Source organism: Talpa occidentalis, unplaced genomic scaffold (genome assembly GCF_014898055.3).
Source record: "Talpa occidentalis isolate TD23 unplaced genomic scaffold, MPIMG_talOcc4v2.1 talOcc4.4, whole genome shotgun sequence".
Classification (NCBI taxonomy): Eukaryota; Metazoa; Chordata; class Mammalia; order Eulipotyphla; family Talpidae; genus Talpa; species Talpa occidentalis.
The window spans coordinates 107,194,690-107,266,778 of NW_023604295.1; the positions used below are offsets into that span (position 1 = coordinate 107,194,690).

Sequence of the window (72,089 nt, forward strand, 5' to 3'; positions counted from 1 at the left end):
GTGTAGCTTCTATAATACCATGTGGCATGGACGCAGAGAATGTCGGTGAGTAAGAGTTTTCATCCCCCCTGTGACCTGGCCTGAAAATCAGGACTTAGAATCAGGGTCATTGGATTGAGCTATCTCTGAGATATAGGAAAAGTTTTCTTCCCAAATTTTATCAATTTGTGCATCATTTTCAAAATTGTATGATCTGAAGTGTACACTTTACACCCTCTACAGAGCTCCAGTGCCAGTATCTCCTTCACCATCCCATCGCCCTCCCACTGTCTCCTCTCCATCCCCTTGGGTAACCTGTATATTTTTCACAGAGTCTAAAAATTATTTTGTGCTGTGTTTTGCCAGTTTGTTTTCTTTGGTTATTTACACTCCACAAATGAGTGAAACCATCCAGTAACTCTCTTTCACTTTCTGACTTACTTCATTCACTTAACATAAAGAAATTGTGGGTAATACACTCAATGGAAAAGTACTCAGCTAATAAGAAAGATGATATCATGTCTTTTGGCATAAAATGGATGGATCTTGAGTCAAGGAAATTGACTGAGTAAGAGAAGCCCTTGAGAGAGATACTTGACTTCCTATTAAAAGAATAAATCGAGACTTAAGTTATTGATTGAGGTATTAAGATAGATGAATTTATATTTTTGGTCCTAATACATAAAATTGTATTGGCTATGTAAAATTAGATTAATCATAACTCTTCACTTACAACACACTCTCCCCATGGTTCCAGGCACAGTCTTCTTTTAGGTTCTGGATGAATGTGCTTATTAAATATTCAGAGCGCTGATGCATTCATCCTCCAAGTTCCACACTGAGTAACACTGAACCACCCTACTTGTGTGGATCTAAGAGAAGGGAGTATAAACAGGACAACCAACATTTATCAAGCACCTCCTTCTTGCCAGGTGCTATGCTGGGCCCTTTGCAAACATTATCTATTTAACTCTCCCAGCCAAGGCAAGTCAATGTCTCCCCGTCCTTCTTGCCCAAATTCTCTCCCACTACTGTAAACTGCCTGTTCAGAAGTAGAATTCCTGTGTGTGTCAAGAACATTTCAGTGCAATATTCTCAGGTGGTTGGGTGGTTTGATGTTGGGTGACTTTCAATTTTCACAGCTGAACTTTAAAATCTCATTAAAATAGCTTTTCATTGCTATTTGCTGAGTTTAAATCAGCAATGATTCAGCAAACAAGCAGGCACAGCAGGTTGCCTCTCTTGGCAGGTATAATAGGGTCCCACAAAGTCTGTGACTGAGAAAGAAAAATGCAGTTTCAGAGCAAAAGCATGGTGAGACCCTTTATAAGAAATGTCCTCTATAAATCCTGATGTTGAAAAGAAAAGATGGTTCTTTCTTCTCCAACTTTGTTGGAAGCATTTGCGCTGGCAGAAGTGTTGGATGGGTGAATGACTGAGAGGTTTAGAAATCTGTTAGAATCTGATATAACCCGATGTGCTGAAAACCATAAATCTTTATTTTTGTATTGATTAATTGAGGTAACATTGGTCTACAAAAGTATATGATTTAAGGATAATAGGTTCACACTTCCTCAGATGCACAACGATTTTTTTAAAGCTGTAGACTGAAGAGATCTCACTGAGATTCAGAGCTGCTCTAAATCCCCTGATTGACCCTTACCTGGGGTTTTAACATTTTTCTGAGCAACTGGCTAGAAGAATTATGAAGAAATACTAAAATGGTTTGGTGCTTATTACATGCTTAGTACGGGGGCAAAGAACTATGTTTGGTGCTCTGCTGAATCTGATGGGTCTTCCCTCAAGTGGCTTTCAGTTTAATCATGGAAGTAGGAGAGATCTCTGAAAATTGTGATTCAAGGTCAAAAGAAGGGTGGTGAGAAGTACAAAGCTGGCACGCGACCTGCAAAAGGAGCCAGACCATGTACCCTTTCAGATAAGACATGCAAGCTTGGAGCTGGGGTGTGCAAAGGACTCCTATGACTGCAGGAGAGAGGCCGGGTAGCTCCGTAGTGGACATGAAGGTGACTTGAGTCCCTAGGGAGAAGACGTCCCGAGGTTGGAACTGCTGTGAACAGAGGACATGGGACGGAAATCAAAGCCAGTCATGAGGAGAGCAAGACCTCACCTCTGCAGCGCTGTCAGTGCTGAGGCCCCCCCCGTCCCATCTTAACCCCCTTCCTTTGCCTCTTCTTCCACACCCTCAATGCCTGATGGGGCCCACTCTTGCCTGTCGACTACGTTTCCCTTCTCCCTAGCAACCAGGTCTCTGGTTCCCTTCTCCCTAGCAACCAGGTCCTTTAGTAAGGACCAAATTACTAAATGACTTAAATTATTGTAGCAATGACGGAACCCATTTGTGCTTCAGATAAGGATGGCATCCTCTCGCTCCTTAGCGACCAGTAGGAAGATGCCTGAAGACTTGGGATTGTAGGTTCTTGGAAGAGCCCCTCAAGTCACCCATCCAACCTCCTATGACTTGAAAATGTCCTAAGTCATCCCCGACGGGCTGACAGGCCTGAGCCCTGGCAGCTCCCAATCTCTGCTGCCTGTCGGTGACTCAAAGACCAACCATGTGTGTGTCTTTATTTCAGGTCTCCACCTCAGTAGCAGTCAAGAGGATTAAGGCCTGAATTAAGGGCACAAAGCCCCTCTTCAGCCCTGGGGCAGCAGGGGGGGTCCCAGTGTCTGCCAGGAGAACAAGCCGCTACTCAGCCTGGCTGGCTGTTTACTGTGGGGAGGGCTGCGCTCTGCACCAGCTGCCTCTGCCGCCCTCCCCCAGGGGCTGTGGCCCAGGAGCTGCTGACAGGCCGGGGGATAATGTGGGCATTCATTCCCTCCAGCTGCTCCTAGCACTGCACAACCGATGCAGAGGGGAGCAATAAAAGGGGAGTGCAGGGAGCAGAAGGGGGCAAGCAGCCCTTCGGTCTGAATGCAGTGACTTCAGGCCACTGGCAACTTGGAGAGTGGAGCCTTGGGCTTGAGGGCAATGTGAACTTTTGTTGCCTTACTTGCCTAAGTCTATAATGAGGTTGGTTAAACATTTCTAGCATTTCCAAATACTCTTCATGATTTTTTTCGCCCAATGAGCTGCCTGCTAAGAAAGGGTGGACAGACCCAGTACCTTCAAATCAGTTTGGATGCAATTCAACCTTTTTTTTGCTTCATGAATATGAACCGGGCCAGGTATTTTCTCTGTGATCTACTGATAAGAGTCCTGGATGGGGAACTAGGGGACCTCCGGTCTATCCCCAGCCTTTCCACCGTGACCGTGACCGCTAAGCAGTTGCGTAACTGTCCCTCACCTTTAAAATGGACATTGCAGCTGTCCTCCCTACTCCACAGGTTGGCTGTACAGATGAAATGAGAAAGCAACACGAATTCTGTTAACCATGAGAGGCCAGGAAGTCCTCACAACCAAGGGTTGCCAATACTTTCTGCAAATGTAATTTAGGCTTTGTGTCTCATAGTAGGTCCCTGCAGCATGTTTTTCCTTGTGTGTTTTTTAACAACCCTTTAAATATAAAAATCATTCTCAGGGCCTCCCTGGTGGCGCAAGGCGTTAAGACAAAACCTATGAAGCTGTCCACAGCCACTGTAGCATGAGTTCGATCCCCAGCCACGGAGCTACCCACATTGCACAGCAGACCTCTCCTGACTCCCCTGCTGCTCCCCTCAGCAGTGTATTTCAGTGAATCTGCCTGTTCTGCTCCCCACTCTTCTCTGGTGAATCCTCTCACCCTCCCCCCCACACTTCTGGCTTGTACCCAAGTTCTTGTATGCATAAATAAATAAATCTTTAAAAAATCATTTTCATCTCATGGGCTGCACAAAAAAAGACCCATGGGTTATAGTTTTCCAAACTTTACTGGAAATAGGGGAGAGCCAAAGGTAGGGTCAGTGATTGCTATAAATCTAAACATATGTCAGTGTATGATTAAGTATGAATAGTATATGGACATGAATAAATATTCATATCTATGGTATGTTCTGACTTGTGGTTCCACTAGTAGAATGATGAGCACTAGCTCATGTGCCATATTATTCATGTTTCCAGAATAGCTTGCCACTTACTGAACTCTTGACTGCCTAGACTAGAGCATCCATGCTGAATTTTTTAGTAGTCAAAACTGGAGGCCAGCTTCATCCTCAACTTGGCCTAAGAAATTCACTGGAGCTTTATGTAAGTGAAACCCTGAAAAGACCATCCTATCTACCCAGCTAATGTTCCCTGGCCAGAGCTCCTGCAGGGAGAGTTGGGTGAAGACCTCTATTTGGGGCTATTACTGCCCTTGTAAAAAGTCATTACTGTGACATGTGACAATTAGCTCACACAATACTGACAATTGTGCTTTTAATTATGTCATTGTTTCTCCCATACTACCCTAATGAGGTCAACTGGCTTAATCACTGTCATTTGTAAGAAGGGAGCTGTGATCAACATTTAAACATAATATTCAAGAGACTAGGGTCAACTTTCATAGTTGAGTGGTTTCTGGGGTTCCTATTTCCTTCTGTCTGGTGAGGTGTTGGGCCCCTGCTTCCCCTTGCACATCTCCAAAGAGAAATGGCAGATCAGCAACACTTATCTGGACCAGAATATGAAAAGAGTCAGATTTTAGATGCACCCACACAAAAGGCAGTCCTAATCTAATAAGTCTTACATGTGTTGGCATGGTGTAGAAGTATGATGAAATAAGTAAGACTTTTAGAACCAGGTTCTTAGCTAGCAACCACGCCGTGCCTCCTTTTGATAGGACTCTGGAGAGCACAAAGGGTGGCTGGTGGTCAGAGCCAGGACCGCACTGCAGCCTCTGCCGACTGTCCACCCACTATCCACTACACTGTGCTGCTGTCCCAATATTCTCACCCCACATAGCGACACTTCACATTTGTCATTTCACTTTTATGATGTTTAGTCTTTCCCCACTCCGGATGAGGATCTCTATCATTTTTGATACAATACCATGTTTTATCTCTGAATGTTTCATATTGTTAGTGCATAAGGCTAAAAGCTCAGACCACTGTCTCAGTATGCACATAGTAAAGCTCTGTTCTGCAGAGGAAAGTTCTAATCTCCAAACACAGACCATACATCAAACATGGACCAAGGGTCTCAGAAATACCTGGCCCTGGTCATAGGAGGGAAAGTGCGGATGGGTCAAGGTGAGTCTAACACCCCACCTGGGAAAAACCACCTGAAGCAACCACCCTAAAGACAGTAAACATCTGTATTTCCACGTCTAAAGGAAAATATTTTAGAAGTTAAAATCTTGCAAAAGGCAGTGCCTAGCAACCAAGAGGCACACTCTAAAAGTTGATTAAATGAATAACTTCTCTAAGGAGATTTTTAAGGTAAGGATTCTTAGGAAGAGGAATGGGACATGCTAAGGAACCTAAAAGATGAATGGCTTATTTGGGAGCACTGTATCAACATCAATTTCTTAATAAAAGTATAATAAAGAGAGAAGATAGATAGCAGTGTCTCCTACCTGGAAATTACAGATATAAAGAAACGAAAAATTTTTACTCTCCAATTTTGGATTCAGTGAACTCTATGTATCTGTCATTGTGTTATATTTCAAAACTTTTTACTAAAGTTTGGGTTGATTGACTCTGGCTAGTGCTTGAGATATATCCTAATTTTATCACAAAGCTGGAGAGTGCTGAGAAGAATTCCCAATGACCTTTAATCCCAATTGTGAAATGGAAGCTTCAGTTTTAACACTGAACTCTTTGAACTTGCTTTTGGACTCAAGGGAGGGGCACATTCTGCTGTCTGCAGCCTGTGGGCTTGGTTCAAGGCCTTCTGAGCAGCCAGGCCATCAGTTTCATAGAAGCCTTGAGAATAAAGAGACACTCATGAATAGCAGGTCTGAGGAGGGCAAGTTCTGCCACATCTACCCTGGAAACTGCTAATTTCATTTTTCTGTTTCATATTCTGCTATGGCTATGGGGAAGACAGGGTGAAAATGCCATTTAGGAGATAATGTAGTTTGTCAAAACATCCTGTGACTCCCACTAACTTCCAGATAAAATCCAAACTTATTGGTAAGACAGATAAGGTCCTCCATGATTTGAACTCAACCTTCCTTTTTTTGTGTGGGACCCTCGCTGGCGGCCAGGGAACGAACCAGCGCTGCAGAGGCTGCGGGCAACCTTGCAGCCCAGCGTTCAACCGCTGCGCCACCAGGGCAGGCCCTCAACCTTCCTTTTTAATCCACATCTTCTGTCAATCTGCACCTCCCTACACTGGCCTCTCTAAACTACTGGTCCCTTCCCAAATGGGCCATATTCTTTTTTATCTATTGCCTTTGCCTATGCTACTTCCTGTGGCCGGAAGGCCTTTCCTTACGATTTTGTGAACTCCTACTCACCTTTCCAGACCCAGCTCAAGGAGCCCTCTGGGAAGCCTTTCCTGACTCTCGCAGGCAAAGCTAATTCTTTTCTTTATTCTCCTTTGAGGTCTTGTGTATATGTGACCCTCTAAAAGTTATTTATTTATTTCTCTCCTCCATCTGTCTGTCAGCTCCTGATCAATAGGGGTTGTGTCTACTTATTGTTATTCCTAGCTTAGCCCTGTACCTAGACATGATACTCTAAGATATGCTGAGTGAATGAATGACCTAGAACTAGGTCTTGGGAGGCTTTAAAACTCTGCAAAACAATTCAGTGTCAGCTACCCTCAGTGATGCCCACTGCGGGTTATTCAAAATGACCCATTGGGGTACAGGGAGAAAATATTGCTCGTATTTTCAGAAACAGCTCATTTCTGTTTGTCAAAAGTTAATAAAAGTAAACTCCAATATTTCATATAGTTGATAGCACGTTATTTAATTTATAAATGTACATTAAGATTAGGGTATGAATTAAAAATATGGTAGGCCACTGTTATAAGCAAAGGAAAGACAGCGAAAAAACATGAAGCAATGAAGTGTGTAGAATCAATCTTATAGATTAGAATGGGGCCACCAAGCAATATGGAAAGAATGACAGCGTCCGTGCACAAGAAATGAGAGTCAACTGTAGGAGTGATAAGGATGGGATAGGGAAGGAAGAAATACTGAAGAAATACTTTCATTATCTTCATAATTCTCATTGCATCAGTGGGAATGGGTGAGCATATGTGTATGTATGTATGTATGTATGTATGTATGTGTGTGTGTGTGTGTGTGTATATATATATATATATATATATATATATATATATATATATAGTGACCAGGAAGAAGTAGAGGCCCAAAGAGACACTAAAATGCCATCACAACCTGGAGAACAGGTAGCATGGTAGCATTCAAGTATGAAGATAGAATACTTGACCCCAGGCTTAGATTCCTTCCACAAGTGATACTTTTTAAAGTCTTTTCACCCACTGCTTTGAAGGGGCAATGAATGAATTAAGGCAAAGCATTGGGTCTGTCCAACCCAGATGGGGCCTCTTAACAGACTATTTTTAGCCTCAGGTCCTTGCAGTGATGTTGTGCAATTCCAGTGTGGAGTGGGTCGGCTGCCTCTGGGCCACTGCTGGGTGAGTGACCATCTTTTGGCTGCTTCCTGTTGGCTTAGGGAAAACAGAAGAAGGTGGATTTGTTTGCTGATTGAGCAACCCGCCGTTGCCCTGCCCATGACTGACTCTCTCCCTTTAAACATTAACCATCTCTTAAAACATTTGTGTTTTGTGCCCAAGGCTAAGGGGGCCCCCTGAGAAAGGGGAGAGAGGAAGAGGAGAGTCCCCTACATGAGCAGTATGTTCATTCCACAAAAGTTTGTGAATGTCTGTAGTGACTCATGCACCACCCAAGACCCAGGGATGGAGAACTGAATGGAAAGTGTTTCCCTCCTCAGAGACTCACAACTTAGCAGAGGAGACAGACAAGGGAACAGAAGTGAAGGGGCAGGATAAAACCTGCCCTGTCACTGTACCTTCTGCTCTCCATTTCCCAGAAAAGGTTTGATGGGTAAGATGAAGAAGGAGATAAGATGCCTAACAGTCTCAGGATCTTTATCCCCAGAAAAGTGGTTCTTAAACTTGAGTGAGCAAAATGTGACCTGGAAGAGTCATTTAAAAGGCAGTTTTCAGTTCAGTATGTCTGTTTCCGTAGCTCTGGCGTGGTGTCCAGGACTCTACATTAATCCAGCTCTTTAAGAGAACTCAGATTTAGGTGGTTTGTGTGGTTTGTGACCACAAGAGGGTGCTCTCCTGTCAGGGCAAAAACCCTGGCCTGGAACTTCCCACCATGGAGATAGTCCATTAGGAACTGGTGGAAGAAATTGGAAGAAAAATGAAGAGGGAGCGTTAGAGATGTTTAAGGGCAGAAAATGGAAAAAGAATAGCCAGAGTGTCTGCAAGATAAGAGAAAAGTCTCTCTAAGAAATGAGCAAATATTCAAGAGGTCGCAGGTCGCTGAACTGTCTGGTGGTGTTGTGTTAGCCTTGATTTTTGTCTTTATTGTAAACTTGGAGATTTCCTAAACAAGCACAGAGCAATGGACAGAAAGCAAACTGCAACAATCTTGGATATAAATAGCACCAGTGTGACCCAGCCCTTTCTTTGTCCTGCCTCTTGTCCTTCTAGGTCCCTCACTGTAGCACATTGCTAATCTTCAAGTGAAGCTGAATAAAGCCATGGGCAATGAAAAGGGAGATGTTCTAGAAAGATAAACTGTTTTGGCAACTCCCCTGGCTCTTGGCAGCTCTGTGTGGCTGCACCTCCACATTCCACACCCCTTCAGGCTAGTCTGCTCCAGGCAGCATCTGAGAAGCCTGTAGTGGACCCACTATTATGCATACATGATGACTGAGCTCTGAAGGCGAGTGGTTTCCACCCAGGTCTACAGATCTTACTCCCTTCCTGACTGATTCAAGATTGTTCTTTAACTAGCTTTAAATCCAAATTTGAGCTCTGGTCTGACCCTAGGACCATTTGGTTTTTCTTCAGAGTCAATGTCCCGGTTCTGCTGGCACCATGACAAAAGTGCTCTTCCCAACTCTACAAATGGACACCTCTTTTCTCATTCTTTAAGCTCCTGCTCAAGTGCTTCCTCCCCTGTGAACTCTTCCTTGACCAGACTCCTGCCCATTTGGGGTCCTTCTCCTGTGGACTCTCTGTTCACGTGTGCGCCCACCTGTTAGCTATGAGTTCCAGGGATCTAGTCTCCTGGAATTCCCTAAAGAATAATGGTTAGGAACTCATCTAACCTGAGTCAACACTCAGCACTGCCACCTACCAGCTCTGTGACCTCAGGCAAGTTACCTCTTTGCTCTAAGTCTCAGATTCCTTTCTATAAAATGGGCAGTCATTCATAGTTACTATTAAGTTTAAGTGAGTTAATGCTTGGTTCAGCGCCTGAAATTTGGTAGCCCTCAATAAATGCTCTCCTCATTATTGATCTTTATAATCCTTACTTTGATTTTAATTTCTGTGGATAGAGGACAGAGTAGATGTTCAATGATGTCCATTGAATTAGCAATTAAAGACACATGTATAACCTTCTCTCTGGATCCGTTCACAAGTACATTTCAAGGAGTGACAACTCAATGTACCTGTTCTGACATCAATATTTTTTTAAAGATTTATTTATTTATTCATACAAAAACTGGGGTACAGGCCAGAGGTACGGAGGGTCGTGGGGTGGAAAGGATTCACCAGAGACAGAGTAGGGAGCAGAACAGGCAGATTGACTGAAATACACTGCTGAGGGGAGCATGGGTGATACAGGAGAGGTCTTCTGCGCCATGTGGGTAGCTCCCTGGCTGGCTGGGGATCGAACTTGTGCTACAGAGGCTGCGGATAGCTTCACATTGCAGTGTTTAACCCCTTGTCCACCAGGGAGGCCCCTCTGACATCAATATTTTATGGTGCTTCCTGTATCTGAGAATTTTTTTTAGGGAAGAATAATCTAAAAAATCTCAGGCAGTTTCTCCTCCAATATTCTTCTTTCGTGTCCTTCGCTGCTGGGTGCTCTTCTTACTTCTGTTTCCATCCTCACATTTACTGCCCTGCTTCTGAAGGAAGTAACATAAATGGGGGCTATTTAAAAGTATCTTAAACAGTGTCTGAATTCTCTAGAGAAAAATAGCTGCCGAATTCTATTAAGACTGTTAAAACGTTTGCATGCTCTTTGGCTATCGATTTCCACCTAGGACAACGAGATGGTAATAAGCTCTGAAGTCCCTTTCAATTGCAATGGCCTTTGATCTCCTTTTGCATACAGCTGGATGGATATTTAGGCTCAAAAAAGTAAAGCAACATTTTTGAACAAACAATTTAATGGCTGCTTCTGACCACCTGATATGGATAATCTCAGCAAGCAAAGGTGCAACTACCCTGCCTGCTCTACGTGCTACTTGTTTTTACTAGTTGCCCAGAATTACTAGAGGTTGTTTGCATGGCTGAGTTATTTGCTCTAAGTCCCTTTGAGTTCAGGAATTCTAAGATAACAAAGGTAGACTGAGCTCAAAATGAACTAAGCTCTCCTTAGAGATCGTAATCAAATAATTGAAGGTTAAATATGAAGAGGAAACACCATAAAAGTAGGTGAAACCCTGGGAACAAATAATTTATTAGCTTCCCTTCCCCTTCAGAAAAAGCAAACTATGAGCTTTGTCTGCTAATTATAAAGGGAGCACCCCTCTGGCCAGAGGTCCCTGAACCAAGGATCACCCCTCCTGTGGCTGTGTGGGAGGAGTGCCCCACCCCATCCACATGGATCTGGATGAAGCCCTTAGACCTAGCTCATGGCCTCGCACTCATCCACTGTGCTCACTAGCGTCCATTCTTTCCCTTGTGCCATTGCGCCTCATTTTCATTTCTCATTCTCCTTTTGAAAAGCATTTTTAAAATATCTTGCAGGGGCAGAGAGTAAATTTCCCCTAGCTCCCTGGGTTCTTCTTGGTTTGGTAGAACAATTAAATTAACACTAACCATATTAGTCGGGGAATTTCCAATTACATACATGTGGAGAATCCACATGAGTAAACGTGGGCAAAATGAAGGTATATCTGCTGAGCTAAGGAGTGGGATAGGGGCCCGGGCTTTGAGGAGAGAGGATGGCAACTCACACGACAAGGAGAGAGTCACTCCTATGATGGCAACCAGGCACTCTGTAATTCAGTGTTTACCCTGCCATATGGAGAGGTTTCTTCAAAGTTATTTCTGACAAAAATCCTAATTTGGAGTAATACCCCCAATTTCAAGGGAACCATCAAAGTTTCTCATGAGCTTATCAGGCCCCTGTTGACCTTTACTTGGTATAACCCACTTGGCAAAGTGATACTCTTGGGAAATCCTGTTCTGGATATCTTGGGGATACATAGCCTTCAATTTCATATATACTTCTTGCTTCACGAGATTGTGATAGGAATCTGAGCACCCACTGGATCCAGATCTATCCCACAAAGTTGGTGTGACCAGTGCCAGTTCTCACTTCTCACCACTCTCCACTGATTGCTGGTGATTGGTTATTGGTATGATTTCCTGTCTCAACACCAAATCCAGAGATACCTCAGAGTGTGAGGTATCAGAGCATGCCTACATAAATCATCCCTTCAATGACTGTTACTTCAGCAGCATCTCTGTGCTCTCACAGAGCCCAGTGGGTACAAGGATGAAAGAAAGATAGACCTGCTTTCAGAAAGCAGCAAGAAGATAGACGAACAATTGCAAAATGATCAGAGCATCTAAAACTAAGTGCAGAGTACCAGGGCTCCAGGAAGAAGTGACTAGCTCTGTCTTAGGGCACCAGGGAAGATTTTACACACAGAGAAAGGAAAGGACAGCCAGAAACAGATGCAGAATGTGCATGTTGAGGGGGCAGGGGTTGAGGGAAGCACGGCCTATTCAGGAAATGGGGAGGGGAGACTTGAAACACAGTGCATAGTGCTGGAAAGTGATCAGAGACCATGTGGGAAGTTGGGTCACTGTCAAACATAAAGAGAGGCAAAGGGATTTGGTCTTGATCCTGTTGGTAATGGTACAATCATCCAATAACTCAGCAAGGAGCTGAAAAATAGTATGACTTTTAGGTCTTCCAATATAAGACTACCTGATCAACCAGCATCGTAGGGTCAATAGTCAAATAATTGAACATTAAACTTAAGGAGAAATCAGTGGGGGAAAACAGGCTCAAAACAGGCCATGGGTGTACTCCTGACAGTGGGAGCTACTGTCGAAAGTAGGGATCTAATTACCCCAAATCTTCTGCTTACTGAAACCAAGTGACTTCATCCCTCCATGAACCAAACTTGTTTTGTTGCACTCTTAGCATGGAACCAGCTCATCTTCCTACATGATTTCACCATTACAGCAAGAGATGTTAAATAATAGGATTTCTATTAACGTGCCTTGTAACACACACTCTGCTCTAGAAATTCAGTGGTCGTTGGTATTGCATTTTTCATGGGCATGCTCAGAGATTGTAGCCAGGATACACACTCAGGTAACCTCCTTGGAGAAAGCTGTTCCTTTCAACTTAACAGGCAACTTAAAGCAGAAACTGGTCAGTGAGAGGGGAGGGCCACAGCCAATCCAGTCGGTCAAATTTGGTGATCATTTATATTATTGTTCTTGCTCTTCAGGAGAATAACCCCAAGGCAGCAAAACAAAAGCATGTTTTATAGATCTCTAGCTTTTTGGCATGTTCATTGGGGTTAATTAAACAGGTTTCTTGAACAGTAGGACTTATCCAAGTCTTTAAAATGCTAATGAGAATTTGTATTCAAAGGAGGGTTGTATTTAGCCTCTCTCAGGCTGATTTGCACCAAACCCCCAGCTATTTCCTGGTCACACTGCCTGCTGACCCTTCACCACCCTCAAGGATATAAAAGTCCATTCTCTATACATTCTATGATTCAAGAGGAAAATGCCAGATTCTCAGGGAAGCTGGAAGCAATCAGTGAGGCAGAAAGTAGTGGAAGAAGCAGCCACATGGGCTTCCAGCCATCCAGGGTCATCAGCTTCCCTCCTGATGCTGAGTCCACCCTGTGGCATTTATCTGACCTGGGGCGCTTCTCCCTTCCTTTGCTAAGACCTGCACTGCTTCCCATCTCCCTCATCCTATGGACCATCTCCTTGTTACCAGCAGCTTGTAGCAGCAGCTAGTCTCTAACTCCTGATTCCTCCCCTCCCCTGATATCTTTATCCTAGCTTATTACAAAAAGTCAGTAAGAAAGACCCAAGGCTGCATCATACAGATTATTTCATTACTATAACATTGGCTTATGAAATACTACTGTCTTTCCTTACATTTTAAAGTTGCTATTTAGTTGCTGTTGTTGGGTTTTTGTTGTTGTTTTGTTGTTTGTTTGTTTTGGTAGGGGGAGGGTGTAGTGGCAGGAATTGACCACAGTGCAGGTTTTCTGATCCAGCAGACCCGGTAAAGGAGGAATCAGAGTCCTTAGTGGCTTTTTGCAGGTCTTTTATTGGGGTTCACCAGGCATATGGCAGGCAGGGGTGCTGGGGGGGGCGGGAGGCTGGGGGACCGGGAGGCTGGCAGGCCTCCCAGCCCCCAGCAGGTCTTCACTCTGGGCTCTCCGGCCTTCTCTCAGCTACTGCATCTCTTACTTCTCTCTCGGCTTCTCTTTTGGCTTCTACTGGCGTCCCCGTGACACCACCCTTAAAAGACAGTCTTAGCCCAGGTGAATCCCATCTACCTATGCCCACACCCTATTCCAGGTGACCACCATCAGGCATACATTCAGGACAAGGATCCATCATCTATCCTGATGGCAGGAAGGTAGAAAAGCCTGACATTTTTCCTTACCCTACAGAGGGTTATCTTAGGAATCTTTTTGTTTTGTATACTACCCATAGTTAGTAATTATTTTCATTAATTTTTGTGTGTGCATTTCAAGTTTGATCTATCTTTCCAGTCTTTGTATATTGTCTTACTTGTCTTCATCTCTGATGCCTTGGTTTTCTTTGCTTGGTGGCAGGGAGAGACTTCGATTTGTTTGGGCCTTCATGTCTAGTATTAATAACATGACTTTTTTCGGAATCTCATGCAGAAGGCACCAGTCCCCCTGCTGCCGTCCTTCTTCCCCATTCTATCCATAGAATCTGATGTAATTGAGATCTTCTCAATTCTAAATCAGTAATTCTTGTGTGACTTTCTCTTCCTCCTTTCTGCCAGTGTCGTCCTCATCCTCTCTTTCCTGGACATCTGAATAATTTTCTTGGCAGCCTTCTCAAGAAACCCTTTCCCTGCTCTAAATCCACCCTCAGTTTTAAGAAAGAATCACTCAGCAGAGAACACTCCCCACCCACCTAACCCCACTGCCAATGTCTGGTCTCACAACCTTGGAAGTAGGGCAAGGCGCAGCTGGGGGCAGCAGCGAGGCCTTCACCAGCCGGAGGAGGTCATTAAGGATCTAAACCAAGTGATTCTTTCTGCTCACTCACCTGCTCACCCAAAACTCTAGGGGCCTTTTTACCAAGGACTCATGTTTCTGTGCTTCTGGAAATTTCTCCAGGTTCTTACTCTGACCTGCTTTCCTCAGTTTATATGCGATACATGTAAGGACAAGACCTTCCCACTCTGCTTGTCTTCAAATGAGTGGTGGCCCAGGTCAAATTCCTGATGCATTTTGGAGATCGCTTCTTGGCTCACCCTTGGTGTCATAACCTATAAGCCATTGGCAAGCCCCCACAGGTGATTGGGATGCTGCAAACCAGCCCAGGTGCAGCCTCAGGCCCTTCCCCTGGTAGAGCAGTGGGGAGGAGAGCTTCAAGTAAGAACACCAGTGATAATGCTAAAAACTGTTAGGTTTGAGAGGTGAAATTCACTGGCAACCTCTTGGCACTCATAACCAACATTTCTAGTTTGTTCACTGTAGAGGTGAGGAACTGGCCACTGAGCAAGTTTTCTGATCCCATGCAGACCGGGTAAAGGAGGAGTCAGAGTCCTCAGTGGTTTTTTGCAGGTCTTTTATTGGGATTTAGCGGGTACATGGCAGGCAGGAGTGCTGGGGGGCCGGGAGGCTGGCAGTCCTCCCAGCCCCCAGCAAATCCTCACTCTCTCTGGGCTCTCTGGCGTTCTCTGCTTCTGCTTCTTTGCTTCTCTCTTGGCTTCTCTTTCGGCTTCTGCTGGCGTCCCCGTGACGCCGCCCTTAAAAGCCCAGTCTCAGCCCAGGTGAATCCCATCTACCTATGCCCACACCCTACTCCAGGTGCCCGCCATCAGGCATGCATTCAGGACCACAAGGATCCATCATCTATCTTGATGGCGGGAGGGCAGAAAAGCCTGACATTTTTTCCTTACCCTACATTCACTCATTTATAGAGTAGATACAAAGTGCCAGATATACTATACTGTAGAGGATCTAGCATAGTGGTTATCGGTCTAGGCCCCTGATCATGGAATCTCTATTCCAGCATTGGAGGGACAAAGTTTATGTGTGTCAGCTCATGTATATTGATACCATCAATAATTGTCAATGGGTTTAACAGTTTAAAAATTGAACTGTAAACTATGTAAATGACTGAACGGGAAGGACTATTATAGACAAAATGCTTAGCTAATTAACCTCTGAGAAATGCTGCTTAGCATGAATGATGAGAAGTCACATTTGAGTGAGTAGAAGGTATGGGGTAGAGGGACAAGTAAAAGTGCAAAGTCCTACAGTGTGAATGAACTTGGATGAGTCACAGCATCAGAAAGCAGAAGAGTGTGGCCAAAGGTAAGAAGCAAAGAGTTAAGTGAGGAGAGACGAAGTCAAACAGGAAGGCACAGATGGGACCCTATAAACCTTGGTTATTACTTTGGGTACGATGTTTGCATTTCCCTGTGAAAGTAGTGGGAAGCCGTGCTCTGTCCAAACCAGAAAAAGAGACCGTGGTGACCAAGCCTCCACCTGGGCTGCTTCCAGTCGTTCATGTGAAGTGAAGATGGGCCCCAAGGGAGCAAGTGACTGCTGAGCTTCTTAGATGCCCACAGCCTGAGGATGATATCTTAAAAGGACACTTAACTCCTGGAGCTAGAGAGGAGTTTAAAGGAGATGAAATGGATCCAAGAAAGAGTAAGCAGAGGCCTCCTGTTCTTTAAGTAAATGTTCCTATAGGGGAATGGGGTGGGGAGGTAGGCAAAGGCCCCAGGATTCAGGGGAACTGATGATGTGAGCTCTGACAGTGCTATTGCAGCCTTAAGACAGATGCAGGGTTATGGCTGACAACCACAGAGCAGTGTTTGAGAAGCGTTTATAATCATGCTCAACCCTAGCAGCCCCTGCACATACCATAGTAGTTCCTTCTCGGCTCACTCGCCTGCACAGTGGTTACCCTGGCAGCATGCACAGTCTGTAAAAACACATGCAAAAATGGCACCCTGATATTTATGCAGGGTGGGCCCCAGAAGGACCCAATATGCAAATAGTATAAACCCCAATTCCAGGTAAAATGGCCCCCTTGACCTTTTTAATGGCCTAATAAGCAGATCTCCCTTGAGAAGAGCCTCCTCCTTTCATGATTGTTCTTTTTCTTACATGGTCATTTTACCTTTGCTAATATGCAATGGTTAAAAAAAAATAGAGGAAAAGCAACCCTACCAAATAGAAGGTACTTTGACAGTGCTAAGACTGCTCCGTTCTCTGACAAACCCTGCTGCCTTGGCCAACAGTGAGGCTTTGGAATAAAATTAGGACTGTATGAAGGATGAATAGGTCCAGTCTGTCTCCTGCAGAGCTCCGCAGTGCGGATGGGGCCAGAGTCGTCACTTGGTTCATAAGTTTTAATAGAGCGTCTTTCATTCAAAGATCCCAGGACACTTCACAACTGCTAAAATGATCCTAAGCAAATATTTGTAGCCACACACTACAGGTGGGAATACAGAGGCACAGCGAAGAGAAAGGACTGACCAAAGACCCCAGCAGTCAACTGTGGAGGTAGGATGAGAACCAGGACCCAAGGCAGCTCAGAGCTCTGCTTGCAGGGCCAGGCCTGAGAAAGGACCAGCGGGAGGAGTCATAATCAAAGAAATTTGGGGGTCCACCAGAACAGCTCTTTGTGAGCCTGCTGCTTCCTAATCCGATGCCACACAGGCATATGTGCATTGACTTGGTGGCCTGCGGCTCTAAGTGTTCCGGAGCTTTAATAATTAAGGCCCTCTAATTAGATTGACAGTGTCTGTCAGGGTGAGCATATGCAGTGGGGTGTTTTCTGTGTTCCTGAAAAATTCACTTTAAAGCTGCAATTAAACCTGCTTCCTGTGTGCTGAGGCCAAAAAGGCCAACGTGCAGAACGTGTCACCAAGATAAGGCTGAACACAGTTCAATCCACCTGCATCAGTTCAGGCTGGCGTCTGAGTCGGCGGCCCACAGTGAAGATTAAAGCACACCACATCTGAATGTTTGCATCTTCCCAAAATTCATGTTGAAATCTTAACCTTCAAAGACAATGGTATTAGTTGGGGGTGGGGGCAGGGGGCGGAGGGCTTTGGAAAGGACTTAAGTTATGAGAGTGGCAGCCTCATGAACAGGATTAGTGCTTTTATAAGAGACCCCCACAGAGCTCCCTAGTCCCTTCTGCCATGCAGGATTCCACAGGAAGCCCAAGCCTGGAAGAGGGCCCTTCCCGACCCGGCTGGCACCTTGGTGTCAGACTTCCAGTCTCCAGAACTGTGAACAGTAAATTTCTGCTATTTACAAGCCACCTAGTCTGTGGTATTTTGCTATAGCAGCCCGAACAGGCTAAGACAAAGAACATACTTTGATATGGTCCCTCAGGACAGGCGCTGACCCATTCTTATGGCTGCTGACCTTCAGTAAACAAAGCTGGACTCCATGTGCAGTAGTGACTTAGGATCCTTATGCTTTGCCCCCCAGTTGGCCTCACTAAAGCTGATTAGCTGAATGACAGACAAGGCATAGAAAAGGTTTCAGGAGATAGCATAGGAAAGAGAGAAAATAAGAGGCCCCAAGACATGTGATGGGTTGGTACCAACAGCAGCACCCACCCCATTTGATACTTCGGGATTGTTTTGCCCTGGGGTTTCTCCCAAAGGTCAGATCTCAGCCACAATCTCCCTAGATGCCAGGCACTCAGGGGCTCTTCAGGGCCCATAGAAAACCTCAGTGTGGCAGTAGGGAAGTCAGAGGCTACACTGGCACTACAGAGTAGTAGTTCCAAATTCAAATTCCATGTCACATCTTTTTTTCTGGGCACAAATAGTATGTACTTGGTAATTTGTGAAGTAAGAACTTGCTAGAGTAAAGCACTAAAAACAAAGCCAGGTCTGCATTGAGTACTCAGTAAGTGTCAGTTATCGTTATTACTTTTTAGCAGACTGAGGGTACCCTAGAACTTAACAGATTTCTGGTTCCTCTTCGGTGCACATCTAATTTTCTCTTGGCTCCAATTTCACTTGGGAGTTACAGAAGACTCAATTACCAAACTGAAGGGTTCACACCAAAAGACCACCTTCGTTGGCTGATGATGCAGGAAGCCCAGCTGTGCTAAGTGCCCTCATTCCTGACATTTTGCTGAGCATGTGCCAAGGCTGATGTGAACCTGAGAGACAGGCCAAATTTACTGACATGGAGCTACTCCCCTTTGGGACCCCAACCCCCCAGGCCCACCCGGAATCTATGACCGCAGAAACCCCCAGGCCAGGGCCATGAGGGGCAGCTTCCCACCATCCATCAATCAGCAGACTTTCAGTGTATTCAGGAGAAAGGACCAGCTCAGGCAGGGACACCCACGGGCTTGGGCTCAGGGAGGAGGTGCCAGGAAGGGAAGCACAAGAAAGGGGTGGACCCCAGCGGTAGGATTTGTCTGATCAGGTCCTGGGCAATAGAGAAGCATTTTGTATACTATAAAGGGCCACCCAAATATTAAGGGGTGTTAGTATATCACTGGTGGTGCTTTTTATTCAATAGCCAGTTGTTTAGTATCCATGTAGCAGGCAACATGGGGAAGGGAGCAAAGAAATCTCGGATGGCACCACCTCTGTATCTAACATACGTGTGACCTCAGACAAGTGACATGGCCTCTCAGAGCCCCAATTCCCTATCTGTGAAACCTAAGAAAGTAGGTCTTTATGGCCTCCCCCATGGCGCAACGGGTTGAGAGCATTGCTATGAAGCTGCCCACAGCCTCTGCAGGGCAGGTTCAATTCCCAGCCAGCCAGGGAGATTCCCACAAGGCGTGGCAGACCTCTCCTGTTTCGCCCGCTGCTCCCCTCAGCAGTGTCTTCGGTCCGTCTGCCTGTTCTGCTCCCTGCTCTGTCGCTGGTGAATTCTCTCACCCTCCTGCGCCTCTGACCTGTACCCCAGTTCTTGTATAAATAAATTTTTAAAAAATTTAAAAAAAAAAAGAAAGTAGGTCTTTAAATGGACTGAAACTGATGACACCAAGTGCCTAGCCCATAGCAGAGTCAACTGAGTTGTCGGTTCCCTGCTGTATGGTGAACACAGCCTTCTTTATTTTACATGAAAATCCAATTTCATAAAACTAGAAAAGACTGTGGCCCTAAAGAAGCTTCACTGGTGAATTATTTCCATAACTTCCTCTTCCTTCAGAAGCCATGCAGAGAGGGAATATCTATTTCAGTGTGCTTCAGTCTTCAGAAGCAGTTGCTCGCAAAAAGTGGACTTTGGGAATGTTTTCAAAATGCCAAGCTCCTTTGTGGCTCTGGGTCCTGCCTCTGTGGACTCCACCCAGCAGGCGCCTCCAGGTGTGTGTTGAAAGGGCAGAAGAAGCTTGCCAAGGAAACTGAGGTTCCAGGAAACTTAGCAGCAGGCTTCCTGAGTGGGCTTCCCGAGGTGATAAAAGGTGACAAAGAAGACAACCCCCTGGGAATGAGGACTGGGTACTGTGGGGATCACTCCTTTCAAGTCTGCCTGACATAGACAGCGCTGCTCACAGCTTCCCACAGGTCCCTGCTGAGCTGCTTCCAAGCTTCCCCAGTGAGGGAGGTTGGTCTAGGAGCTTCTGAGAGACTCTGTTTGCAAAATCTTCTCCACCCTGATAGCACAAGTCAGGCATTCGTCAGAAGCGGGGATGGGAGCTTATAGAGATGGCGTGGATTCATTATTCCCCATGAATTTAAATGGCACCTCTCTATGCCCTGACCTTCCATCCTGCTTCAGTTGTACTAACACCACCACCTCATGGACAGAGTTACTCACTACAGATGACGTGTGTGTGTGTGTGTGTGTGTGTGTGTGTGTGTGTGTTTTCCAATCAGTACTCTTCAGAGAAATGAACTAGGTCTGTGGGAATGAAAAGAAGGAAACACAGTCCAAGAAAAATATTCACAGAGTGTGTGAATAGATTAGATCTGTAGTCCCAGAGATTATGTTTTAAAATTTACATTCACAGGTTATTTATATATGAAAAATGTATGTGATATGAAGCTATATGTATATACATATATATGAGATTTGTTTGTTTGTGTGTGTAAGTGACTTAGTTCCAGCTAATCTGTATTTAAAACATTTGTTATTTACTTAAATACATAGATACATTTTATTGATTTTTATGTATTTAAATAATGTAGGTAGACATTGTATAGTTATTCCTGGGCCATCTCTGGTCAACCTTGAGCTGCTCCTTTCTCCATTTCACACCTCAGGCTACATTATTATTTCTTCCTCTTTCTGACGTATATTTTATTTTATTTTATTTATATATATATTTTACATCATTGTTTATTTTTGTCCAATTTTTTATTTCTCCTCTCAGATGTAGTCCCCATAAAATTCCTACTACCAAGTTACCCGTGAACCATCACTGTAGTCTCTAGTGCTTTTCCCACCCCTATTTTAATCTCTGTCCCTTACCTTCCCCTGCTGAATGTCTCAGATTTATAGTTGCCTGCTAGTTTTGTCTTTTTTTTTTCTTCCCTGATCTCTTATTTTGTTCCCCTATATCCCTCCAATAAGTGAAACTATCTAATATTTTTCTTTTTCCTCTGATTCATTTCACTGAGCATAATCCCTTCCAGCTCCATCCATGTTGCTCCAAATGGCATGAGTTTATCTTTTTTGACTGCTAAATAGTATTTCATTGTTTATATATATCATATCTTCTCTTTCCAGTCATTTGTTTTTGGGCATTTGGGTTGTTTTCATACCTTACCTATTGTAAATAGTAACCATAGGCATGCAGGTTTCCTTTCAAATTAATGTTTTTGTTCTTTGGGTAGATTCCTAGGAGTGAAATTACTGGGTCATATGGTAGCTCCATTTTTAGTAATTTGAGGAACCTCCACATGGCTCTTCATAGTGGTTGGACCAGTTTGCATTCCCACCAGCAGTATAAGAGAGTTCCTTTTTCTCCATATCCCCTAATGTATATTTTAACTGATTTCATTGGGATAAAAATTATTCAGCCTCTGGGCCTCAGGATGTGCTATCATTTTTTTTTTTTTTAAAAAAAGGTTTAGTAGTGGGCAATGATAACAGATGTAGAATGCTTAGCCACCTTGGCACATGCTGGCATTTAATCAGCAGCCTGAGTGGAGGTGGTGTGCTTGCAGGTGGCAAGGCTGTGACTGCCCTTGTGGAGCTAGCAATGTAGAAAGCACCATGTGCCCAAGTCCAGTGACATTCAGGAAGACCCAAAGCCTTTGCCCTCTCGGTGCAGTCTGGCTAATGTCTCTGATCTCCTGCACCTCAGTTAGTGACTAAACTAATCAGAGCCTGGGAGTCTGGTTCCCTGGGCTTCTCTAGTGCAGCTGAGTCCATGGCTTTGAAAAAACACACAGAAGAGGGAGAAACAAAGCAATATTTATAGGCCAGTTTCTTCCAAGAGAATTGAGTAAAACTGAAGTGGGGCATGTTATTCAGTGTTTCTGGATGTCTAGAGAGAATTCTTCCCCTTGCTCTGGTCCTTTGCACCTGGGAGAGCCTGCAGACTCTGTACATAGTGCTTCATTACAGTCATGAAAACAAATACTAAGGGCCCCCTTTCTCTTACCAACCAGCCTGTATCAGTGAGCTCAGAGAAGAGCTTCGAGGGTAGACCATGGTGGAAGAAACTTGATTCGGTTTCCACACCTCAGTTTGGTTAGAAGGTGAGAAGTTACCAACCAAACACCTTCTGTAATCTCCTAACCAGCTGGAGAGGCAGGAATCCATATTCTGGGGCGTAGAACACACATTCCAGGGACCAAGGCGTAGGTGAACTTGGGTAAGGCTATGACTTTACTATGACTTGTTTCCTTCTCTGTCAAGTGAGGCATTCATCTCAATGATCCTTCAGTTCCCTTTCAGGGTTCTAATCCTCAGGGGAAAACTATGAAAGGCTTGAATTAATGGATGATAATCCTACTGGAGTTGTTAGAACAATGACAGAGAATCCCAACCAGCAGAAAATCAAGAAAGCATTCATGTTTAATTTAGATATGCAGAGGGGCCATCTTATTTGGCTTTTAAAACATTGACTGTTTTGTAGGGAACTAAGTGGGTCTGGCTGATTCATGATTAAGGCTAATCGTAGTTTGCATTCTGTGACTTCTAACAGTCAGGTGGGAGAGGCCAGAATACCCTATTGAGTGCCTGCACCAGCCCTAACTCTGAGAAAGCAGATCAAATTCAGTGTACACCTACTCACGGCACATTTTAAAATGCAGATTCTGATTCAATAGGTCTGGGGCAGAGCCCTGCCTCTGTATTTTTAAATCTGCTTTCAGGGGGAAGTTAGATATGTATGTATAGAAAAATAGGCTTCCTGTAGGGTTTTCTGATGGGTGTTGAATGGGAGGTGCAGCTTTCAAATGTCATTTGAGGTACAGAGGATGGGGACAGCCCCAATGACAGAGGGAGGAGCATAGCTTCTCAGTTTAAAAGAGAAAGGTCAAACCAGTGTGAAGCAGAATATTGCTGGGGTCAAAGTGCTTGTGGATAATTGGGAATTAACTGTTATGGGAAAGGGAGGAGAAAAAAAGAGTTTTCTAGGCGGCAGGAGCCAGGTGTTCTGAGGACCTCCGTGCCATTAACATGCAGTGATGGTTCTAAACACAGGCACCATCATCTCAAGGCCCTGGCCTCTCCATCCTTCGAATTGAGGTTTGCCTCAGACTTAATGGAAAAATTTTCTTCTGGTGTCACAACAGCCATTTCATTCCAAGATGGATTACAATGTAAACTAATCTTTTTCCATTTCATGTCCCAAACCACAGCACAATTAGTTTTGAAATAAATGCCGATGGCTTCCATGGGAGCCTCTGAATGCGAGGCAGCCTAAAGGAAGTTCCACCAGACTGCTCCCCTGAAGGCCTCTGTGCTTCTGACTGTACCCCTGGTACATGGATACCCAGAATTTTCTAGGGGCATCAACACTGAGGAGTCCTCTTTGAACATTTTGGATGCAAAGTAGTTAAAAGACAGAATGAAGATGAAGTGGGTATTGAAAATCAACACTTTTTAAAAATCTTTTAATTGTGGTAACACTAGGATTCTCTCCATCAGGTATCACCACATTTTAAGGCACACAGAGATCACCTCTGCCCACTGTTCATGCTTCCATGAGTTCATGACATTTTTGTCTTGACATACTCTGAGTGAGGACAGATGTATGGGTTGAATTCTGCCCAGACTCCAACCCCCCAAAAATTCATATATACTAGTCTTAATAATGCCCAATCCCTCCAAATGTGAACTTGTTTGGAAATAAGGTCACTGAAGATGAAACTAGTTAAGATGAAGTCACACTGGAGCAGGGCACACCCTAATGTAATATGACTGGTGATCTTCTAGAAAGGGCAGATCTGGACACACACATACAAAGAGAGACTGCCATGTGACCACGAAGGCAGACATTATGGTGATGTATCATCTATGAGCCAAGGAACACCTAGGGTTGACGGCGACCCAGCAGAAATTAAAGAGGAGCATGGAACAGATTTTCCCTCACAGTCTCCTCAAAGAACCAACCTTGAAACACCTTCATCTCAGACTTCCAGTCCCTAGAACTCTGAGGCAATGTATTGCTTGATTGGTGGTATTTTGTTATGGCAGCGCTAGGATATTAATACAGCTGACTGGCAATACAATTATATATCAATAAAAGTAAATAGGTTGTGTGTGTGACCTGGAAAAAAATCTTTTAACCTCTATAAAACTGGAGCTAGGGGTTAATGAAATCCCTTGTAGCTCAAGCACTCTGTGATGTTCTGAGATTCTGATATATTGATCAACCTAATTCCACACTGTGGATAAGACCTGGCAAGTGAGAGCTGAGAAACACCAGCCACACCCAGCAGAGGGGGAAACACAAATGCAGGAGATGGAGTGCAACCAACCAAGTAATCAGACAGAATCTTAACCCCTTGAGGACCTCAGATGCCAGGTAGAGACTGGACCAAGTCTGGGCGAGTGGGACTCTGGCAGCAGAAGCCAATCTCTGAAGAAAGCTCAGGTGACCCAGATAGGGTTGATAGTGTCATCAGGCTCCTCCTGCAAACAGTTTCTGGAAGCAACAATTAGGGTGGGGCTAAAAGGGTTTGGTGGGAGTTTCTGTCCTCCAGAGTTAGCAAAGGAGGATCAGTTCACAGTCCAAGGTAGGCAAAGTCATAACTTCTGAAGGAGATCTTTGGTAAGTTGGCAGGTAGGAACCCAGCTATGATAATTTGGGTGTGAAAGGAAATGTGACCTCATGTTCTAATCACTGGCAGGTGCCCTGTGGGCATTTGAATTACAAGTTCATCTGTGAACTGGTCAAAGGAGGGCTCATTCCTTGCTGCTAGTATTTTCCCTGGTTGGTGCTCTGCACACCATAAATCCTCAATATATTGCATGAAAGAAGGACAATGAATAGGAAATTGTTCCAGGAATGAGGAGAACAATTAGCCAATTCGGTAATTAGTGTCATGCTACACCTTCAGACCCAATTTTAATTAGCTGTTTATTTGAATTAACTTTTTCAGTCATAATTATAATGATTATATCATTTAGTGTTTCTGGGTGAAGGATAATGTGTGTGACCACAAGGATTAGCTTAGCAATTCAAGACTTGGAATTGGAATGGTAGAAATTAGATTCCCCATGTTATCAGCCAATAAATATTAACCAGTTTTCTGAAAAAGCACTGTGCTAGACACTTGAAATCAAGGTGCAAGGTCACATATAAAAGTGGCCAGTGAGTAGTCTTCAAAACAATACAGTAAGAAGAATCCCATGTTCTCTGAAGAGCCCCTGTTTTCTCTATTTTTGTACTTGTGCCTTTTCGTCCTCCAGAAAGACCCTACTTTGCAAAATGCCTCTCATCCTTCAAGGCCTCTGTCTCAAATGACTTCATCTACCAGACTGCTGACTGGGAATGTTCCTTTGTATGCCTGGAACTCGTTATGAGTCTCCTCGAGACCTTGCATTCTATCTGCTAATGGCTTTTTATCTTATCCCTCTTCCTAAGCTGTATGTTCCCTGATGTGGCAGGTTGAATAGTGTCCCCATCTGGAACCTTAGGCGGAAATAGGGTCTTTGCTGATATAATAAATTAAAGACCTTGAAATGAGACTATCCTGGATTTAGGGTGGGCTGTAAATCTGATGACTAACAAATTTAGAATAGAAAGGGAAGGAAATTTTGGACACAGCAACATGGAGAGAAGGCCAACTGAAGAGGCAGAGAATTAGGTTCCCACAAGCCAAGGAATGCCAGGAGCACCAAAGGCAAGAAAGGGCCTTTTTAGGGGGAGCCTGGCCCTCCTGATACCTCAATTTCAAACTTTTAGCCTCCAGAACTGTGAGAGAACAAATTTCTGTTATTTTAAGTCACCCTCTCTGTGGTAATTTGTTATGGCAGCCCGAGGGCATGAATACATCTGAGTATAATTTATGATTTACCTTTGTATCCCCTCAAACTTGCTCATAAGCATTTGTGAAAAATACTACATTTGCAAGTCATTAATCTCAGCTCTGTGTGTGTATGTATGTGTGTGTGTGTGTGTATGTGATTTTTGCCATTGTGGCTAAAGAACCAGTTATTCATTTTTTAAAATGCACCGAGGACCATGCAAAGTCAAATTACATTAATTAGTTTTGTTTTCCCTGAGGTGTGTGCATGCATTTTGTGTGGGAAGATACCCAGCAGGACTGCTGGGCTCTGGGTCAGAATACCTGGGATTGCTCCTGCCTGGAGCAAACATCAGGGGCCCTGCTGCAGGAAGGATCCCTAAACTCACAGTGACATCAACTCCAGGAGTATCTAGTCCCACTCTCTGGGCCCTAAGTGATACAGAAAACATACAGTATCTGTATGCCTTGCTGGCCTCTTGCAGAGCATGCAGATAAGACAGGGTTTTCCAAAATACACATAAAGTGCACCCAGGAATTTGAAGGCAAACATGACCTTATGTCCAGGTAGAGTAGACTTTGTCATCATTTAAGGGTACCAATATAAGAGGTGTCGCCAGTGGGCCCAAGTTTGGAAGGTTAAGACCAGATAATTGTTTGGGGGAACTAAGCATTTGCTCTCTATTCTACCTAGTTTAATGCATAAGCACCTTTGGGAAATCTGCTGAGAAACTCACTTCTAGTGGCTCTTGATTTTATCAAATACAAGTGGTAATAGCTAACATACATGGAGTGCACCACCCCCCGCCAACCCCATGCCAAGAACTGTGCTAAGCACCTTACGATTACTTGACCATTACCCTCTTTTGGCAACCCTATAAGTAGGTGTTTAAGTCTCGATGAGGAAACATGAACCTCGCTCACACAGCCAGTCAGTTGTGCTGGGTCTCAAGCCCCATCCTTCTGCCTTCAAAGGACATTGGAGCGCTTTCATTCAGACACTAGCTCAGCAAGAAGGGAGCAATGCCGCAGGGCACCACACAGCTTTCAGTATTTGCTCAGATGGCTTCCTAGAACTGCCTGCTAACCCAAGCCACTATTGCTTTTGAAAGGGCCACTCTGTCCCTTATGGGGACCTAAGGCACAGGACAGAACAGGGGCCGAGGAAGGCAAGGGGCCGAGGGCAGCTGCTCAAGACCAGGGTGACCATTTCTTCTCATCCACCCTGAGATGCAAATGGGCTGTTTAAAGCAGAGCGGTTTAGGAATTCCTTGGTAGCTAAATGCTTGGCTAAGCCAGGCCCCAGGCACTGGTACCTTTGTTTTCTGTACTGAGAACACCTTGCACATCCTAGATTTTTGCACTGGAACCAGACGTGACTCTACCCTATTTCACTTCGTGAGTCTTACCGGCCAATCCAAATTACAGCGTTGCACTCTGGGGATTAAATTCCCAGATGGAGGGTTAGATGAGATTTCATTTTTGGAGAGCACACAGTGAGACCAGTTACACCTTTCTAGAGCTTCCTGCTTCTACCATTTTTCTCATTCTGATTTAAATGCTCTGCCCTTGTCATGCTCTTTCCCGCTTGTAACTATGTGTATGATGGGTTCAAGGTGGTTGTTTTATTATTAGTCACAAGCAATGGGCAAATCGCTATTTCAACTGATATTGCTTATAAATTATTGCACCAATGGCTCTGCAATTCCATAGTAATGTCTTTCCCCAGGTCTCTCAAGAATTTAAAAAAAAAAAAAAACAAAGCCCAGCAAGATTTCAGGCCAGAACCTGCCAGCACAGGGCTGTTCTTTTGACTACTTGCCTCAATAGCATTTCCTGAAGTTGCAAGTTATTTAATGCTTACATGGTGATATCGGATATTTCTTTCTATTGTCCCCCATTGGCCACTGGAGCTCTCTCATTCAAACACCAGCTAGATTGAAGGCAGTCACGCTGCAGGGCACCACACAGCTGTGCTTTTTAGTATGTGCCCAGATGGCTTCCTAGGGTAACAGCAATCTCCAAAGCTCTATGTTTTGAGCAAGCAAACTCTATTTCTGCCACAAATATCTCTGAGTGCTGTGGCCCTATAACTTAATCTAGAATGGCATCAAGGCTCTCCTTTCTCAACCTGGGCATCCCACTATGGGCACAGATATTCACCAGCATGAATGGCTGGTAGCTTTGTTGGCAAGGTCGTGGCAGTTGTTCAAGTGTCGGATGGAAACAAAACCCAAGATGCCATTTAGGAAGCTGCCTTTGGCTCTCCAGCCAGACAGTGACATGTGTAGCTTCCTGGCTAACTGAACTCCATGGGTAGAGCTAGGTCTCTTAACCACTATCTTCTGCCCTTGTTCTGAAAGGTGGCAGTTTGCTATACATTGGCCATTGCCAGGACTTAGGTGTCATTTGTTGAAAAATAAATCCATGCTTTGGGGCTTGAGGGGAAAGCAGAAATAGTGATCCCCATAAAAAATAAAAAATCCATCTCAGAGGCCTGGCTCTGTAGCCAGGAATCCACATTGACTCATGGTGTGCTGATGCCACTCATCCAGCTCTCTCCTTACGACCTCTCACAGCAGGGCAATTCTGGAGAAAGGAAGACTGCTAAAGGACTCAGGCCTCCCTGACCAAGTTCCTGGTTTCTCTTTTGTGTCTATGCCTGAGAATGTAGAATTTCTAAGGGCAAAAAGGACAAGGAGTATGAGGGTAAAAGTTAGCTGACCTCAGCTGAGTAGGCCAATAATTCTAAAGTCCAGCCCTGTCCATGTTATCTTGGGGGGTGAAAGGCGCAGAATCGACACAAGATTGCAGTAGCAGAGGGAAGTCCAGGGGGGCAGTGGTTTTTGGCTCTCATCCAAGGGAGCACCAGGCTTGGTGAGTCAGCCAGCACCTCTCACTCCTCCAGGAACCATATCCTGCAGCATGTCTCACTGGGTGGTGAAATTTATGCCAACTAGTGACATCATGACCCAAGAGTTGTTAAAAGACCATGATGTCAAGTTGTTAGGGGTCACATTCCCCATTGTCCAACGCAATCAAAAGCCTTTTCTCTCCCACATGGAGTGGCCACAGAGGCATTCTTAGTGCACGACTTGTAGACAAGCAGTGGTGGGCAAGGATACTGCAGGGGGCCACAGACTGATTTCTCATAGGATAGTGAGACCTGCTTATTGTTCTGCACCATCAAAATCTTTCTTACTCGTGTAACACGCCATTGAAATATCCCTATAAGGTGAAAATGATCATCTTAAAAAAAAAAGCAAAAATTTTCCCTTGATTTTACATTCCCATCCAACTCTGACCTTCTCTCTCTGCTTTCCCTTGTAACAAAACCCCTCAAAATGTGTGGATTATCATCATTTTTTCTCACTTCCCATTTTCTCCCAACTGCTTCCTCATTCCCAAGTCCATTAAAGTGAAGTCACTGACCTCCACTTACTTAATTCAGAGACAAGGTCTCTGCTCCCTCTCATAAAACTTCCAAACAACTATTGTCACCGTGAACCCCTCCCTCCTTAAAAACGTTTCCCTTATAAGGTCCCATGAAACCACATTCTCTTGGTTTTCTTCCTACCATATTATTGCTTTTCCCTAATCTCTTTCATTAATCTCTTAATGTTAGATACCCCAGGACTAACTCCTCGGATTCTTCTCATATCTCGTTCTGCCATGCCTCCCCCCACCCCCATATTGTTCCTTTCCTCTCACTCCCCCTTCTCTTCTCCACTCTTTCTACAGCTAATCTCTTCAGTCTCATACCATCTATACATTCATGACTCCCAAATCTCTTTCTAGTCCTCACCTTTCTCCTAAGACTCTGTTTCATATATGCAACCATCTACATGGCATTCACCCTGGTCTGAAACTTAAATATCTAAAATTAAATTCATGCTATCTCTCCAAAGCCTCTTTATCTTCCAGGATTTCTTTGTGAATCATCTACCCATCATCTTCCCGGTTGCTCAGGTCCAAATTTCAAGAATCATTTATCTTTGGTTCTTCTTTTTCAATCGTACCTCACATCCAATTAACTAGTCCTATTGATTCTAACTGCAAAATAGATTCTAGAATTTAATTACATCTAATCACATTCACTGCTACCAAGTCATTATCTTCTGACAAGAGCACAGAAAGTACTCCTAGGTCTGGGTTTCCACATTTTCCCTACCATGGAACATTCTCTCCCTAACAGGCAAAATAATCTCTTAAGAGTATAAATCTGCCATTTCACTCCTTTGCTTGAATCTTGCTAATGGCTTCTAATCACATTACAGGGTAAAAATTAAATCACTTACTTGAATGTAAGTTCCTACATGATCTGAACCCTGTCGTTGCCTTCATTCTCAGCACATTCGCTGTGGCTAGTCACATGGTTTTCTTTCTAACCCTCAGACAGCCCTGGCTGTTCCCTGTCTCGGGTTTTTCACACTTTCTGTTCCTTCAGCCTGGAATGCTTTTCCTACAGACCTGGGCATACTTGATTCTGCACCAGTCAAGTTTCAGCTTCAGTGTTACCTCTTCAGGGAGACCCTCCCTGACCAACCTGGTCATTCTCTATCTCAACCTGGTCATTCTCTATGTACTTTCCAACCTGGTCATTCTCTATCTCATTACTATTTGTTTTCCTAAATATTAATTAACAGTCTACTAAAATGATCTTTCTCTTTGTTTTTGTTTGTATTTTTCCACACACTAGACCACTGACAACAGTCTTGAGTGTCTTATTCACTATTTCCCTAACATAACTTAATGCCTAGTTCTAGCATATACTCAATAGCTATTTGTTGTGTGAGTAAATGCTCCCTTTATTAGTTCTATACTGTGTTTCCATTTCTGGTTTGAAACAAATCGGTTTCTGAACATGGAAGCATAGGAAAATTACCTAGACATTATTTTAATATTTCAAAGTCTTGGACCCCATCCCAGGTTTTATTGATGTGCCATTAAAAGTGTCCTGATCTCTCTGTTCATTCTGACAAAAGGTCCTGAAGTGGCAAATGTAGAAGACAGGAGCTTAGCATTTGAATTAATGGATTTTGTGTTAAATGGTCCTTTGAGTCCTTTGTTTCAATAGCTAAAAAATGATTGGAAACCGTTAGATTGCAGTTGGGTTTGGGGTGGAGAGGAGACGAGACATTGAGCTCTGTGGCATGGGCCATCTGACTATTGAAAGTGAAGGTCCGGCTGTATCCATGTTGGTAGCTACGTGATTCTGTGCATTGACAGAGCACCCGTCATTTCAGAAAAACTGTACCTCTCCATGCCCTTCAGTTTTATGATCTAGAACTGCTGTCCTGTACAGCAGCCACATATTAAAACTGAATTAATTAAAACAAAGGTCTTTGAATTAAATACATTAAAATTAAATTAAGAATTTCATTTTCAGTCTCAGTAGTACATTTCAAATGCATACTAAATGTGTGGGCTGATGGCTGCAGTATCAGACGGTACATTTCCATCACTGCCGAGCATTCAGTTGGACAGAGCTGGGCTCCGGGGACACTTAGGGCATCCACCTGCTGTTGTTATTGCTTTAAATGCCTGCCTTGTCAGTCCTACATGGAACTATGCTCCACCCTGGTTAAACAATGGGTCTCCTGAGGCCTGGGAATTTCAGTTGAGCAGGTGAGAATCTGATGAAAACAGCTTGTAAACACCTGTGCCAGCAGTGTTGCCCACACACAGAGGAGATGCACATTCTCACAGAGATATTCTATTGTCGCCTCAAAGGACCTGAGTGAAAGTCAGTCTCTGGACCAGGGAGGGCACTTCTCTTAACTTGCTCTCCTTGAACTCTGAATCCAAGGTCACTTATGGGAATATATTAGGTAACTGTTTCTTGAGCTTGCATGTTATATCCCTAAAGGCATTTTCAGTCCCTTTAAGGCAGAAAAAATGACTTATTTTCTTATGCTATCTCCTCAACACTAGCTCTTAGTCTAGCTTGCATTATAATTAGCTCTATATATGTCTCTCTTTGCTGGCACATGAGGTTCTCAAAGGCAAAGATTATATCTCATTCCCTTCCCTGAGGCATCTGGTACTACGCACAACACATAACTGTTTCTATAAGTATTCATTAGATTTGATGGATAGGTAGGGTGGGTGGGTGGGTGAGTGGATGGAGGGATGGATGGATGGTGGTGAGTGATTGAATGTTTGGGTAGGTAGATGGATGAATGGACTCAGACCCACACTAATGGAAGATGCCAGGTTTTAGTGATATCACCATTCCAGGAAATACATCTCAGTACTTCAAGGGAATTCAGCAGTATTGTCTTCTGAAGATGAGGAGACTTTCAAGTCTCATCACTTTTTCTCCATTTCCTACACCCTTCTTTGAAAAAAATAAATAGGTGAGCCATCTGCTTTGGAAGATACCCCAGTTATACTCTCCTCTTTCAGAAAGTGGTAGAAATAGAGTCTAAATGCAAACCCACTATATCATCCAAAGCTGTATGGAGACAGGGCCAGGGTTCTTGCATCTGTCACATCCCTAAAGGAGATGTGAAATAAGAACCTGCCAACTCTTATTTCAGGAGGGTTTCTTTATTTCAAAATCCAGTGTATAAACCAGATCTCTTGCTTGAAGGCATTTTGAAACATCATAGCATAAGGCAGGTGCTGAAAAAATGTGCTCAAACTCACCTGGCACTGCCTTTGCCTTTCCTAAATACAGAGTTGGTTTCATTCTCCAAGCTCTCTCTCTGGAAGTCTGTAGCATCCAGCACAGGATGAGAGAGGCCATAAACACTGATGAGTTCATGGGCCCTGAGCAAACATCTCACTGAGAGACTTTATAGTCTATCTGATTATTGTCTGATGTTATGGAAAACCTCCAGTGTGATTTGTGAATAGTTTTGGATTCTCTTTCTTTGGAACTAGTTTTGCCACAGAAGCCATAAGAACTCCCTGATCCAAAGATTGATGGACCCTTTTACATAAGCTCACTGCTGACCAAAGCAGTTTGTACAGATTTTTTTTTAAAAAGTGCAGACAAAAGGCTTATTGACACACCTACTGACCTCCTTCAGTATCTGGTACTACCGGGCTCTCTTATATAGCCTCAGGCAATAGCAAGAGAAGCTAAATGCACTTTCAACTTCACAGTCAAGTCTTTGAAGAACTGATAGTCTGGGGGTTCTCCTTGGACAAGGGCAAAAGGCAACCAAATCTCTTTGTTACCAGCTCTGCCTTTCAATAGGATAAAGCAAGCCAATGAACTCTACTTGCTTGATAGAAGGTAAATGGTGTAAAGGGTAAATATTATTTGGAGGAGAAAAATCAGTTCATATTTAGGAAATGTTTAAGTGGGGAAAATTCTTTTTCTGTACACGAGGGTGATCACTTGGAAACCAAACTTAAGTTTACTGATTCCCAAGGACTTAAAAACGTTTCAGGTTCTCTTCAACAAATTAATTACTGATGAATCTGATAATAGATGATGGAATAAAAGACTATCTGTCTCTTTCTCTTATAAGCCTCAAAGTGTTCTCAAGAGTATTTGGAACTGATTGAGAGTAACAAGAGCAAGGAATACACACCATAAATGTTGATTGGATATACAAAAGAGTTATTAACTCTATAGATCTAAAGCAGGATGCCACCCTGTCTGAAAGTAAGTGAAAGAATTTGGTGAAACCCAACAAAGAATTAGGGTAAAACCAAAAAAGTGCTATTAATCTATTTGGAACAACTAAGCTTAAATTCCTTGAGAGGACATAGGAAAAGAAAGACCATATTTATAATTTGTCATTTAAGATTGGCAGGTGACACACGGCTGTCATAGAATACACCCTAGAATTAGTCATCTGTGTTCTCTAAGATCCCACCCCCACCTCCAGCTCTGCTCACTGCAAAAGAGGAAAGCCAAAAATTTCAAAGTAGGTAGATATACAGAGCAGAGAGCACAGCACGTTTTTGCAGAAGATCTAGATGATAGTAATTATGAATAAATTTGAAAGCTATGCTTCATAACCTAAGGATATGATTAAAACAGTGCTTAAAGGAGAATTATTAGGCTTACACACTTAGCATTAATAAATCAAAATAGTCAAAATAATGTGTTAATTATTCAATTCAAGAAGTTTGAAAAAGAACAAAAGGTAATTACAGAAACCAAAGGAAGAAATAAGTAATGATGAGAGTTGAAATAAGTACGTTAAAAGGTAAATATTTGGCAAAAAAAATTTCAAAATCTAATGTTTGTAAATTAAATAATTAAATTTAAACACACCCCTGAACCCCAACAATGATAGGCAAATATATATATTTATATATGAGGAAAACCTAGTTAGCCCCAGTCAACCTCTTGATTCTGATTCAATGTTCTTTCACCTGGTGGCTCTAACACTGACCTTGACCCAAAGGCCATGATCAAAAGTCAGTTGTCCCATCATGTCCTCAGTATTGCTTATTTTTTCATGATTTCTCACTTTAATGATAGAGCCACATTTTCCTCTCTGGTCAAGAGAATATATAAAATTATAATATATATATTTATATAAATATAATTTATATAAATATATATTGAGAGACTATATATAAATATATAATACATATTTATATAATATATATTTTATATAATTATAAAAATATATAATTTATATAAAATATATAAAATTAGGAAGGCTAAATGGGGAAATAACACAAATATAAGGAATTTAAAAAAAAAACAACTCTATGCTTAACTCTAAACAAGCAAATGTAAAAACCTAAAAAAAATCATATATTAAGTTGAGAAGTTGTCTCAACGCTAGACCCAGATAATTCACAAATGAATCATTTCACATCTTTAAGAAAGCGATCAGTATCTATTTCCTGGAGTAAGGAAAATAAATGCTTCCAATGTCTTCTTATAAAGTCAGCAAAACATGCCTTAAGTAGGCTGCATAATTACAGCTAGAATTTTTTGTTTTGCAATGGACACACTTTCCTTGACCAGAGAGGAAAAGGTGACTCTATCATTAAAGTGAGAAATCGTGAAAAAATCAACAATACTGAAGACATGATGGGACAATTGACTTTCGATTATGGCCTTTAGGTCAAGGTCAGTGTTAGAACCACCAGGTGAAAGAATATTGAATCAAAATCAAGAGGTTGACTGGGGCCAACTAGGTTTTCCTCATCATAGAAAAAAGCTGGGGCAGAGAATGCTCACAAACCCACACACTGATGCCTTCTCCCATCAGGGAGAAGTTTCTTTGGTGAAAATGAAGATTCTGTTTAGGGAACTTCTTCCAAGGTGATGATTTGAACCTGTGAATACAAGTCTACTTCTTGTCCAAAAATCCCGTTGGTCCTTCAGGGAGAGACAACCTGAGAGAAGCAGGATGTGAGGTACAAAGAGAGGAGAGGGAGGGAGATGGGTGATGTTCCTCTGAAGAATAAAAATGGAGTTTGTGAAGGGGAAGTAAAGATGGTGGCAAAGTGATGGGTCATGGCGTCCTTGGGGTGGCACAGATTAGTCACATCAGCCATAACCAAACCCAGTTGTGACCTGTGGTTGCTGACAAGGCCTATATTACTAAGAGATTAGAGCTGAAGCCATTAAACAGGCTCCACAGAAGCTTGGCTGACCTGGCTCTGCTTAATCCTCTTAGGCAAATGGGCCCTTCTCACCAGGCCTGGACAGAGGCTCTGTCAATTCTGGCCTGAAATGCCAGCCGGCTTTGGAAATTGGACCAAATGTTCTATAAGGATTGGAGTAAGGAAGTGTCTTCTTATAAAGTTGGTTTGTGAGGTGTGGAAAGCCAATTTGCTAAAGACATGTCTTCCATGTAGCTCCAGCCAAGTGCAAAGTGACATAGGGAAAAAAATCTTCATGATTAGTGACTTTAAGGGAGCCAGGAAAGAATAATAGTGGAACACAGCCTCTGGGGAGCACATCAGAGAAGGGACTCTGGCATGCCAGCTGTGGGATTTAAGATGGAAACTGGCCTTTTGAAGGAATAGGGCCAGAAGCTAGAAACACCCAGAAACATCAAGATTGTTCCTTTTCTTTCCAGTGAGATCCTTGTCTCAGCAAAATGAACCACGGCAAGCTGCTGCTGATTGTCAAATTTCACTCTGGGGCTGAAAGCCAGACTTGGTCTGAGACAAGACTTTCAGTTAATAGAGTATGTGAAGATTTTCCTCTGAGTCATTTCTTTTTTAACTGCTATAATGAAAGGGGGCAGGGTGGGTAATAGGCAACTTTTAATTGAAATCTCAAAGGCTCTCAGATCAGTTTATTCTTTCAGTGTGTGGGCATATCATCCAGTGCACATAAGGGTCTTTAATTTGACCCTGACACTAGGAAAAATACAAAGCAGTACTATGCAAAAGAAGTACAATATCTCATATATAGAGTTTTAAATTTTTGAGTAGCTACACTAAAAAGTGAAAGAATATGAACTTAGAGAGGCAATGACATGTCATTGTGGCCTCATAGATTGTAATGATAGAACAGTCTATGTGCATCTGTGGTGTGAGACGTTGATAGTGGGGGAGGTAGTGCAGGTTGGGGGACAGTAGGTAAATGGGAAAGCTACTTCCCACTCAATTTTGCCATGAACCCACAACTGTTCTAAAGTATGAACTCTATTTTCTAAAGTAAATGGAAATAGATGAAATCAATTTTAATAATATATTTTATTTAGGGCCTCCCCTGGAGGTGCAGGCTGTTGAGCGCAGTGCTGTGAAGCTGTCCGCAGCCTCTGCAGTGCCGGTTCGATCCCGGCCAGCTGATGAGAATCCCACGTGGAGCTGCAGACCTCTCCTGTTGCGCCTGCTGCTCCCCTCAGCAGTGTATTTTGTCAGTCTGCTGGTTCTGTTCCCCGCTCTGTCTCTGGTGAATCCTCTCACCCTCCCGCGCATCTGGCCTGTACCCTGGGTCTTGTATGCATGAATAAATAAATATTTTTTAAAAATAATATATTTTATTTAACCAAAATATTATTTCAACATGTAATTGGCATAAAAGCATACTTGTGATATCTTTCAATTATGTTTTCCTGTTAAGTCTTAAAATTCATTTCATCTCAGCTCACATGGCTGAGCCAAGCACACATGGCTGGTGACACCTGTATTAGACACTTGTATTGGACAGAAAGGGTGTATTACCTGGTCCCTGCCCTCCAGTAGCTTATGAGCCTGTATCTACTGTCACCCTATATCCAGTGACGGGAGACAGGAGAGACTTACCAGTTAGGATCCCACTAGGGTGGACTGGGAGCTTCTTCAGAGTTTGGTGCCAACTACAAGTGCCGGGTAGGTTTCACACTGCTCTCCTCTCCTCAGATTCTGACTAACTAACAACTTTGCCCCCAAAGGAACTACCCAGAACTCATGCCCGATGGCCTGACAAAAGAGTTCCACAGGGCCAACACAAATTTGTGTGCCTCCTCTTAGTGTTTGCAAGGTCTCCACTCTACATAGTTTTAAGGGGACAACATGAGGTAGGGCAAGGGGAGACTGACTGGATCACCTCTGTTGATTTATTTACTTGAGGGTATGTGTGAGCACTTAACCAGGACCAGGGCCCACAGCAGGACTGATTCTGACACACCACTCTTATGCCTCCTAAAGGGGGGTTTGGTCGACTCTTCCACGCTTTAGGGAGCAGTTTTTTAAAGCACCTGGCCCTTCACAGGCAGGCACCAACCAACCCCTCTCCCCCTGCCCCGAGGGGCTGCAGCTGGCACACCTGAAGCACCACTGGCTCAAATGCAGCCTGAGGACTTGTCCAGCACTGGCCTCCCACTCATTTTCCAGACCCACTGACCCCTCCCAGCTCCAATCCCTGGTTCAATTTCTCAGCTTCATATTCACTTCTAGACCCCTTCAGATACTCTTATTTAGCTCACTCACCTCAGCTGCTTGCTCAACTCTGTTTTCTTGATGCCATAATTTCTTAAGTGTGGCAGGAGTTCTGTGCACAGGGGCGTGGGCTGCCCTCACCAGTCAGGCCTGTCCAGGACTTCCTTGCCCTCCCTTGCCTGCTCCCTGGCAGTTGGGAGTCATTTGGATGCAGTCAAGTCCAGTGCTGATCCCTGCTCCCCAGCTACTGGGAAGCACCTAGTGGAAGGGCCAAGCGTGGCTTGCAGCCTGTCCCTTGTCACATGCTCCCTGCTTCCATCATCCTACTCTCAACAGCTCCTGAGTCCTCTGCTCTTCCCGAATATATGAACTGGTTGCCTCTTCGACACATAAGCTGATGCGCTCATTTTAAAATATTCAATTTCTCTATTGGGACAGCTAAAAATCCAATGCCTAAAATGTGTTAATATAAACTTTCATTATTCCTTTCAGTATTGATATTGCACAAACCCATGCAACATGTGAATTTTCCTTTCTGTGGAGCAGGGTGTTGCTTGCAATCACTGTGTGCTGACTTTCTTTGCAACTTTCACTCCTGCCCTGATGCCAACACATTAATTAATAGGGGTACATGCTCCCCTGAAGAGTCACAACTTTTACTCAAATACCCTTTCCACTTTGGTCATTTTCCTGTTTTCTAATATCAAAAGCTCCACTGCTTTTGAATTCAAAGCATCTACCTGTACTGAGATCTCTAACTCAGTCAGGACCATGTGTTTAATTCTTTTATTCTCTGTTCTTAAGGGTCACATTAATAATGTCTGAGCTCCCTCAAGGGGGTCAAGTTATTAGTGTGCTGGGTAACCCCAGAAAGGAGTGGGGTGTTTGGCAGCAGAGTGACCTATACCCTCCCTTCCAAAACAGAAGGGGAGAGACAGCTGGTTCTCTTCAGATTGATCCAATGTAGTGCTGGCAGGCAGTTTGACATGGGGAGGGCATGCCTGTTCTTTCTGCTAACAGTCATATGTTCTGCCTTCTGTCTTGATTTGGAGCAAGTGGCTTCCTTATATTTGATACAGGTTGTTCACCTGATAGTAAGGTAACAGGGAGGGGCACATGCAAATGTCACTTGGCAGATCTTGTCAGCAGCCCTTGTATGCAAGCCAATGTCAACCCTTAAGCAAAAATCAAGTGCAGATACTGAACCCAAATCCTACTCAACCGAGTCAGGTCTTAGCAGGGTTAGAAAGGGCCCTCTTGATCGTCTGCACTATGTGCTGTTTGCCACACCCTGTGACACCCCTTGTTGTGGACCCCATTAGAGGTGAGGGATTGAGAAAGACCGATGTGTGCACAGGCGGGAATGGGGTTCCCATTCCCAAGTATGGCTGCACTTTCCAGGGTGACTGTTCTATTAGGGTTTCCTGAGCACATACCTGAGGGGAGGTACAATCACCTGCATTCCATACAAATCCACTGGTTTGGACACCGGTTTTTGCTTACCTCCAACTAAAGAAACATTTTTGAACATTTTTAAATTGATACCCTGCGACATCGCCATTGTTCTGAATCAGATGCTCAGGGATGCTGAAATGCCCCATCTTTCCACCAGGGGGAGAGTCTCTGCAGCTCAGGCGCCAGGAGATGCTGTCGTAGAGACTGAACTGGAAAGAAATTGGATGTGTGTGTGTGTATCATCTGACTGGAAATACAGCTTTTTTTTCTATATATTGACTTTCGTATGACTTGGTGATTAGATTTAATTTTTGTGCCTTCAGAGTAGCATTTTTTGTAATTTAAAAAGATTGAATACTTTTTCTGCAACATGAGGTATTTTTCCCTCGATTATCAAATAATACATATAATCTCTTTTTTATGGCACTGAACCAGGCACCACACACAGTGGTGGGTGAGAGCATGCCTCAGTGGCATTGGCTAGCTCGCTGTTAATTTCCCAAGAATCCCAATTCTGCCAGGGCTCTCTGTAAACTGGGACCTTTCATTCATTCAGTCTGACCCAGCAGCAGTGTATAGCAGTCCACTCAAGGTCAAATCTACTTTGTACATTTATCACTGTTCCTGTATTAAATATATGGATAAGAGGAAAGGGGGTTGTCCTTGCTTTGTGAATAATTTTTTACTGGTTGGAAAACAGCAAGAAAAATGTTTCTGTTTCAAGGGCATTGACATGGAACTGCTCCATTACAATGGTAGGAGGTGTGAGGACCAGAGACTGGAGCCAGCGATTGGTTGTTTTTTTTTTTTTTTACTAGATAAAGTTTATTAGAACATAGCTATACCCACCCACTTACATAGGTTTATGGCAGCTTTTCAATTATGCCAGTTTAAGTTTAATCATCCTCAGATAGGCTTATTACAGTGCTAATGCATGACATCTAATGGTCATCCACTCATTCTTTTATTTTATTTTATTTTATATATTTTTTACATCATTTTTCATTTTTGCACAATGTATGCATTTTCATCTTGGGTTATAGTCCCGATACAATTCCCACCCCCCTTGTTTTGATCCTACACCCTTCCTACCCCCCATAGTGTGTCTCTGGTTTATAGTTGCTTGCTGATTTTGAATTTTACTTTATTGCAATTAGTCTTTTTCCTGGTCCCTTATTTAGGTTTTCTAAATTCCTGCTATGAGTGAGACCATCCGGTATTTTTCTTTTTCTTTCTGGCTTATTTTGCTGAGCATGATCCCTTCCAGCCCCACCCATGTTGCTACAAATTGCAGCAGTTTATCTTTCTTGATTGCTGAGTAATATTCCATTGTGTATAAGTGCAAACTGGTCCAACCACTATGGAAAGCTCTGTGGAGATTCCTCAACCTGCTAAAGATGGAGCTTCCATATGATCCAGCAATTCCATTCCTAGATATTTACCTAAAAGACACAGAATCATTATTTCAAAAGGCCACCTGCACCCCTATGTTTATAGTAGCACTATTTACAATAGCTAAGCTATGGAAACAACCTAAATGCCCAAAAATAGATGACTGGATCAAGAAGATATGGTAGAGATATTGTGTTTTAATCGCTACAGTGCCCCTTATTTGTTGACCCAAGGGTCTCAGTCTAACATAACCCCTCAGATTTGGGTTTCCATCAATTAAATAGGGATAATATCCTATTGATTTTTATGAGGAAAAAGATACACAGGTGAATAGATAAGTAAAACACAGTGATAGCACACAGTGGTGCTCAATTCAACCCCTTTGTTCTCTGGTTAAAAAGCTTGTTTGCAACTGTTTTTCCTTAATATTACTTACTGGTCTGTTCTCTTCGTCAGTGTGAGATAAGGTGGTTCTTGTATAGTGAAATGGGGAACAAGCAAATAAAAAAGAGAAAGCCATCTTTTAGGAACAGACTACAATGTAATTGTAATCAAAATGATTAAAACCACTCCTGAAATAAGCAGCTCACAGTTCACTGCCTCTGCCAGTGTCCCAACTGCATTTCTGCCTACTGCTCATTCAGCTACACTCTAGAATCCCCTGCTACCCCACAAAGGGGCACTATATATCCTCTCTTGATTTAGGATCTTTGACCTCACCCCAAGATACAGATGTTGCAGTGTGTCCATGGATGACATTAAAGTTACACTCTACCTCCACAGAAATCCATTATAATTTTACACATTCCTTTGGATTTGATGATTTGATAAATCCTCCCGGATTTGATAAATGACTCCATGAGTATCTACATCCACGATTTCTCTACCCTCTGGGGCCTGCTTTACTGGTACCTGGCTACAATCCCCAACGATGTAGACAAACCAGGGTTTATTTCACTCAGACTTCTTGACTTCCTAGTCAGTACAAAATGGCATTTCAATGGAAACACATTGCTACGAGAGGTCAGGCTGTGCATAGCTTTATTACACAGTTCAGCTGCATTTTGGATAAGTAGCTTTTGTGGGTTAGCCTGGGAGATTTGTCATTACATGTAATTTTGTAGCTATGGAATATGAGGCCCATGTTCCAAATGACTAGCTCAACAACTTACTTTCAGAATTTGCTTTCTTCTAAGTTGGTAACTGCCTGTCCTTTTGTAAATTGCCTGAACCAAAACTGATCAGATAATAAAGAGCATTTCTAAGCAAGAGAGGCTGCTGTACCTCTGAAAGACAAGCAGCCACACACCTTGGTTCTTAGATCATGATGCAAGTTCAGACAGCGAGGTGATCCTGCGTAACAGACACTGCATTTCAGACCAGTCCTGTGGACTAATGCTCATGTCTTAGAGAAAAGGAGAGGCAAGAAAAAGTGAGAAACTACTAAAAGCCAGTTAGTGCATTAGAAATCCTCCCTGCATTGGAGGCAGTGCTGTGGCAGGGGCCCCAGAGTGAGAACTGAACATCAGCAGACCCTTGACACCAGCATCCGCGGGAGGTGTTGCCACTGTGAGCTGAAATAGGAAAGAGTAAGGTGTCATCTTAATTCATCAGGAGATTTAGAATGCGCAAGAAAGAGTTTTAACTATAGGACCCTTTGTTCCTGGAGTATTGGGTGGGGTAATTTATCTGCGTAACATACGCGGGGAAATGCATGTCAAGTAAACTGGATTCTGAACCAACTATCATGGTCCCCATTATCCTGGCATCCCAACACCAAACCTGCCAGGCTTCACCTCCATCAGTAATCAAGCTCACCTGAAGTCTTGTTCCACAGTATTGGTTTTGTTTTAGAGGGTTTTCTAGGAAGGTTGTATTTAGTTCATTCCAATATTTTGCTTTGGCTCACAGTTGTCCTAGGAAACTTGGACCCCGTGTGTGTGAGTCTGTGACAAGTGCTAGGCCTCATCCACGGAACCTAGTGGGATATGACACAGTGGGAGGTCAGGATCATGACCATCAAAAGTATGGAGGAAACAGATTAATTATGACCTTAAAAGAAGCTGAGAGCCTCTCTGATGGCACAAGGGGTTAAGACGCAACCAATGAAGCTATTGCAGCTGCTGCAGCATGAGTTCAATCCCCAGCCAGGTTGGTGACCCACGTGGCACAGCAGACCTCTCCTGACTCGCCCACTGCTCCCATCAGCAGTGTATTTCAGTCAGTCTGCCTGTTCTGTTCCCCACTCTATCTCTGGTGAATCCTCTCACCCCCCGCATCTCTGGCCTGTACCCCAGCTCTTGTATGCATAAATAAATAAATCCTTAAAGAAAAAAAGAAGCTGAGAAGGGATCAGGATGTAAGAAGTCACTGATTCTGGGGCAGTGGATCTGCAGTGTGCGCACACTTGTGTTAATCTTTATCTCAGTCAGCACACAGCTGGATCAATGGTTCTTAAACTTCAGTGGTCAAGACTCACCTGAGGAAGCCCTGGTACTACTGTTACACAGGCATCCTGGAGGCGGGACTTCAGCAGGCAGGTAATACCAATGCTGGAGATTCTGAGATCATCTTGTCTTTCATGGTATCACTTTTTAAAAAATCATGTTAGTTGAGAACCATGTTACTTGTAATAAATATTGCATGAAGTATTTAAAACCAATAACCCCCCCACAAAAAAAAAGCCCAATGACCTCTATCCACACATTAGCACATAAATCACATATATTTACCAAATTATTTTTTTATTCCCTTGCACATTACTCAGAAACAATGTAGGGGTGTGACTGTGTGTGTGCTAAAAAATAAAGGGTAAGGGACCTCCCCTGGTGGTGCAGGCAGTTGAGCGCAGCACTGTGAAGCTGTCCGCAGCCTCTGAAGCACTGGTTCTATCCTCGCCTGCTGGCGAGGGTCCCGCATGTCGTGGCAGACCTCTCCTGTCTCGCCCGCTGCTCCCCTCAGCAGTGTATTTCGTCAGTCTGCCTGTTTTGTTCCCCACTCTGTCTCTGGTGAATCCTCTCACCCTCCTGCACATCTGGCCTGTACCCTGGTTCTTGAATAAATAAATAAATAAATCTTTTTTAAAAATTAAATAAAGTTTAAGATCATTTCCAACTTGTTGAAACCTCAACATCATTCGTGATAATTGAGGACCTAGAAAATAGAGCTAGTTTTGCTTTGTTTCATTTGTTTTGCTTCATCATGGTCAAGGAATCATGAGAAACAGTTTGAATTAACTTTATGAGACTGAAAAAGCCTTTGTGAGCACTTTTGAAAGCTTTTTTTTTTTAATTGACCAGAAAGACAACCTAACAAATGAGTCTAATAGAGTTGGTAACTTCTTAGCTATTGGACATTCTGGCTTTTCTTGAGAAACCCCACTGGAGCCATAGGAAAAGTGCAGCACAGCTTTGTGGAAGTGGAACACAGCCCCTTTTGGTGATTGGAGGTCATATTTAACAGAGATGATTCTAGTAATTGGCACCACTGGGCAGGACCTGGCTACCTTGCTCTAAGTTTCCTTGACTGAAGGAGGGTGATCCCTGTTGTCCATGTGCTCACCCAAAGTTGTTGTAAGAATTCAGTATAATCTAATAAAATATAATAAAGGATTTCATAATCCTGCCAACAAGTAATTTTCTGAATTAGATCAATGATCTCCAAAAGTATCCAGTAATAATCTGTTGGGGTACAGAGGAAAATATCAGAACCTTCATTTGTATTCAATTTTATCTAAAAAGTAAAGAAGTTTAACTTAATATGCTGTAGGGTAAGGAAAAATATCAGGCTTTTCTGCCCTCCCACCATCAGGATAGATGATGGATCCCTGTGGTCCTGAATGCATGCCTGATGGCGGGCACCTGGAGTAGGGTGTGGGCATAGGTAGATGGGATTCACCTGGGCTAAGACTGTGCTTTTAAGGGCGGCGTCACGGGGACGCCAGTAGAAGCCAAAAGAGAAGCCGAGAGAGAAGCAAAAGAAGCAGAAGCTGAGAGAAGTCTGGAGAGCCCAGATAGAATGAAGACTTGCTGGGAGCTGGGAGGCCTGCCAGCCTCCTGGCCCCCCAGCACCCTTACCTGCTGTGTACCAGGTAAATCCCAATAAAAAGACCTGCAAAAAGCCACTAAGGTCTCTGATTCCTCCTTTACCCAATCTGCTGGATCAGAAAACCTGCACTTTGGTCCATTACTGACCATACATATGCATAATATTAAAATGCATGTAGGACTTGGCACCATCACTTAGTCAGGATACCAATTAAAAGTCATGACCCCCTCTGCCCCTTCCCTGCATCTGAAGAGTGGAGACTGATTAAGGAGTTTGATGACAACCCCTGATTTAGCCATGAGCTGTCAGATTCTGTCGGATTACTGAAAGATATTGCAGTGGTCATTGTGCTGGTTATAATGTTGTTTTAATAAGTTGTGGGATTTGGTGAGCAGGGTCGTTGAGTTATCTCTAAGAAAAGTTTAGCAGCACTTCGTGAGTTTACTCAGGAGAGCAAGACATTTGCACAGACACAGGCAGACAAATGTTACATTTTGAAAGGCCAGGTTTATAGGAAAAGGAGAAAGGAAAAAAGAGGCACCTGCGTAGTCACAGGTGGGCAGGGGAGCTGCCTCTTGCCAGGGCAGAAAATGTACTGATACAGTGTTCTTTTTGGGAGGGGTTCATTCCTTTGTAGAATTGTTACCAATTGTTAAATTAATTCCTTCTAGGATGTGACAAGGTTGATTTGTGAGGACTCCCTACAATGGCCCTCCATCTCTATATCCCCACCTCTGGTGTGCACCTTGGGATACTTTCTGTAGCACTCTGGTACTTATTGTAGTTGGCTGGCACCTAAGGATTTTTCATTTCCATAGCCAGTTTAATCATTCCTATCCCCATCTTTAGTTTCTGGTCTTATGATGCCTCCATCCTAAATTTTCTACTCAGCTTCCATCAGTTATGTGGACTTATTTTGTCTAGATTTAACTAACCCAGTGCTTGCAAAAAAAAGAAAAAAGTGACTTAAAACAAATCCTTTAAGCAATGGCCCATGTCTGTACCACAGAAAACTCATGCCTGGAAAATGTCCAAACAACCCAAAAAGTCCATTAAAGATAAAAATAATGCAAACACAAGAGAATGTCAAGGAAATGGAAACCCTGACATTTTTCCTACTCCCTAAGCGAGCTCTTCATCTGCCCACTTGTAGTGAGGCAACCAGGTGCCAGGGGGCTGGCAGATCTCCTGGCCCCTGGCTAATCTCTACTTTTTCTGGTCTCCACCGCACTCCATTGCACAATCCTCTGCCACCCCATCCTCTGCTACTGCCCTTATATGCTCAGTCTCTTGGCTCAGGTGCGCCCACTGGTGCACTCCCACACTACACACCAGGTGGTGCCATCAGGCATGCATGTAAGACCACAGGTGTCCATCATGTTGCTAATGGCAGAAAAAAACCTGATCACTTCCATTTACCCCACAATCAGTAAATGTAAAGGAACTATCAAAATTCTGTTGAAAATTCTTCTAAACAGTTTAAGTGAATTTTGAACCGATTTTTCAAAAGCGCAAAAATTGTCATGGTATCATTATAAATTTAAAGACTAAGCCCCACTCCTTGCCCAGCAAGCAACTGGGAAGCTTGAATGGATAAAGGGAGTAGATGGTAGTGCCATGGGAACTGATCTGTGATGCTGATGATGAGGCTCATGAGTCAGGACACACCCAAGACTAGTCACCCAACCAACCAGTGAGGCCTGGAGTATAAATAGAACCTCTGGACTCTAGTCCTCTATGAAGCAGATTGCTCCTATCTTGCCTGCTGCTTCTCTTACAGTGTGTTTCAACAAATCCACCTCTCCTGTTCTCTGCTCTGTCTCTGGTGAATTCTTTCACCCCCATCTCCAGCCTCTACTCTGATTCCTCCCCACTTACAAAAATGAAATGCCTCAGGATTAGTTAGGAAGAGCAACTGAATGACAGTTAAAAACATGAAATTTACTGGCAGAATTTAAGCAAAAATCATTGTGGCATCAGTGGAGTGGAATAAAAATGAGCATCTAAAGGGCACTTCTTCCATCTGCTGCTGTGCATCTTTGTGAGGAGGTTTTCAGCTGCAGTAAGCAATAAAGAGAGGAAGGGAGGCCAAGGGGAGGGAGATGAACCTACAACTGGAGTTAAAATCTCTCTACTACAAGTGTTAAACCTGTGTATTTTAAAATAATGAAGTAGCTTCAGTCATACCACTGTCACTCACCGCATAATAAAAATTATTACTACTGTTTTACAGTGAGAGCAATTTCATTGTTATTAATAATAAATATATATATATATACATATACACAGAGATACAAATAGGACCTTTGTCTCAAACTTTAAAATAATCTTCCATGTACATTTTATAATGGACAAACATATATGTCAATAGTACTTGAATATTTAAAACATTCTCATCAGTTTTTATGGATTGGATGAACAGTCAAAAAGTTTGAAGGCCGCTGATGTAAATAGAAATGAAAAGGATATTCGGAAAAACCTGAGAAGCTATAATCTACACAATAACAATAGTATCTACCTGAGAGCCAGAGGCTAGGAGAGGAACTAGATGTGCAAGTTGTTAGGAGGGGCAAGGCAGTTCATTTGGAGCTCATCTTAACTACTTACATCTGCAATGGCACTATTTCCCCAAAAACTCACATTCTGAGATGCTGGGGATGAGGACTTCAACAAGTGAATTTAGGAGTGGGGATGGGGACATAGATTTGAATCCATACTAGCCATGACTATGTAAAAATAAAAACTCACCTCCTCTATTTCTTTTAAAAGTGTGGCTTAGGTCAAGGGCTTGTCAAAGCTCGCACTTCTTCATTGCCATCATGGAGTCGCCTCTGCCCCGAATTTCCCCCTGTGTGGTCTTAGTCTTATGCCCAAGTGTGGTCCTTCACCAGGAGAAACTGACCAGAAATATTTTGAGGCAAGAATCAGTTATGTAATTTACAATGTACAGTTTCCTGCCCCTGTCCCTACCCAGGCCTTCCCACAGCTGGTTTCTCCCTTCCATATGCGATACCGTTTGCTCTTCTAAAGCTTGAGATAAAAGATTTCAGATGAGGTAACCTTTCAGGGTGTCTGTACCATCTGTGAATATCTTCCCAAATGAACAGTGAAAGGAACCATATTAAAGGTCTTATTTTCGTAAGATTTTCATTCTGATCATATCAAAAGTGGCATTTTTTTTTTATTCTTGCCCTTTACTTGCTATCATAGAATGTGAATAAAAAAGGTGTCCTTACCTCAGGCAGGAGACTTTCCTCCAGAATTCAGTGGCTAGAAGTATAACACTTAGATGTTCATAAATCCTTAGCATAGGTGATAAATACCAAGTACTTTGAAGCTTTTCATGATCTGCGAGGATGAAAATCTTCCAAGCCATCAAGTGTTGCTGTTGGTATTCATGTGAATGAATAGTGGTTTGAATAATGAGGAAGGTCTTAGAATCAGCCAGCAGTCTCAGGGAACAGGAGGTGACTCAGCTCCCATAGGTAATTTCCAGCTAGAAATTACAAGTAGAAAATGTGAGTTAAATTGAAATTTCTGAACCTAAAAAAAGTCTTCCTGGTATATTAAAATAACCCAATTTGAACCCACTACAGAAATCGCAGAACTGTAAGCCTCTGTACTGGTGGGGACATTTAAGAATGTGTTTATATCTGGAACTTTGAGGAGGCCCTGGAAATGGGGTGAGGAATGGTCACATGAATAACTTTTCTCAAAGATGGAGTCACATCGGATGTTTCCAAACAAAGACTAGGACCATTTTACCAGCATTGGTGGGTGGTCAGACAAGGGGAGTTTTCAGGCTACTTGCAATTTTGCAATTCTATTAGTTTCTAAGCTCTGGGAAGTGAAGACATTCCTAAGCCCAAATGTGGCAGAGTGAAGTGAGTGTGGGCCAGAAATTGAGATGCCTTCATCTACTCTAGCTCTGTACTGAATTCAGCTCTGGAAGTGAAAGAAACGTGTTGAGTACCCACAGTAAACGGGATGGGCTGTTTATTATTTCTGTAAGAAAAGTAGGACAATCCACCCCTGAGACAAACCCTTATGTCCAACTTTTGGAGGATAAAACAGGTTGAAACCTTTCCAAAAAGTAGTAAAGTGTTAAGAGTTAGAGGAGTTCCCTTTGCTGTCAGATGCCTCAGAATTAGAATGAACATAAGCGTCTGTACGGTCCCTACAACAGGAGGAAGCTTGTGTCACTGCTCTTGAAAGAAGTCAATCTTTAACATGGATAGAAAATCACATGTTTAGTTGAGGAAACAATGAATAACCTCCTCCCTATGACTGAGCTAGTCCATAGATAAGCCAACTCACTTTCTTTTTACAAAAATTTGGTACTATACACATAACACAAAATTTACCTATGAAATTTTAACCATTTTTAATTGTACAATTCAGTGGTATTGAATATATTCAACAGTAAGGTATAACCATCACCTTTACCCATTTCCAGAATTTTGTCACCATCCCAATGGAAATTCTCCATATCCTCATAACTTTACATGAAATAATTGTGCGAACTGTCTTTTCCACTCTGAGCTGAAGCCGTGCTTCAGTCCTGCAGTGCCTTGGACAATGGTGAGGACGTAGCGGCCACCACAAGCACAAGTGTCTGAGCTAAAGTTCCCTGACCTGAGTGGGCCCAGGGCCTGCACTGCATGACGCTCACAGAGAAAACACTCAGACTCTCTGCCAGTATTTTTCCAGGAACTCTGCCTCCTCCACATGGCCTGCTCGTTATATGCTGAGATGAGTGCTCAATTAATTTTAACGATGTCATAAACTAGATAATCAAAAACGATGCACCAGTCTGCTTTCATTCGTAGGGGCTAATGACAATGGACACAAGATAAACAAATAGTGTTAAGGCTGAAAAACTGACTCCTTCCTCTTGATCATCCATCTGGAGTAGGCTTTTGAAGCTCCAATGATTTTGTTTATTTAGGAGGCAGCAGTAAATCTCAGAAATTAGAATGGTCGGAGCAAGAAGGCCATGTTGCTCACTGGTCTTGGCTGCCTCTACCACTTTAGCTTTTCTACCCACAAGTATTGGGAGTAACTAAACTCCCTGTGCCTCTGGAAAGGGTGACGGGCAACAAGATTTCTTTTATCCAGAGGTCTCCTATGGTACAGGAACAGCTCTGACAAGATACCAGTTCTCTCTGTGCCATTACACATGCATATTTTTGTCTCTGTTGATTTCCCTGCTCTGATAATATTCTAGGTCCACTTCGTCCCTCTCTGAGACATAAATTGAGTGACTGGGGCTTGTAAGTACAGACCTCATTACTGATAACAAAATTGAGGCTTGATGCATTAAGTTACTCACTGTAAAATAACAAGCTAGCTCAAACTTCAAACCTTACCTATTGACCACTTCAGAGATGCCCCCATTCTCACACATAGAACATCAGAAGACCAAAACTTGGGACCAGGGGGATAACTAGCAGAGGCAGTAAAAAGGAGCTTGAAATCACACAATCTGAAACTAACATAATACTCTGCATAACAAAATTCAGAATCAGAAACAACCTTATGGACTTTTTAGACTAATGAGTCTCAAGGAATTTGTACTAGATAAAATGCAGATCCATAGGCTCTCCCCTGCTTTATTAATTCATAATTTCAGAAAACCACATCTGTTAAAAACAATGTTGCAGGCTAGTCTGGTGCCCTACCAGGCCCAGGAAACAGTGATCACATTGATCAGAAGATTTTTTTTTTAAAGATTTCTTTATTTATTTATTTATTCAAGCACTGGGTACAGTCAGAAGCGCGGGAGGGTGAGAGTATTCACCAGAGCCAAAGCGGGGAACAGAACAGGCAGACCAATGAAATACACTGCTGAGGGGAGCAGTGGGTGCAACAGGAGAGGTCTGCGCACCACGTGGGATCCTCGCAGGTGGCCCGGGATCAAACCGGCATTGCAGAGGCTGTGGGCAGCTTCACAGCCCAGCGCTCAACCACTGCGCCACCAGGGGAGGCCCGATCAGAAGATTTATCTGAAAAACCATGGACAATCCCTCTTTATTCTGGACTCACACTCCTATACAAGTGCCTGAAACAACATTAGCATTTCAATGATAGACTCATCATGGAAAATCTATATTGAATTTAGGGTTAGCAAATATCCTCAAGTCCTTTGCTCAGAATTTATCATCATAGTTATTCTTGACTCTTTAACAACACAGGGATGAGGTTCGAAAAACTAAAACTAAGGATAATTTAAGCCTGTTTAGTTTACTCCTCCCTCCTTTCCCACATTCATCCTTCATTGTTAAACTCAGCAGCGTTCCCATCTCCTCATGGGCATCAAATTATAACACAAATAGATAGAAGTTCTCCTTAGACAGTGTAGCTCACATTTCAATTCCATTCAACAGATATTTAATGAGCAGATAATTCTACAAAATTTTTAAGTGCTGAGTACTTAATGGATAATTATATAACTCAGATATAATTCAAATACAAAGTACAATTGGTAATTGACCACAAGAGAGATGCAAAGTGTTTTATGTCTGTTCAAAGAAGACAAAGATCCATCTTGTTGAGGGTGTACTGAGGACAGAGATAAGCCTCATGGGGGAGATCCCATTTGAGATGGAGCTTCAAGGATCATGAGTATAAGTGGTCAAAAGAAGGCAGCTTGTATACAGGAAATCTTGTGAGTCAAGTAATGAATATGTTGAGGGTGTGGGTGGTTATAGAGTAGTCCTTTTTAAGGTTAAAAAAGTATGTTAGTGCTAATGCATGAAGCACCTGCAAGCTAAATTTGGATTTCATTTTCTAGAAGTGGGGATTTCTGGAAGTTCTAGAGCAGAGAAGTGGTCACCCAGGACAGACTGAGGCCAAGTGAGATTGCAGGCAAGGGTTCTGGTTAAGAGGTAGGAGGTAGTAAAATATTTACAAATTTAAAAAGTTGCAAACCACCTGTATTAGTTTCCCATGGCTGCTGTAACAAATTACCACAAGCTTCAGGCATGAAAAAACAAACATCATTTTCTTACAGTTCTGGGGGTCAGAAGTCCAAATCAAGGTGGCTCTAGGGAAGAGTTTGTTTTCTTGTTATTTCCAGCTTTCCCATTTGTAGTGTTTGCATTCATTGACTCCTGGCCCCTTTTGAAACACATATTATTTTGTAATTAAAATAAAGAAAAGTCGATGAAGGCCAGTGACCATGCAAAGGGAAAAAGTGATGTGACATGCATTGCAGAGATCAAATCTCTAAATTTGCCATCCTCTTAAATCTTAGCAACCATGGAGAATGAAACACCACTCCCCAAATTTGCAGCCTGGGTGACCCCACAGCGCTAGGCTGCTAGTAGACTGGGCAAGTGGCACTACTTGGGAAAGATGAGGTGTCTTTCAGATAGATGTGTCTGTTCTTTTAGGCAATCCCACTAGTACTTGGCTTTTATTCTGTATGACATAAAACTTCCAGAATTTCCATCTAATCAGTCATTAGGAGAACATCTTTTTTTGAAGAACCAAGGTCCTTCAGCATTTCTGACTTTCCACTTGAAAGCCTCCTCTGTGTCTGCATTCACAGAGCCCTAACCTTGCCTGCCCAGCTCTAAGCCTGGCTCCAGCCATCTTGGGTAGTGCCTTTGCTCTGGTCTCCTCGACAACGCTGAGTTAGGTCACAGGGGAAGTTCTACTGGCAGGTAGAAGGGAACAGAATGGTTAGCTGTGTTCTCAGTGGAACCAGACCAAGGATCTTCCTTACTGCAGATGAACAGCTTCTATTCTTTCCTCTGCTTGTCTGCAGACCAATGGGGAATCTCCTGCCCACCTCCTGCAACAATCGTAGTTGAGGTGGCAAGGGATCACCCTAGGCTTTTGCAGACAGGCTCAGATGGGGGTGAGAGAAGAGGGTAGGAGGCCCCGATATGCAAAGAGTTCCTTATCTCAGTAGAAAACATTCTTGCAAAAAGATTGCAACCCAGAAAGCATGAGGCTAGATCCTCCTGTGGCTATCAGCTCTGTGCAAGTAAATTATAAAAGGCCATTCTTTCCGTAGCCACCACTGGACTGGATTCTCCACCCTGCCTTCTAAATTCACTGTTCTGGCTTGTGAGTGGGACTCCTTTGGACATTAAAAGATAAACATGTATGCCCTCTTCTAGAAGGATACTTTGGTTTACCAGCAACATAATATTCTGCGTATTAACTATAGTAACATTGAGGAAAGTATCTTTGCAGATGTGATTAAGAAACTTGAATGGGATAGAGGGGGGCGGAGCAACATGGCGGCGAGGAGACGCTGCGAGTAAGATCTCCCATTAAAAAAAAAGTGAATAGGGAGGAAAAGCGGCAGGTCCCAGTGAGAACTGGGACACGGAAGATAAACGGGTGACTCCAGCAAACTGCCCGAAGAAGAAAGTGGCCATAAAAGAGGACTAGAAGGGAGGAAAGCGCAGAACCCTGCTCCCCTCCCCCGCCCACAGAGGCGGCACTCTCCGACCGGCAGAGAGGAGGAAACAACAAACCAAAACGGCCCACAAGAACAAAGGACGCAGCAAGCGGGACTGGGAGTGGAAAGGAACTATTGCAGCCACCACACCCCGTGAACGGGAGCTGTGGAGAACCCTGCAGGATCCACCGCGGCGGTGAGCGAACAGCTCCGGGCGCCATTAGAGAAGAACAAAGACCCCGGGAGACGCGCACACAGCCCGGGCTGCCGATGACTCCAGGAGGAACCAGAGGGGAGAAGAGAAGCCCACCCAAGATGCCGGCCAGTCCCAACAACACAGTGTCCCAACGCATACGGCAAATTAGAAAACAGACAGTAGGGAGGAGAAGAACCACACGCAACCTAGCAACTCTCCAGAGAAAAAGCACACCACAAAAAGAAAACCAGCCCCCAGATTGCAACGACAGTAACTTGGAAGAACTTCTGAGCCTTCCAGAAAGAGAATTTAAAATTGCCGTGATTAAAAAACTGACAGAAGTCATAAAGGAAAACAATGATAAGGGAAAAATAATCAACGATCAGAAGAATGAAATTGAGTCCCTAAAGAGGGAAGTAAAAGAAATGCAGGAGATCAAAGAATTAGTGGAAGAACTAAAGAATTCTGGGAAAAGCAATGAAAGCAGAATTGATGAAATGGAAGAACGAATAAGTGCTCTTGAAGACACAGAAATAAAAAGAACCAAAACAGAAAAGGAAAGAGAAGTACGAAGGAAAAAGAATGAAGAAAGACTTCGGGAACTATCTGACTCCATGAGGAAAGGAAATATAAGAGTTATAGGAATACCAGAAGGAGAGGAGAGAGAAGTAGGAACAGAGAAAATATTCAAAGAGATAATTGAAGAGAACTTCCCAAATGTGAAGAAGGAGCTGAAAATTGATATACAAGAAGCAAGAAGAACACCAAACTTCCACGACGAAAGAAAAAATACAGCAAGACACATAATAGTAAAGCTCCCAAGAATCCAGGACAAGGAAAAAATAATGAAGCTGGCAAGAGGGAAGAAACAGATAACATTCAAAGGAAAGCCAATCAGGCTGACATCAGACTTCTCCGAAGAAACACTACGGGCAAGGAGAGAGTGGAGGGACATAGTCAACAGACTCCAAGAAAACAGATGCCAACCAAGAATACTCTATCCCGCAAAGCTCTCCTTCCTCTTTGAAGAAAGAATATGGACCTTCCCAGACAAACAGAAACTCCGGAATTTCATTGCAACTAAACCCCCACTCCAAAAAATACTACAAGGAGTCCTAAAGCCAGAACCTCAGAGGGACGAATAACAATGAAAGAAGGCCAAAAAAAAAAAAAAGTTATTAAAAGAATAAATAAATAAAATCAAAGGAAAGACAAACACAATGGCAAATACAGATGTTAACATATCAATATTAACTCTAAATGTAAATGGACTAAACTCTTCAATAAAAAGACACAGAGTTGCAGCCTGGATTAAGAAACAAAACCCAACCTTTTGCTGTCTCCAGGAAACACATTTAGCTACAAAAGATAAAAATAGGCTCAAAGTCAAAGGATGGAAAACAATCCTACAAGCAAATGGGCCAAAAAAGAAAGCAGGAACAGCTATACTTATATCAGATAAAACAGACTTCAAACTCAAAAAAATAAAAAGAGACCCCAATGGTCACTACATTATGATCAAGGGGACAATACTTCAAGAAGAAATAACACTCATTAACATATACTCACCAAACGAAGGAGCACCAAAATATATCAGACAACTGTTGTCTTCTCTGAAAACAGACATCAGAGAAAACACATACGTAGTGGGAGACTTCAACACACCACTATCAACAATGGATAGATCAACAAGACAAAAAATAAGTAAAGAAACCAAAGCTCTAAATAAGGACCTAGAGCAATTGGGCTTAACAGACATCTATAGAACACTAAACCCCAAAAAAACGGAGTACACATTTTTCTCAAGCGCACACGGATCATTCTCCAGGATCGATCACATACTGGGGCACAAGACAAACATCAACAGATACACCAAGATTGAAATCATACCAACCATCTTTTCTGACCATGAAGGCATCAAACTAGAACTAAACCATAAAAAGAAGGCAAGGAAATTTCCTACCTCATGGAGATTAAAAACCACACTACTGGAAGACCACTGGACTAATGAGGAGATCAAAGAAGAAATTAAAAAATTTTTTGAATTGAACGACAAGGAGGACACCAATATCCTAAATGTATGGGATGCAGCAAAAGCAGTAATAAGAGGAAAATATATAGCAATAGAAGCTCACATCAAGAAACAAGAAAGAACTCAAAGAAACAACCTAATCTCGAAGCTCAAAGATCTAGAAAAAGAACAACAAAAAAACCCCAAAACCAGTAGAAGAAAAGAAATAATAAAAACCAAAGCAGAAATAAATGAAATTGAAACTAAAAAAACAATCCAAAAGATCAATGAAACCAAGAGCTGGTTCTTTGAAAAAATCAATAAAATAGACAAACCCCTAGCCAGGCTCACAAAGGAAAAAAGGGAGAAAGCACAAATAAACAGGATCATCAATGAAAGAGGAGAAATCACAACGGACACAGCAGAAATCAAAAGAATAATCAGTAACTACTATGAACAGTTATATGGAAATAAGTTTAATAATCTAGAGGAGATGGACAAATTCCTACAACTCTACAATCACCCAAAGCTAGATAAAGAAGAAATAGAACACCTAAACAGACCAATTACAATTAGCGAAATTGAAATGGTAATCAAAAACCTCCCCAAAAACAAAAGCCCAGGACCTGATGGATTTACAAATGAATTCTACCAAACATTCAGAGACGAATTAGTGCCTATCCTTCACAAACTCTTCCAAAAATTGAGAAGGAAGGGACAATACCAAAGACGTTCTATGAAGCCAACATTACACTAATACCAAAACCGAACAAGGACAACACTAAAAAGGAAAACTACAGGCCAATCTCCCTAATGAACACTGATGCAAAAATCCTCAATAAAATTTTAGCCATCAGAATCCAACAATGTATCCATAAGATAATTCACCACGACCAAGTAGGATTCATTCCAGGGGCACAAGGATGGTTTAACATCCGAAAATCAATCAACGTTATCCAACACATCAACAAAAAGAAATATAAAAACCATATGATAATATCAATAGATGCTGAGAAAGCTTTCGACAAAGTGCAACACCCATTCATGATAAAATCCCTTGAAATTCTTGGGATACAAGGAACATACCTCAACATCATAAAGGCCATCTATGACAAGCCAACAGCCAGCATCATTCTCAATGGTGAAAAGCTGAAAGCAATTCCATTAAGATCTGGAACAAGACAAGGATGTCCACTCTCACCACTGCTTTTCAATATAATACTGGAAGCCCTAGCCAGGGCAATAAGACAAGAGAAAGACATCCAAGGAATCCAAATAGGAAAAGAAGAAGTCAAACTATCACTATTTGCAGACGATATGATATTATACATAGAGAACCCCAAAAACTCCACAGAAAAGCTAATTCAACTCATCAATCAGTTCAGTAAAGTGGCAGGATACAAAATCAACACGCAAAAGTCAGTAGCCTTCCTATACACAAACAATAAATCTGAAGAAGAAGAAATCAAAAAAACCATCCCTTTTGTTATTGAAACAAAAAAAATCAAATATTTGGGAATAAATCTAACAAAAGAGATAAAGGACCTATACAAAGAAAACTATAAAACACTGTTAAAAGAAATAGAAGAAGACACAAAGAAATGGAGAGACATCCCCTGCTCGTGGATTGGAAGAATAAACATTATTAAAATGGCCATCCTTCCAAAAGCAATATACAGATTCAATGCTATTCCAATCAAAATTTCAATGTCATTCTTCAAAGAAATAGAACAATTATTGATGAAATTCATATGGAATCACAAAAAACCCCGAATAGCCAAAGCTCTCCTGAAAAAAAAGAAGGGAATGGAGGCATTACACTCCCAGACTTCAAACTATACTACAAAGCCATAATCATCAAAACTGCATGGTATTGGAACAAGAACAGACATACAGACCAATGGAATTGAATAGAAAATCCAGAAATAAATCCACAGATTTATGGTCAACTAATCTTTGACAAAGGAGCAAAGACTATGCATTGGAGCAAAGAAAGATTGTTCAATAAATGGTGCTGGGAAAACTGGGTCGCTACATGCAAAAGAATGAAGCTTGACCACTACCTCACACCATACACAAAAATCAACTCAAAATGGATTAAAGAACTAGACATAAGACCTGAAACCATAAAATATATAGAAGGAAATATAGGCGAAACACTACGTGATCTGCACATCAAAGACATCTTTACAGACACATCACCCAAAGCAGTGATAGTGAAGGCAAAGATAAACAGCTGGGACTACATCAAATTAAAGAGCTTCTGCACAGCAAAAGAGACAATAACAAAAACAAAGAGAAACCCCACCAACTGGGAGAACATTTTTGCACCCAACACTAATGATAAAGGACTGATCACAAAAATCTGCAAAGAGCTGATGAGACTCAGCAACAACAAAGAAAATAATCCAGTCAAAAAATGGGCAGAAGAGCTAAAAAGAAACTTCTCTGAAGAGGAAATGCAAATGGCCAACAGGCATATGAAAAAATGTTCAACATCACTTGCCATCAGGGAAATGCAAATCAAAACTACCATGAGATACCATCTTACACCAGTGAGAATGGCACATATTAAAAAAACTAGCAACAACAAATGCTGGCGAGGGTGTGGAGAAAAAGGAACTCTTCTGCACTGTTGGTGGGAGTGCAAACTGGTCCAACCACTGTGGAGAGCTGTGTGGAGATTTCTGGACCTACTAAACATAGAGCTTCCATATGATCCAGCAATTCCACTCCTAGGTATTTACCCAAAGGACACAGAAACATCAATTCCAAAGAACACCTGCACCCCTATGTTTATAGCAGCACTGTTTACAATAGCTAAGCTTTGGAAACAACCCAAATGCCCAAAAATCGATGACTGGATCAAGAAGATGTGGTACATATATACCATGGAATATTACTCAGCATTCAAAAAAGATAAACACATGCAATTTGCAGCAACATGGATGGCGTTGGAAGGGATCATGCTCTGCGAAATAAGCCAAAAAGAAAAAGAAAAATACCGGATGGTCTCACTCATAGCAGGAATCTAGAAAACTTAAATAAGGGACCAGGAAAATTAATAACTATAAGAAAGTGAAAATCAAAATCAACAAAAAACTACGAACCAGAGACACTTTTAGGGGGCGAGGGTGGGAGGGGAGGGATTGGGGTCAGAATGGGGGGGCTGCAATTGTATGGGGAATATAACAATAAAATTTATAAAAAAAAAAAAAAAAAAAGAAACTTGAATGGGAGAGATTATCCTGGATTACCCCAGTGGGCTCTAAATGACATCACAAAGGTCTTTATAAAAGAGAGGCATTAGAATACTTAAATAAGGGACCAGGAAAATGAATAACTATAAGAAAGTGAAAATCAAAATCAACAAAAAACTATGAACCAGAGACACTTTTTAGGGGGTGGTGAGCGGGAGGGAAGGGATTGGGGTCAGAATGGGGGGGTTGCAATTGTATGGGGAATATAAAAATAAAATTTATTATTTAAAAAAAAAGAGAGAGAGGCATTAGGATCTCTCTCTCTGTATTTCTCTCCGGCTGTCTCTGTCTCTGTCTCTCTGACTCTGTCTCTCTGTCTCTCTGTCTCTCTCTGTCTCTGTCTCTGTCTCTCTCTCTGTCTCTCTCTCTCTCACACACACACACACACACACACACACACACACGAAGGTTATGTAAAGATGGAACAGAGAGTGATTCAAAGATGTTGGCCCCAGAAATTGTAGTGATGTAGCCCATAGCCACAAGCTAAGAAATGCCAGCACCTACTAGAAGCTGAAGGGACCAAGAACAGATTCTCCTGGAAGCTCTGGTGGAAGTGTGTTTTGCTGAAATCTTGATTTGGACCAGTGCTATTAATTTTAGACTGTTGCCTCCAGAACAGTGAAAGGACAAATTTCTGTCATTTTAAATTGCCAAGGGTGTGGCAATTTGTTCAAGCAACCAACCACAGGATGCTAATTTGAGGTGCAATATCACTCTGTGCTGGACAGTCTTTGGACACACCCTGCTGTTGTTACCCTGGTCTCGGGACTCTTCTGCTGAAGGGTGCCTCCTTTCAGGGCCTGTAGAGGAAAAAGCAATGAAAAAAGTCAGGAGACTCGTTGGCTTTGAGCAAATCACTCCGCTTAGCCTAACAGTGATTTCCCAGACTGACAAGAGCAGAGACCAATTCATTCCCCTTCATCTCCCAGGGGCTAAAGCAGAATGGGGCTCAACCATAGTCAGCACCTCATGTTTGTGGAATGAATACTACAGTAGTTACTTTGCAGGGTTGTTTATTGTGGGGTCTAACTTAGTAATATAAAAGTATTTTGAAAGTTGTAATGCAATAAACAAAAGACGTATGTCTCTCTGAACTGTGTTCCTTGGAATGAGCAAGATACAGCTGGGATTGGGCTGGCTAGAAGCCAAATCGCCTACACACATGAAGAGAAAGGAAAAATGTCGCTCCGGGGGGCTAAGCAGCCTTGGAACCCGGAGGCTGTTTCTGTGAAGGCAAGGAGACCGTCTTTTTAATGAGCTAAGCAGTTGTGCAGTATGCATTTGAATTTGCCAGATTGCTCTACTCCCTGTAGATGGTGAAGGGGGAGGGGTAGGGAAGATGAGAATCCTTTATAAGGAAGGCTGAGTTTGGGAGGATGTGAGTGCATGTGATACAGTAAAAAATAAAGTTGATCTTGGGCCTCCCCGGTGGCACCGCGGGTTAACCACAGTGCTGTGAAGCTGTCCGCAGCCTCTGCAGTGCCGGTTCAATTCCCGGCCTGCCAGGGAGCTACCCACATGGCGCAGCAGACCTCTCCTGTCTCCCACGCTGCTCCCCTCAACAGTATATTTCAGTCCGTCTGCCTGTTCTGCTCCCTGCTGTGTCTCTGGTGGATTCTCTCACCCTCCCACACCTCTGGCCTGTACCCCAGTGCTTGTATAAATAAATAAAAAATCTTTAAAAAACAAATAAAGTTGATCTTTGTCCCCACTTCCTAGCACAGAATTTCAAAATTCCTTGGAAATTTTTGTGTGTTAGGAGCACGTTTTATCATTCGTAACAAGCCTCTTTTGACCATACCAGTGTTTAAACTAACAAGGCGACACATGTGGACCTTTACATTGTCTCAAGAAGGGACAGGACATGCCAAAAAGACAAAATAGGTTATTAGAAAGTTGAAACTTTCTGTGCACCCCACAATCTCCAGGGAGGGAAGAGGCTCTGGAAATTGAGTCCAGTCACATCACCAATGATTAATCAATCATTCCTACATAATGAAACTCCAATAAAAATGCTAGACACCAAAATTCAGGGGACCTTCTAGTGAGTGAACACATCAATGTACTGGGAAGCTGTTGTACCCCAACACAAGCTGCCACACTTGGGACCTCTCCAGATCCTGCCCTATGATTCTCTTCAGCTGCCTAGTCATTTGTAATCTTCATAGCAGTTGGAAGTATAGCACTCTCCTGGGTTCTGTGAGCTGTTCTAGCAAATTAACATACCTGAAGGGGTTGTGGAAAGTTCCAAATTTGTAGGTAGGCCAGATAGGCATGCAGATGAACTGGGGAACAACACCTGTGACTGGCATTGAAGTAAGGGCAGTCTTCTTGGATACCAGCCTTTGAAACTGTGAGTTCTGAATTGACTCCAGGTAGTGTCACAATTACATTGAAATGGAGGACACTCAGTTGGTGTCAGAGAATGTGTGTGAACTCAGTGCAATATTCAATTCCTTTCGCTTCTGCACTTGAAAGTCAATGGCAGAGAAAGTAGTAGCTGCCTTTGACTGACCAGGCAAGAAGGAATATAGCTGTGTGGTCCAAGCACAGGGAGTTCGGCCATGCAATTCTAGCATCACTTATACCATGAACCCCAGAGCAATGCCTTTACCTCCATAGGGTCTTCTTCAACGTAAGGCAACTTAGCTATGCATCAGAATCATCTGAGAAACTGAAAAACACACTCTCTCAGCCCCAGTCTCCTGAGTTGGAACCGAAACTGAAAAGAGGTCCCAGGAGTCAATATTTGTTAAAAACATCCCTATTGATTCTGTTGCAATTAATGGGTAATTGATCCGGTCAGGGTTCCCCCAAGTTCCAAGATGATAAGAACAGCCTGTACCTCATTGCAAATCTATCAAATCACAGTCTCCACTGGAGGCATATGGGAATTAAAATTTTTTAATGGTTCTAATGATTCTTAGCACCACAGAAGTTTCTAGAGTGAGACCTAGAGCAGCAATTCCAAAAGTGTGATTGTGGGACCAGTGTCCTCTGCATCACCTGGGAACTTGTTAGAAATGCCAAGTCTTAGGCTCCATACTAGACCTACCAAATCAGAATGCCCAGGGTGCAGGGATCTGAGACTGAGTTAGCCCTTAGCTGATTCTGATGTTGCTCAGTTTGAACACCATTGACCCAGAGAACCTCTAAGGGTCCAGCCCTGGACATATAAGTCCAAATCTTGCATGACAATTTTATTCCTATCTTCAGTGGGCTCAATAAAATGTAAAAGGAAATGGTCAATCCTAGACCCTACTGTCCATTGAGACTCACTGGGAGACTCGTATATGCTGCCAGAAGCAGGAAACCTGAAGTCAGGATGAAACATGTTTCCACCAGTTTTCAGGAGAATATCCACCCTTTCTTGGGAATTCCCCATGGCAGAAGCTGCTCGGCACTGTTTTCTTCTCTAAATAAGTAAAAATCTTTGCAGGCTTATCTCTTTTGGGCCTTCTAGTCTCTTTAAAGCTCAAAGGTGCATGTTATTGGAAGAAACTAGAAAGAGATCATCTAGTCTGATCCTATTTTACCAATTAAGAAAGAGGGAGGATTTGATAATATATGTAAAATCAAAGAGTATTGCTCATACAGTGAGATGTCAATCATGTCTCAATAAACAGGGAGAAAAATAAATACACTCAAAAGCAAAAAAGAAAGGCAAAAGCGCCCAGAGCTACTTAAGTAACTTCTCCATACTAACAGAAATACCAACCAATACAATTAGTTTGTGAAAAGCTGGACTCGGACTGTCTGACTCATTTCACTGACCCACGTGGCATCCTTTGACTGTTCTCATCAAAGCATGGAAGTAACAGCTACCTGGTCTTTGAGCCCTAAGATTATCCAACCGCAGCAGAGCATTTAGGGCCATACATACATATTCGGTGACTTTCAGGTCTCTGGGAATGGTGTGGACTTAGATTCCTATTGGCAAGGAGGGTGCGGGGGAAGAAAGGGAAGGTAAATAAGGGAAATGAAGAAGAAAATGTTTTTTCCAGGTAATCACAGCTCTTGCTCCAGAGTTTCCCCCATATGTCTTCCTTTTTTCTCAGAGTTACAAAATAATTCTGTAAACTAGACATAAATATCCCAAATTTACCCATGAGGAGGTACTGTCAGAGAGGCAAAGTCTTGGTCAAGTCCAAACAGTGGGCAAGAGTAGAGGCAGGTTTAAACCCTCAACGCTGGATCCCATGCTCTTCCCATGAAGCCATGCTGTCTGCTGAGTGATTTGGAATTGGTTGTGTGATTTCTCTCAATCCCTAAGTCCCTGAATCTTAACCTTGACTCCACATTAAAATTGTTGGGATCTTTTAAAAATGCTAATAGTTGCTACCCTTCCTCCCACTCTCATTAAAACATTGGACCTCTGGGGGTGGAACCAGGATATTGGTATTTTTTAAAGCTCCCAGGGAAATGCTAATGTGCAGACAGGGACACAAGCCACTTTTCTAAATGTTCAATTTGCTTCAAAATAATTTAGTTAACCAGGAATAGATACTGTTCTTTAAAGCAAGTGGTGCTAATTTAATTCATTAAATTACTCAAACCTAGGATTCAATTATATTTAGCCAGTCGATAAAGAGAAGAATGAGGAAAAGAGAGACAGTTGAGTCTTTGTTCAATCACTATTGGTGATCTTGTTTGCAAGACTGTTGTGGTATAAGAAATAACATCTCATCTCGGGACCACTATCCCTCTCCCACCCCAAGATTCCCAAGAACACCATGTTATCTTGGTGTTTGAAAAATGTATATATGTTTAAAAGTAATTATAGAAAATTGAAAGTTAATTATTCTGAACATTATTTTACCAAAAGAAAGTTCTCTTTTAATTTAACAGGTCTTCTATTTAAGGCATTTTGTGTTGTATTCCTAGGTTAAACATAGAAGACGATGATCTCATCGAAGTCCTTGGGTCTTATCCAAGAAACTTTTTAATTAATGGCATCTTCATTAAGATTAAAAATAGATCTTTAACAAGAGGTCTTTCTTTAAGGAAATCTATGCCTCTCCCTCTTCAATTACAACTTCCTGGTGTGATATGTGTTCCCAGAGACTGGAAACAGCTAACCCTCTGCTTTTGAGCACAAAGAATTGGGGGCACTGAGGAGCCCCAGTGAGCCTCCCTAGTCAACTTCTTCCCACTGACACAGGGACAGGATGGCCAAGCCAGTCCCAAATTTCTTCCCCAGAAAACTACCCCCTGCTTTGAACCCTTACATGCTGAACCAGAAAGTGGTTTATGATTGACATTTTGTTCTGCCTGAAATTTTTCATACCTTATTTATTTAAACATTTATCTCGTCTTAAATTTTCAAAATAATTTGCTTCAAAATCATTTAGAATTTATGCTTGGAGTAAATTTTTTTCAGTTAAAACCTCCTCTAGTTTCTGGGATCTTCCTCAACCTCTCCAGATCAAATGAGAAGGTTCAAAATTTTACAATTCAGAGAGAAATGTGCTAGAAAAAAATCTTTGAGACAGACTTAAGTTACTAGAATTTCTTAGCCTGGAGGAAACTGGCTTCAGGGTAACCCATTAATTGCCTAAATGTATACAAAGATTACTCTAGGGAAGATGGTAGCCAGCTATTTTGCACATACCCTGAGAAAAGAACAAAGGAGGCCTAGTTAAATTGCTACAGGAGGGATTTAGTGGGATCAGTTTAAGGAGAACCTGCATTGCAGAAGCAGGTGAAAGAGCAAGAGCTCTCTTCTTTGAAGCTTTAAAAAGAAAAACAACATACTCCATTATATTGACTGACATTAGTGATTCTTGGGAGTAGGAAGATTAGTCAAAATTTTTTCAGTGTACAGTGACAGAAACCCAACAAGTAGCTCTTTCTTAAAAGAGGAAATCACTGACTCCCATGGATGAAAATCCAAGCAGGTGAACTACAGGCACTGCAAGATTCAAGTGTTCAAACAAAATGTACAGCTTGTCTTTCTCCCTCTCTGCCCCTGTTTGATTTTATTTTCCAAGGACTTTCTCCTTATGACAGCAAGATGGCTGTAGGCAACTTTGAGTATATTCCACCATTAAAGCTTCTCTTGTCATACCCACACCAATAAAAGATCCAGACTTGTAGGGTGTCTGCCACTGGACCAGAGTAATCTAATCCGTCATACTGGGCCGTGTGCCTGCCTCATAGCAAAGCAGTGAGACTCCTCAATTGGTAGGACCCACAAATCATAAGTACAGAAAAGAGAGTTCCAGAAGGAAAAGAGGAAAGACAGACAGAAAAAGCAGCAGGGCCACTTGTGAGGAACTGAAGGCATAGAGGGGAAGTAGCCCCTTGTCCCTTTGCTCTCCTCTATGATGCTTGGCCACTGTCTCCCTGGACAAATCCACCTGGCGGCCAGTAGGCAAGGGGCCCCAAGGTGCTGCCCACCGAGGTCAGGGTCCCAGGGCAGAGAAAGGAGAAAGGGGTCGAGCAGAGGGAAAATAGCCAGCACACCAAGAGGGTATCAACAGATATCCAAGTGCAAAGTCCAAATCTAGTCTTACTCTCTTATAGGTTCTTCCATCATCAGTGAAGAGAAGACTAAATCTGTAACTCTCCCCTGTACATGTGTGTATGTTTGAATGCATGGCTGTGGTTTCTGATTCTGATAAAAGCAAAGCTTGAATCTGAGCTCTGCAATTTGCTAGTTACACGTCTTGAACAAGTTGTTTGATTTCACCTGGTCTTGGTTTCCTCACCTATAAAACAAGGATAATAATAGTACTCACCTGAAAAGTGCTTGTTTTCATTAAGTGAGATAATCCATGCAAAGTGCTTACCACAGTGCATGGTACAGAGTAAGTGACCAGAAGGGCAATCAACAGGGACTGACCCTTTCAGAGCTCTCTCTTGAATCAAGAGGTTCACTGATCTTGCAAAAGCAGGCAATTTTTAGAACCAATCCACTCTAAATTCAAATTGAGAAGGAAGACAGACAAGCATCTCTCAAGACTGCAAAGCTGCAGCTCCGCTACGAATGCACAGACCCACATTTCATGGGAAGCATCTGCATGGCAGGCAGTGGTGAGGACACTAGGGTTTCCCCACACAGGAGGCAATGATTGCTTCCCATCTGTGTTAAAAGGGGCCCATCTTGGTGGTTTTTCCCGAAGAGAGTATGTTCTCCAAATACCAGAGAATCACTAGCAATGTTAAAATGATATTTTTCCAACTTCAAATCATAAAACAGAATAAAATGCCTTAGTTGGCTCAAGTAACTATACCAGAGTATCATAGGCTGAGTAGCTTAATGATAGAAATTTCTCTTTTCCCTGCTTTGAGACCTAAAAATCCCAGATCATCATCAGCTGGGTCAGTTTCTGGTGCATGCACTCTTCCTGGCTGCAAGTGGTCACCTCTGACTGTGTTCTCATCTGGCCCTTCCCTGGTGTGTGCCTGTGAACATTTCTCTTTCTGCCTCTGTCTGCCCCTTTCAATGTGTGAATTCTGGAGGACACAATTCAGTCTGCAGCACAAAACAAAATAAAACTGTAGTCCCACAAGTCACCCAGTTACTAAGTTTTTTTCAGGCCACCTGAAAATACTACTGGCTAACAAAATTGTCTCATCAAAACCCACAAATATTATCTTGGGGCAATACCACCAAGCAGAAGCAGATAGCCAACAGAAATCTGTCCATCTAGTCATCAAGATACACAGGAAAGAATGTTCATAGACCCAGATAGAAAACAACCCAAATATCCTTTTACAGCAGAATGGAGAAACAAATGCCATTATATTCATACAGCAGAACATAGCAATGAAAATGGGCAACATGGTTAAATCTTACGTACATAATAAAAGAAGCAGGATATGGAAAAAGTACTTGTATGATTCTATTAATGTCAAACTCAACATTAGGCAAATTTATGGTTTGGAAGTCAGGATAGTAGTTGCCCTGGGGAGAAGGGGTGATGATTGAAAGGAGCCATGGGAGTTGGGGTTCTGGGACTCAAGTCATGTTCCAAGCTTCCACTTCCTAGTCTGGGTGCTGATTACAGTGTGCTTATGATGTGGAAATTCACTGGCTCTGGGCTTTCTGTTTATGTGCTTTCCCTATGTATGTCAGCCTTCAGTAAAATTCATCCCTCTAGCTCTGACATCGGATTCTGGGCATTTCCAGCTTTCCTGATCCTCCACATGTGTTTTCGATTGCCTGCGTCCCATGTGCATTTTGCAGAATCAGGGCAAGAGGTCCAGACGGATGGGAGGAAACACAAAGGGAAGAGCTACAAAGCCCACAGGAAAGGGGGAAGCAGTGAGTGAGCCCGGGGGTGCAGGCAGAAGCCAGAGAGAATGAGCTGGTGGGGGTGCAATTAAGGGGAACTTGGGCAATGAGAGCAACAGAGTGAAAAACTGTTTGTTTGCTGGAAAGGCAAATGATATGGACAGTCTAAAGGGAAAGAAATTACTTAGCAGAATCATTTAGTTTCATATCTGAAACTGAATTTGGGAGGGAAAAACCAGGTTCATTGACAGAAAATGCAAATAAGTACAGGCTGGCTTCCAACTCATTTGCATTTGAATCCTTGGAACATTTCCTGTGAAAAAAAGATGTGAAGAACATTCCATCTCACCCACCAGACACGGCTGATGTTTTTGCTGTCACCAGTAGGTAGGCCTGCTCATAATAATATCAGCTTTGAAAACTAAAGAATGTGAATATTTATTCCATGTAGTCAGGCTATGTGTTTCTTTAGTATGAACTGACAGGACTCTGCCTGTCCACCAGACCCCCAAACTTCTTTAGATTCCAATCTATAGATGTTGTCACTGTCTATACACAAAGGGCCAAAGAAGTATTTTTTATTTATTTATTTTATTTATTTTTTTTTAATAGAGGCATGTTTTATTTATTCATTTATTTGTTTGTTTGTTTTGTTTATACATGCACTGGGTACAGTCAGAAGCGCAGGAGGGTGAGAGAATTCACCAGAGCCAGAGTGGGGAGCAGAACAGGCAGAAGGACCGAAGTACACTGCTGAGGGGAGCAGCGGGCGACAGGAGAGGTCTGCACGCCATGTGGGACCCTCCTCCGGTGGCAGGGAGCAGCCGGGGATCGAACCGGCACTGCAGAGGCTGCGGGCAGCTTCGCAACCCAGCGCTCAACCACTGCGCCACCGGGGAGGCCCCAAAGAAGTATTTTATAGTCTCAGAAATGAAAGTAGGGAGAGGGGAAGGCAATGCTGGGGTGTGGGATCTTGCCTTTAAAAGTTACCTAGAAAAAAGGGCAGCCTAAGACCATGATCACCCCCCAAAAACACTTAGATGTTAGCAATCGTCACCACTATTGATCCCATTTCATGATTGACTACTAACCAGCAGGCACTGCTTTATGAATTCTGTACACATGCTGCACAATTCTGACAGGTGTTTTTATTTTAACTGTATATGGACAAGGGAGCTGATCCTCAGATGCTAAACAGCAAACCCAAGAACACACAGCCCATCAAAAAGACTGGATGTCTAGGTCTGCTTGACTCCTAAATTATGTGCTTTGCAATCTGCTCTACTGTTTTCTAAAATGAGTGAAATTTTGAAGAGATTGGTAAGACTAGGGTGAGTCAGAAGACAGGAAAATCCAGGAGGAAAGAAATGGTCACTTAAAGCAAAAAGGAATAGGAGTAAGGTTTATAATATCCTACTCTCTGCTCTTCTTCCCTGTTAAAGAGGTTGTAAGGACTGCTAGGGGAGGGGACTGAATACCCTCATTTGTGGGTTACAACCAAGAGGGATAAGTAGGTACTGTAGTAATTTCCTGGTACTAAACCTGAGGCTCTAGCCAGGTCTATAAGAGAAAGTTCTGGAAGAACATTCCAGTGACTAGCAGGAAAAATCTGTGTTGTTTGACACCCTGCCCTAGACATTCAGCAGTCATGGATGCTGCAGGTGTAGAGCAATAGCCATCTGCTTCAGAAGCTGAAAGATTGAAAGGATGCTTCTGAATGAAAGGCTCCTAGAAAGGATGGGAGAAATAATCCAAGAGAAGAGACAAAAAGAATTGAATCAAGGAAGCATGATTCAGTACTACGAGTCTGGTGAGTGTAGGAGAAAAAGATAAAATAAACTCTGCTTCATCGGGTTCCACAGACAGATTGAGGCATATACACCTTGACAGTGAAGTTTGAGGACCCTCATTCTCAAAGGTCCCTTTCCAAGGGACTATGAAGGGCACTGACGATGTATTCATATGATCATATGATTGGTAAAACTTGGGGTGGGGGGCAGAGATGTTTTAAATGAAATTGGTTGAAGTTGATCACCATTCCAACTTCCCCTTTGCCTTACTTCCCCATTCATCAGGGAACCCTGGAATGTCCATGGATCTTTCAGGGTTCTGACTACAGGGACTTGGAGTTGGGGAAAGCTTTAATGTATTGACAATGGGACCCATTAAAAAAGGTTAATATGATTTTCAGTCATTTCTGTGACTAGTCATTCCTTGCAGGAATGGCTTCTGGGAATCTATCTGATGTTGTGCTGACTTACTCAGCATCATAACACAAAGATGCAGAGCCAGAGATGGCACCCAGGCATGAATAAGCTCTCCAGTGATGGGTAGGGAAGTATCTGGATAGTGGGTAACAAAAAAGTTTTACAATGTTTGGAGCTCGATTTCATCTAAGACAATTCCAATCATCAGATGAGTAAAGCTGAAGCAGAGGATTTGGCTCTCATCAATGCCTCAGTAGGACCCAAACATGTCTGTGTGTGAAGTTGGTGGGTTTTAGTCAATATAACTATCAATAATAATAGACAAATTCTGATGATCTATGGTAAAGACTGAATTATTTTGATATTTTCTCTATAGAAAATGATATTACAAAATAGCTGTTGTGAAGAAGTGATCAAAGGGCAGACAGTCAAAAAAATTGGGGGGAAATATATTATAAAGGTGTTTGAGGCAAATCAATGATAAAAAACACTGTTAGGACTTTTGTGATGCTTATAATATAGCCAACTTATTAAAGTTATAATAGGGTAGCATAACCCATTACATCTTGGCTTCCCTGAGAATTAGTGCTTGGGAACAAATTCAAATTAATTATCTGGCTCCATGATGGCAGGATTAACCTTTAAAGTGGATGCAATGACCATGATTTACATAATCTATTCAATCATTTTTCAATAGAGTTAATATTTAGAGTTAATATTTTGGTTTCTTTTCACATCCTAACTACATATTCATATTTGTATCTCATTTTGAATTTGTTTTTTTGTATTTCTTCTCTTAAAGAAGGCCTACAAGATTGAGTAAGCTTCAAGCACCACATTAGCTGGCCCCACCCCAACTAAGGGAATTCAGAAGAGATATTAGCAAAGGTTTTCCAACCATGGGGAGAATTCCCTGGGATCACCATGTGATGAGGAATTTCTTACTAACCCAGAGGGAGAGAGTAACATGGCTGTCAGTTGATTTCCTATGGTGGAGGGGGAAGGAGACTAATCAGTCAGTATCTGTGGATGTTTACAAGCATAGGCTATGGCAGTGGATAGTTGAAGCTGTAAAAGCATCTGAAATGGTCTCTTCCAGCCAGTAATCTGCAGGTGAGTGAGATTTTCTGTTTGAAGCAGGAGGGCAGTTCCAGAATCTTTGAAACCAAACCAAGCCTGGCTTCTCAAGAAGGGATGTGACACTCAAGAAAATTCAAGGACAAGGAGGATGTATAAGGAAAAGCTATGTCCTAAAATTCTGGAGAATGTGTACCTCTAACCCCATAATGCACTATGTCCTTCAATGGCTCTGAGGAACTTTTGTTCTCAAAGCTATGACAGTTGTTTCTTCCAAATTCTATCAGAGGCAGACATACAATGACATCCCTAATAGGGTACCATAACCCATTACATCTTGGCTTCCCTGAGAATTAGTGCTTGGGAACAAATTCAAATTAATTATCTGGCTCCATGATGGCAGGATTAACCTTTAAAGTGGTTGCAATGACCATGATTTACATAATCTATTCAATCATTTTTCAATAGAGTTAATATTTAGAATGCAAGTGGGGAGAAATAAATTATATCTTATTGCTTTGCATGAACACCAGGCTTAGCTCACAAAAGAATAAAATTAACATTATCTAAGGTATAGAACATATCAGGTGCCCAAAGAAATAAATTAGATCACAGGTATAATTAACAACACTTCTAGAGTCTTCCTGTAATATACATTCATCCAGAAAGTAAATAAACAATGACAAACATGAGGAGCAGATTTCATCCATCTCTCTCCTCCTGGGAGCCAAACAGAGACCTCCTGATCTGATAAGTCCTTGTAAGATATTTTATGGGTATGTGTAATACACATTGAGATCATTTCTCTAAGGATCTACAGGGATTATATGTCCAATTGAATAAACAGGCTTAAAATAGCCAAATAAAATTTAATTTGAATCTCTTATACTTCTTATCTGATCATTCCCTTCATTTAGGTTCCATTATGGGCAGGACACGTGTGCTTTATTCTGATTTTTAACGAAACAAAGTCTTAACATCTGTTAAGCCTTTAACCGGAATAGTCTATTCTCTATTCCCAAGGAATCTGGTGCTCTCAGAGCTGTTGTTTGAGGAATCAAGAGTTCTTGGAGGGTGTGCTTAGGGAGAGATGGCTTATCTGAAGTGAACTGTCTGAATCTAAAAATTCTGAAAATTTAGATTGCCCCAAGAGAATGAGACAAGAAGAGGAAAATTGGAAAAACAGAAACTGTGTCGTATTTACAAGTTTCCATAAAAATTTCATTTTCCAGGACCTCCCTGGTGGTGCAGCAGTTGAGCACTGGGTTGCAAAGCTGCGCGCAGCCTCTGCAGCGCCGGTTCGATCCCCGGCCGCCGGGCAAGGGTTCCACATGGCGCACAGACCTCTCCTGCCGCCCGCTGCTCCCCTCAGCAGTGTACTTCAGTCCTTCTGCCTATTCTGCTCCCCGCTCTGGCTCACCCTCCCATGCTTCTGACTGTACCCAGTGCTTGTATAATAAGTAAATTTAAAAAATTAAAAAAAAATTCATTTTCCATTAAATGAAAGTACTGCCTGTGCATTTGCAAACACAAGGAGAGAAGGAGGATTCCAAAAATATGCAGGACTTCTCTCTCATGAAGTATAGAGTGGACAGATCAGGAGCCTGGAAATCGAGACAGCTGGGTTTTAGCCCTGAGCACCAATTAACTAATGGATAGCCCTGAGCAAACACACATTACTCCTCTGGGTGAGCAGGGTCCTCTGAAAAACAAGGGCTACATGGTACCTAGCTTATAGTACAGTATTTACAGGTGGCCCAGCCTGTGTTTTCAGTTCAGTCCTTATTAGCTGCAGACTCCAAGCAAGACATTAAACTCTTTAGCCTCACTTTCCTCATCTGTAAAATGGAGCGATGAATAGAACCTACCTCATAGGATTGCAGGCCTGATTAAATAAAATAAATGTAGCAAGCATTAGCACACAGTGCTTGTAACAAGGGTTTGATCAAACTTGTCTCTTATTAGCTATTATAATCTAGCTCTAAGATCTCTCTAGCTATAGCATCCTGTTATTCTAATTTCATGATATAAAGGTAGAAAACCCATAGTTGGGCAATATTACAAATATTAAGTCTGTAAATTATGTCAATTCATGAAAACATACAGATAATATTGCATAGAAGAAGGAAGTTGGAAATAGTTAATTTCAGTGTATATATGTTTTGGGTAAAACCGAGAGGCATATTGACAAACAATGGAAGGAAGTCCTCACTGAGTCCGTTCAAATATTACATTATCCTTTTTTCTAAAGTTGTTTGAGAGTTCAACACTCACTTAA

The 72,089-nt window shown here is 42.5% G+C and overlaps 1 long non-coding RNA gene across 1 annotated transcript; it reads right to left on the bottom strand.

Annotated features, from left to right (window-relative positions):
• Positions 1-42,920: 42,920 nt before the first annotated feature.
• LOC119256945 (uncharacterized) lies at positions 42,921-51,511 on the bottom strand. Its single transcript, XR_005127932.2, has 4 exons — positions 51,413-51,511; positions 47,639-47,898; positions 47,151-47,299; positions 42,921-42,945 (listed from the first exon to the last, which is right to left on the bottom strand). It is a non-coding gene; the product is annotated as an uncharacterized LOC119256945 (long non-coding RNA).
• Positions 51,512-72,089: the final 20,578 nt, after the last annotated feature.